At 38.1% G+C, this 72,089-nt stretch overlaps 1 protein-coding gene and 1 pseudogene across 1 annotated transcript; one reads left to right on the top strand and one right to left on the bottom strand.

The window, feature by feature from the left end:
* The first annotated feature begins 6,260 nt into the window (after positions 1-6,260).
* LOC149143614 (uncharacterized) lies at positions 6,261-7,219 on the top strand (annotated as a pseudogene).
* Positions 7,220-10,267: 3,048 nt separating this feature from the next.
* LOC149143615 (26S proteasome non-ATPase regulatory subunit 6-like) lies at positions 10,268-57,438 on the bottom strand. Its single transcript, XM_089447190.1, has 8 exons — positions 57,159-57,438; positions 56,935-57,049; positions 12,021-12,111; positions 11,757-11,902; positions 11,447-11,666; positions 11,246-11,354; positions 10,858-11,026; positions 10,268-10,692 (listed from the first exon to the last, which is right to left on the bottom strand). The coding sequence occupies exons 1-8, from the start codon at positions 57,292-57,294 to the stop codon at positions 10,518-10,520; spliced, it is 1,161 nt and encodes a 386-aa protein (XP_089303316.1). The 5' UTR covers positions 57,295-57,438; the 3' UTR covers positions 10,268-10,517.
* Between the last annotated feature and the right edge of the window lie 14,651 nt (positions 57,439-72,089).

The raw sequence follows: 72,089 nt of genomic DNA on the forward strand, positions 1-72,089 counted from the left end.
ATCAAAGTGTTAGGTGTGCATGTGATGGATTATTTATGAATAACTTGATTTGAAATAGGTGTGCACCAGGGAGCATGGAGATGGATCAGATCTAATAGATCTGAAATGACCACATATTGGATAATTTGTTTAAGGTTTGATAGATATGTGATGATGATATTATGATGTGTGTTTGTAACAGTTTGTATGTCGAGATTTAGGTTTGACAAATGTTGTGTTGTTCAGTTAGGATATGATTCAGTGATTACATATCGGTATGTTGGTTTTCCATTTAGAAGTCACGTACATATGCAGATCTTCTTCTTACTAGTTGTGTATATATTATGCAATATGGCTAGATCTGTATGCAGGAGTGTTGAATGATAAGCGTGTAGATACACGGAAGTGATTTACAAGAGTCACATACATCTGATAGGGTTTTGCAGTATGAGTTGTTAATGATGTCTGATCAGTTATGTTATGTTTGTTGTTGTCTATCGATGAAGTCTCTCTTATGATAATTTGTGTTTGACAATTCTAGTTGGGTTGAATTGTTTATGGAATGATATGTTGACTAGAGATGATGCTACTGTGTGATGATTTGTATCTAGTTCAGTGATATGTGATGGGTTCAGTATGTGATTCAGTGATTGATTCAGTGTGACAATGATTTAGACTTAGTTGTTCATTGTTTTAATATCTATACACAGGTCCTCTTAAGGAGAAGCGCGTACATACGCAGGTATGACTCAGAACAGTAGCGTATATATTATGACATATGGTTGATCAGGGTTTACAGTAGCAGCAGTTCGTTTCTGTGAGGAGTAACAGTGTTTGGCTTATTAATGAGTAGTTGTGCATTGATATGATCTATCATGGTTTAGTTTGATTTGATTTCTTTGAGGATTCAGTTGGTTGAGTGATTGAGTACGATTATTGGTTTCAGAATTGTTATTTGGTATTGAGCTTAAATGATGGTAGTGGGTCCAGTCTGAAAATATGATGAGAAGTGTCATACAGGTTTGATGTTGTGAGTCAGGTGGATCGAGTATGAAATATTATGAAACGTGGTCCACAAAGGTATTGATGGTTGGAGCCTTCATTGGGGGAGTCGAAGCTTCCTTCCAGTGGTATCTCGTAAATCTGATTAGGGGGTTGGAGCTCCCTTCCTGTGGATGCCAGTAAACAAGGTTAGGGGGTTGGAGCTCCCTTCTGGTGGGTGCCAGTAAACGAGATTAGGGGGTTGGAGCTCCCTTCTAGTGGGTGTTGGGAAACGGGAGAAGATTGTAGCCTTTTGCAGCTGGGTGCTTGTGTATTGGTATGAGTCTGCGCCAGTACAAGATTGTAAGATTTTTTCCTTCATAATAAAAGACGAAGACAGATGACTATAGCAATGGTTGTCTCCCACATTGGGTTTCCACCTAAAAATCTTGGTGTCCTCATGTGTTAATGTGGTTCTTATGTGTGATGGTTTATTATGTGCTAACTGCTCATGTTTACTGTTTAATTAAAGACTAATGAAATAATGATACACTGGTTAAAGTAGAACAAATGATGAAATATATGAAAAGTTAGTTTCACTGTATATTCGCAGTTTTCCTTCATCATAGTCACATACATACACTAGTTTACTTAATGAAAGTAGAGTACAAAAATCTCAATAAAATTGAAACGCTGAAGGTTTTTAAAATACTGATTCCCCCCACCCCGAGTATTTTTCCCAACACTTCAGGATCTTTTCAAATAGAAAATGTTATTTCTTCAATTTGTCTTTCTTTTGTAATACATTCCACACATATGCAAAATGTAATTTTCTTCTTTTCTGATAAATTACGGATTATTTTTCTTAAAAAAAAAACAAAACAAAAAAAACTTATAAAAATATCTTTCTAAAAAACTAACTACATTTAAATTATTATAACTTTTTATATTTATATTAACCAATGACTATGAATCAAAATCATTACTAACTATACAACTATACAACTAACTAAATTATAATCTGCGATACAAAATAAAATATAAAATATGATAACATAATTTTATTTATCTAATATATTATATTAATGATGAAACTCATATATTTAGAATGATTGTAAAGTTTATTCCTATATTTTTCAAACTTTGTCATTTATAAGATTGTTTTCTTTTATGTTGAAATGGTTTTAGAAGACAAATAAGAAAACAAAGAGTGAACTGTAAATATTATAATGATTAATTCTGGTCAAATATTATTATATCTTAACAATAGTAAGATTACTTTTCAACTCCTATGAATTTGAGTCATCATTTTCAATTTACACATCACGCAAATATCAATCCTTACTTTACTAGGTAATTTAACATTAAGGAATTGACTGGCCCAAAGCCTTGTGAACTTGGACTCCTTTAAAAGCATGAGATGGTATGGTATTCACTCTCTCAAGGACTTGTACTTAATATGTTTCTATCCTCCGAAGTGTAATAATCGAACCTTTTATCATTCAATTACAAACAACCTTCTTGATTTTGTTTTTATTTGGATTTGCAAATTGTCAAGCTTATGTAAGGCCTCTTATAAAGAACTTGTAACAATCATCTTTGATCCTATGCCTAAGTCCACCTTGGAATTTTAACAAAATATTGTGACCTTAATTTGTCCACCAAGGTATCATACAAGCATTTCTTACAATATTTCCGCTATGTTCATGCCAAATGTACACATTTATGGTACTTCTCCTAGAATTAAGTATGGTACTTCTCCTAGAATTAAGTGGATATGTGTTAGTTTATTCTTTTACATTAATGGTTCTTTTCACATTAAACATTGATATCAATTATAATGGTTGTTTTCACATTAAACACTGATATCAATTATTTTTTGTTAAGTGGATATGTGTTAGTTTATTTTTTACATTAATGGTTGTTTTCACATTAAACACGGATATCAATTATAATGGTTGTTTTCACATTAAACACTGATATCAATTATTTTTTCTCACTTTTAGATTATTAGTGTTATATTATGTGGCATATCTCTTTTACTTGGGTTGTAAAGTGCATTTCACTTTTTTCACTGAAATTGTTTCAGTTGCCAAACAAGAAAAAATATGATCTAAATAATATTAAAAAAATCAACTGCAATAAAAAGATCTAAAAATAGAATTTTAAAAATTTATGTTGTTATTATTGCTCTTGTAATGTTTTTTTTGAATAATCGCTTCTAGAAAATTAACTTATTTGATTCTCATACGCGGTAAAAGAGGATCAATTAATTTGATTATTTAAATGTCATGTGGGAAAAAACATATAAAAGTGACATTGAATAATTAAATTTAAAAAGTTGTTATCAATTGATTATGGGAGAAAATTTTGAAAATTCTATAAAGCCACTTTATATTATTTAATTCAGTTGGAGAAGGCAAAAAAAAGTTAAAGAAGGGGAAAAAGTTTTAAAAGAGAGGCACATGGTATTTTGGCATTGATTATTTTTCTAAATTCATTTTGGTGAGCTCATGGAGCTTTTGAATAAAAGGTGAAAACCCTAGTAAGCATTAGCTTTGGTGGTGAAACATATCCACCCTAGTTGATCAAGATTGGTTTCAGTAGTGAAACACATCCACCCTAGCTAGTCACCAAAAGAGAAATCATCCAGATTATGAATAGGAGCTTATTGTCGAGCATCCATTCCATTATCATATCATGGTACAACTAAAGATCAAGAAATTTAGAAGATCATATTTTTACCAACAATTAACAAAAACCAAAGAGGTCGATTTTATCATTTTTATCAACAAATTTTGGAGGTTTGGGTGAACCATTTCAATCTGATTCTATTGCTCAAGCTCAGTGTTATTCCTATCAGCCAATAATGTGAATAATAGCTTAGTTGTAGCATTCAAAGGAAGATGAATCAGCTCATTTATAGCAATTATAAAAGTTATTTCATCATTGTGATCTACATAGCAAAATTTATGCTATTAACCAAGTTCCTAGAAGTTGATTTGGTACTTAGAAAAAGGTTTACCAAATTGTAATTTTCATGGTCGAATTAATAAATTAGATTCCAATTGACTCAGTTTGTTGTTGAGAAATTTTTGTTATATATTGGCTATTATATCACTGTGTTAGAAGGGTTTCTCTACAAATTGTTCTGTTAATATTCATTGGTTTATGTGTTGTATTGTCTTACTTACATGCAAAGTGTTTAATGAAATATTTTCCTGCAAAGTTTTTGACAAAATGTCGGAATGGTAAAAACTAAAGAATTGCAAGTTTATCCTAGTAAAGGACAATACAGTGGTATCAGAGTTGTGCATCCTGCCAGCCTAAGGGGCCTAAGGGGTTTTTATTTTGAGAAATGCTCTCAATCACTTGGAGCGAGAATTAGTTCTCTTAGTGAAAAAGATGAACACAATTACCATGCAAGAGTGCTTGCCAGAATTCTTGCAAATCTTTGAAAACCATAACAAGGACCTAAGAAATGTGTTAGATCATGTTGGAGCATTGGCAGTTGAATTATCAGTTGATACCAACCCAACGAATTATTAGAGTGCAAGAAATCATGAAGGTCAAAAAGCAGTGAAGGGAAAATAACATTATATATCCGAAGATGATAGAGCAGCAGTTGAAGACCAAGAAATCAGCCTTACCAACAAAATTGTTGAACATAATCCCAACAATAAAGAATTTCTCTCGTGCAAAACAAGTGGGGTGCATGCAATATCTACTTTCTATCAAAATTCACTAGAAAAAGATGTTCAAAATTCCATGTCCAACAATGACACTACACAAAGCAACAGAGTATAATCCATGTTACAAATGCAGGGGGGACAACTCTTGGTGTTTCAAAGTTTGAAGGTGAAAATTGTGGTCAAACTACCAAGGACAAATTTGGAGAGGTTGCACCTATTGAAGATAAACAAGGTGGAGAAAGAGCATCTATGTCATTATGCATTGATCACAAAAACTTAATGCAACTTGGAAAAGTTGAGCTAGTAGAGCAATTAGCAAATAATATAATAACCATTAGTGGCTGCAAAAGTGGCCTAACATTTTCAACCACAAATGATTCAACATCATTTTTGGTTAATGATTGTAGTCAGAATCCATCTATTTCATTTCTTGATAAAGAAATGAACACCAAATTTACATTAATGAGAATAACAACTGAGAGAACAGATGATTGGGAGATTTATGACAAGTTATTAGAATTTGATTATAAAGTGGCATTTGGTTCTTATGGTGACTTGTATAGAGGCACTTACCATGGTCAAGATATTGCTATTAAAATTCTTAAGTCTAAATGTTTAGATGCATATTTGTTGCATGAATTTGCATGTTGACATAAGAATGTGGTTCAATTTATTTGTGTTTTCACAAGGCCAACATATTTGTGCATTGTAATAAGTTTATGTATGTGGTAGTGTCTATGGTTATCTGCATGGCTCTTCTTAAGGAGTAGCATAATCTGGGGCTTTCTCAACAACTTGCATGGTGTCATAAACTAAACATTCATGCTAATATTCTTAATTTACATTGAGTCTGATGGAGAAATTCAAGTTGGCTAGTTTAGGTTTGCGAATGTGGCATCACGTTCAAGAGGTTTCTCAAGGAAGGAGGCCAATAATTAATCCCTTCAATGATGAGGCAAAATATTCCTGTCATGGTGTTCATTAGAAAAAATTTGAGTTAAAACATGTGCCTCAAAACAAAAATGTACAACAAAAATCAATTTTATAAGAACCAATAGGATTCAATATGATGATGATGTTCCAGCTCATGAAAAGATGATTGTTACATTTGCATTAGCATGGGACAATCCAGAAGTCATATTTCCTAGTGGAAAATCATATTAAAGATGTTATAAAAAAATGTATCTCGTTGATGGAAGTGCACCAATAAATCTTGTTCGGGACGCCCTCATTGAGCATCAAAATTGGAATTAAACTATAGAAAGTTCGAAAAGTCCTATACTACGAGATGATAAACTCCCGATATGCTATCATGTTACTTTGTTCAATGAATTATACTATCTTGTTTCAGGAGGTACACTCTAGACATATGGCTTACCTGCAATCCAGGATAGAGAAAAATCCACAGAGAAATCTTTCTCCAATGGATGGCTACTTATGGCGGAAACAATAACAAAAGTGCAAGAGTACATGATGCATTACCATTTGGAAATATTGAGTTGGAGAAGAATGGAGAACGTTGATAAAGATATCCTTGCAACTTTAGGACATGATGTGGATGCAACTTCAATGAAAATTTTGGATAAAATGGTTGTGAAATTGTAAGAGATGCACAGTCCATCTACTTATAATTCAACCTTTAAACCACCCCCACTGAATGATAAGGAGGAAAATATTGGGCAATTTCTTTACTTTGAAGGAAATGAATATTTGATGTGGAATACTTATGATGTGCATTTCTATACATCCTTTGCATTGCTTATGTTATTTCCAAAACTTGAGCTCAACATCCAAAGAGATTTTGTTGCATGATGCAAAAAAGGTGTTCTTATTTAAAGGTGAATGAAATGTCAGAAAGGTAGGTGCAGTGCCACACGATCTTGGACTTAATGACCCCTGGTGTGAGTTGAACATTTACAATATTCATGATTCTACTAGATGGAAAGATATCAACCCTAAATTTGTCCTACAAGTTTAGAGAGACATCACTGCAACTAGTGACAAATGGCCCTTGTCTATATTGCCATGGCTTACATGGATCAATTTGACAAAGAGAAAGAGAGAATGATAGAAAGCGAAAACTTCCCAAATCAAACATATGATGCATGGTATGTTTCAGGTGTCAGTGCTTATTGTGGTGGGCTATGGCTAATAGTGCCTCAGGCAATTTCTACCATGGCAAATGAAATTGGTGATAAAGCTTCTCGAGAACATTATTGAGCTAAATTTTATAAGGCGAAAATTGTTTATGAGAACCTATGGAATGGCTCAAACTTCAACTATGATGACAATCACGGTGGTTTCAACACTTCCATACAACCAGATCAATTCACTGGACAATGGTAGGCATGTGCTTCAGGTATGGCACCAATTGCTAACGTTGGGAAGCTTAAGGTGCACTTGAAAAGGCTTATCAATTCAATGTGATGAAGGATGAGCTTCCTCTAAAATGTGTATATACAAAATTTGTAAAACTTTCTCCCATTACAATGGCAATTATACATCCAATTCTTATAAGTACACTAGTTTATGAAGGACAAGAATGCATGTTTAAGAGGGGCACATAGGAAATGCTTCTTCAATGTGTATCATTCTTTAGCCAAGATTTGGAATCATCCAGGGATTTTTATGAGAAATGATTTACATTGTAGTGGATTGTTTGGCAGTATGGCAAAGTGTGATAGTGATACTAGATTTAGTGGTATTAGGATGGTATAACAAATGTATGTTGGAGCATTCTATAGGGATATTTGGGAACCTAATTTTGATATGCAAGTTATTGATTGCTTAAGGGCAAGCAATCTTGGGGAGGGAAGGTTGTAACATCCTTTTTTGAATTACCATTTCTGGTGAACAACTCAGTAGCCTATTTCTGGGTGAAAATACAACATGTATAAGTGACATTGAATAACTGAATTAAAAATTTTGTTATTTAGTGATAATGGGAGAAAAAAGAAAAACTTTATCAAGTCACCTTATATTATTTAATTGAGCAAGAGAAGACAAAAAGGTTAGAGAAAAGGTTATAAAAAGAGACATTCTAATAACCCATGATATTCTAATGAGAAAATTATAAAAAGAGAATTCGAGCTCACTTTTTATTATGCATTGGTTATTTTTCTAAATTGGTTTTGGTGAGCTCTTGGAGCTTTTGAGTAAAGGGTCAAAACCCTTGTGAGGATTAGTTTCTTTGGTGAAACATTCACCCTAGCTGATCAGTGCTGGTTTTAGTGGTGAGACACATCCAACCCCAACTAGTCAAAAAAAGAGGAATCATTCACATTCTTTACAGGTGTTTGTTGCCGAGGTCCATTCCATTCCCAGATCACCATACAGCCAAAGATTGAGAAATTTGGGAGATCGTATTTCTACTAGCAGTTCTTGGAATCCAGGGAGGTCAAGTTCATCATTTTTATCAACAAATTTTGGAAGTTTGGGTGAACCATTTCAGTCTAATTCTATTGTCCAAGGTCAGCACTATTCCTATCAGCCAGCAGTGCCAATAACAGTTGAGCCATAGTACTCAAAGGCAGACAAATCAGCTCATTTACAGCAATTATAAAAGCTATTTCCGCACTGTCATCTACACAGCAAAATTTGTGTAATTAGTCCCCAGAAGTTGATTTGGTGCTTTGAAAAAGGTTGCCCAGTTTGTAATTTTCATGGTCAATTAATAAATCAGATTTTAATTGGCCGAGTTTGTTGCTGAGAATTTTTTGTGATATTATTGTGTTAGAAGAGCTTCTTCAAAAATTTAAAATAATATTGGTTGGTTTGTGTGTTGTATTGTCTTCATGTTTAATTACAAGTAAAGTGTTTGACAAAATGTCTACCTGTAAAGTGTTTGACAAAATGTTAGAAAGATTAAAAAAATCAAAGAATTACAAGTTCACTGCAATAGGAAACATTATATCTCTCTAAAAAAATTATTATCCTGATACAAATGGAAGATTATAAGTTTCTTACAACGCAATCAATTAATCACCAAAAATAACTTCAAAAATTAAATCTGAAATTCAAAATGAATGATAATTATGTGAAATTTGAAAATGGCACTCTAACAGTGAGGAAAGTGCCTCACTTCTGAACAATTTTTAAAGGTCAATTACTCTATAGAACTTTTGAAAGTTGATATATAACTGATCAACTAAAAACCCAAGTACTATGATGTTTGTTTGATGAAATTTGAAAGAAAGATGCATTTCAAAGTTAGCTTGCATAATTTTGTTTAAGAACAGGGCACTTTTTAAATGACTTCATAAATCCCCTCAACACATAAAAAAACACCTTGTGATTGTACGACAGCAAAGGATTTGATAAATCCCTTAAATAAATGCACAAAAGCCTTGTAAAAGAAAAACAGTTGTTGGTCTAAAAACAGCAGGCATATCTCAAGGAGGTCATGATAAACTAAAAGCACAAGTACTATGATGTTTGTTTTATGAAATTTGAAAGAAAGATGCATTTCAAAGTTAGCTTGCATAATTTTGTTTAAGAACAGGGCAATTTTTAAATGACTTCATAAATCCCCTCAACACATACAAAAACACCTTGTGATTGTACGACAGCAAAGGATTTGATAAATCCCTTAAATAAATGCACAAAAGCCTTGTAAAAGAAAAACAGTTGTTGGTCTAAAAACAGCAGGCATATCTCAAGGAGGTCAAGATGTTACAAGCTACACTCTTGGATATAAACATCAAAACAGAGATTAAGTTACGATTAACAAACCTAAGCAATATTGGACACTAGATCCAATCGCTCATTAAAAGCCAATCCACTTTCTCAAACATAAATATAAAATGTCAAAATAAATCTTGGTAGTGTATGCTTGACAAACTATTATATATTACAGTTTTCAGCAATAATGCATATCACACACTAACATTGCATTGCTCTCAATATCACCATAAAAACATTTATATAATGAATCATTACATTTACAATTATTTTGTAAATAAACATTGAACAAGTGCTTACATCAAATAAAAAGCTATACTCTATATGTTTTCACTTTCAATAAAATTGAGAACTCAGAATAGATAGCACATAAATCTATTTTAACCCCGAATCTATTAAGCGCTAAGAGAGATCCCAGAAAAACTGTATGCAAACATCTTAATATTTAAAGGATTCAGGGTTAAGATGGATATTGTATACTAGATTATTCTTTTTGTGAGCCTTTTCTTTCTTTTTCACGTTAAACTCTGATGTTAATTTTTTTCATAGATTATTAGTGTTACGTTTTCACTTTCAATAAAATTGAGAACTCAGAATAGATAGCACATAAATCTATTTTAACCCCGATCTATTAAGCACTAAGAGAGATCCCAGAAAAACTGTATGCAAACATCTTAATATTTAAAGGATTCAGGGTTAAGATGGATATTATATACTAGATTATTCTTTTTGTGAGCCTTTTCTTTCTTTTTCACGTTAAACTCTGATGTTCATTTTTTTCATAGAATATTAGTGTTACGTTATGTGGCACCTTCCTCTACTTGGGTAGTAGAGAGCATCTCACTTCTTTCAGCGCATTTATTTCAATTGCCAAAAGTGAAAAACAATGACCCAAGCGATCATTCAAAAAATCAGCCATGGTTAAAAGATCTAAATGAGATAAACAGAATTTACTAAGTTAACTTCACGTCGTTATTGTTGCCACCTTTCCAAGAAAACTAGTGTACTGATACAAATGGAAGACATATGTGTACTTACAATGCAATCAATTAAATGCCAAAATCTAATAACTTTGAAATACAGTCTAAAATTTTAAAGGAATGATAATGCTTCCTTCATCTTAAGATGTGAAATTTCAAAATGGCACTTTAGCAGCAAGGAAAGTGGGTCACTTCTGAACTATTTTTAAAGGTCAATTACTCTGGAGAGCTTCTGAATGCGGTTCAACAAAAAGTCTCCTTGTTTGATAGTTGCTTGATAGAGAGCATTTTTAGCATCCGGCCTGTTAGTTTCTAGAACACCAACAACTTTATCTATTTTGCAGTGAAGCCTACCTGCAGCTATGAAACGAGAAAGTTCTCTGCACACATAGAAAGAAACACAACAATTTGCTTAGAAGATCTAAGCATTGCTTAACTCCATGTTTCATATCTAGCAAGCAGTTTACCTAAATGCTGAAACCCTCCTGATCAGCATAGTAACATCATGAAATGCACTGCATTCTTAGATATTTCAGATTGCTTACCTGTCAATAAAATCAACACTAACACCAAAAGCTCTTGCCATAGCCTCCATGGTTACACTCTTGTAGGATTCTAGAAACTGAGAATAAACAACAGTGCGGACTTCCCTCATGTAATATCGGAAATGTGGATGCAAGTAGCGATCTAATCTTATTTGATCTGTCAGGCCAGCTGGGTAGAAGACAGTAATTGATTTAGTGACATCAAAGCCCCATAAAGGTAACAAGGCATGCAAATAACCAAAATATAGAGACAGAGAGAGAAAGCAGCATATCTACAGATGTTAAAATTCTAGCAACTTCTGCAAATGACCTAATTACGAATAAGAGTGGCTCTTTTTGTGCACTGAAATTAGACTTGAAAGATATAAAATGCAAGGGCAATGCTCACCAAATGCAACAAAGAATGACTTGTATTGACAGCCATAAAGTGAATTCAAAAAGTCTGAAAGATGTGGTATCTTGCTAATCACAGTCAAAATCTCAGGTGCATCCACCACCTGCAGTATCATAACTCCATTGTATTAGTAAATATGTTCTTCAGGACACGAAAAATAAATACACCTAGAAGACATCTGAAAAAATCCAATACCTTTTGCTTTAGGGAGACTCTGTCCAGTGAGATTATACTCGTCAGCACAGTGTAGAATATGAAGGTATCATATGGGAAAAGCTCATATGTTGTGAATGTTGAAATAGAATCCAAAAATAGCTCAGCAGCTTTCTTGAAATTTCGTGTAGACATACAGTAAAGGCCTTCATACACCTTCAGTCGGTTTTTCCTTTCCCAATCACCCCCTTCCTCGAACAAACTGCATGATGGCCAACAATGTCAATAAATGCAAGATTGCATTGCATGGCTTGAAGAAAAAAGCACAAGAGAGCAACATAAGATGACATACCTCTTAGCTTTATCAATGCCTTTCGAAATCAAATCAAAGTCCATGAAAAAGAACCCAAGCTGAAGTGTGTGGAAAACTAAGTCCATCTTCTGGCCTACAGCAACTGTTTTACCCTCGGTAATTTTGATTTGCTCCAAAGCTTTTTCCTATAGAGAAGAAAACAATAAGGTTGGTATTTGCTCCATCAGGATAAAGATTATACCAAGTATTTTGAAAATATAAATTCCTGAAACAATGAAGTAATGTAGGAGAGTTATCATATACCTTGTCACCAATGCGTATGTAGTACAAGGATTTGGCAAGATGTGCCTCTCTTACTTCGCTTTCACCTAAATTCTCTTCTGCATCACTAACTCTGCAAACACATGAAATGACAGTAACTAATCCACCCCCAACAAGAAGGCAAAAGAAAACAACCAGCACAGCTTCTTGCTGAAAGCAATATATCATAAATGATAATTCAGAAGAAAAACCAAATTTTCAACAATGTCAGAAATGCACAAGTTGAATTGACACCAAAAAAAAATCCTGCAAAATAGCCTGTTAAAAAAATAATCCTTTTATGCCATATGTTAAAATAGTTTTGATAACAGACCAACAAAATAGTCTTTCACAAGGAAAAATAAATACAGTTTTTAGCCATCATCCATGATATGCTTCTATATGAAACTAGGCACATTAAAGTTTAAACAGTACAGCATTCCGACATACCAGCTACTAGATGAGGAAAAGCTTCCCTTTGAAGCACGGAAAGAATAAATATATAACTGGCAACAATAACAAAAGAGGAAAACAAGACAGCATGCAAAGTGATGCCGGTCCAGTTATTAAAAGGCACAAAATGAGAGATCCTCACCCCGCCCACCACCCTTGCAGAAATATTAATTTTGATCACCATAATATGACCACCTGTAATGTCCCCAAGGGATTAATTGGCTCAATGGATGAAGTAGCCTATCAATCCCCGTAGGCTATAGTCCTCGATAAAGGGAAAAACCCCAAAATACCCAATGTTGGGGCAAGTTTGGGGCAACTGGGGCAAAAAAGCCCAAAGTTAGGGCTTGGTGTGAACATCACTCAATTAATTAAAGAGAAACCCCTCATGAGAATCTATATATACAAGAGGCCTAGAAGCACTTGAGGCATCATTGAATTGGATCATTTGTCTCTGTTTGTCTTTGAGCTTGAGGCTTTAAGGGTTTTAAGACCCCATCTTTCTTCTTGGACTAGCTTCTGTGGAGATGATCCCACCCTACCTAGTCATTCTCCTTCATTCCGATGTGGGTGGATAATAATTACCGTAGTTAATAATTATTTTTATATCAATGTTTTAAAACCATGGATGATGCATGATAATAAATAAAATAAATCATAATATTAAAGTGAGAATCTTTTCACATGATAATTTCAATTTTACCATCATAATTATGATTCTCACCCATGGTATTTACACATGCAGTTTGTAAACCACGGTATTTACCATGGTATTTTAATTTATTATATTTACCCATCGTATTGTAATTTATTATATTTACAGTTTCATTTCTTCAATAACTTGGATTGTACCAAGATTAATGAATCAAGGTTCATGAAAACTTCAATTTTACGATCATAATTATGATTCTCACCCATGGTATTTACACATGGATTTTGTAAACCATGGTATTGTAATTTATTATATTGTAAGTTTCATTTCTTCAATAACTTTGATTGCACCAAGATTAATGAATCAAGGCTCATGAAAACTTCAATTTTATCATGGTAATTATGATTCTCACCATGGTATTTACACGTGGATTTTGTAAACCATGGTATTGTAATTTATTATATTTACCCGTGGTATTGTAATTTATTATATTGTAAGTTTCATTTCTTCAATAACTTGGATTGCACCAAGATTAATGAATCAAGGCGCTAGAATAGTACTATAATGGGTGAACTGTTGGGAAATTTTTAGTTCTTATTCTTTTGTCATTTTTTGGTCTCATTAGTACTATGATGGGTGACCTGTTGGTAAATTTCTAGTTCTTGGGAAATTTCTAGTTCTTATTATTTTGTCATTTTTTGGTCTCATTAGTACTAAGATGGGTGACCTGTTGGGAAAATTTTAGTTCTTATTATTTTGTCATTTTTTGGTCTCATTCCTCCAACTATGATGGGTGAACTGTTGGAAAAAATTTAGTTCTTATTATTTTGTCATTTTTTGGTCTCATTAGTACTATGATGGGTGACCTGTTGGTAAATTTCTAGTTCTTGGGAAATTTCTAGTTCTTATTATTTTGTCATTTTTTGGTCTCATTAGTACTAAGATGGGTGACCTGTTGGGAAAATTTTAGTTCTTATTATTTTGTCATTTTTTGGTCTCATTCCTCCAACCATCCGGATCAATGGTATCAAAGCGGTTTGCTCTTATCTATTTTTCTGCGCATGTCCCGAATGAGGTCAGGGAACAAAGGCGCTAGGACTTGAAATACTGCAACCTTTTCAAGACCATCCTCAACGATGTTGACAACCTCACATGGTAGACGAAAAGAAATATCGAGCAGGAGATCCGATCCTGTTAACTTGTTGCTCGAGGAAGCACTTAAATGACAGAGGGATGAGATGATGGACAATTTCCCCGAGATCCTCTGGCGACTCCCAACAACGGCCGAGAAACCTTCAACCAATAGACATTTTGAATGCTCAAAACCCTACAAGGTACAAGTTAACTTCGATATCCGCCTATTTGAAGGACAAATAGATGTAGAAGCTTTAGATAAATGGTTAAATCTACTAGAGGGCTATTATTCGGTCCAAAAATTTTCTGACAATGAGAAAATCACCTTTACACTCCTAAAATCTCTGCCCCATGTCAAAGATTGGTGGGAAGGTTACTGGGAGAGGTGCAATGAAGATAAGCCTAGGGTGTACAAGGCAAGCCCCATTTGGGTCGTTTTTGTTGACGCCCTCTAGGAGGAATTCTACCCTGTAGGATACTATGAAGACTAGTACATGAGATGGACCATATTACGACAGAAAAGGGACCAAGCAGTACCAGAGTTCACAAATATCTTTTACACTTTGCGCACCAAGCTAGGTATCAAAGACTCTAAAAAGCATTTGGTACTCAAGTACCATGGTTGTCTACACAGATACATCTAGACAGAAATGGAGTTCCTCGACATATCCTCACTTGGCACCGCATACCGATATGCTATCAAAAAAGAGTAAAAATTTAAACAGAAGAAACTAGACTTTGTATTTGCAAATCCTTCACAACAAAAGGAGGGTAAGGGCATCCCCAATCAACAAACAAAGAATGGTAATGGAAAGTCAAAGGAAGACACTGGGAAGTGGTGTAGGATCCACAGAAGTCCCTCCCACAACGTTGATGAATGCCCAATTGAAACAATATTTCTTGGCAAAGCTTAAAGAGAAATAATAAACTCTAGCTCTGATTTTGATTTTGGGCAGGATAAAAGAAAGTTGATCATTGATGCAAAATCAAATGTTACCATAGCAACTACGAAGTTCCAACTAGAAAAGTCATAAGAGCCTGAGGAGGGGAAGCACCTATTCCATTCACAAATGTGGGTGGCAAGAGCCCCGCTACATTCATCATTGACAATTGGAGCCAGAAGAACCTGATCTCAGCCGAGGTAGTCTAGAGATTGAAGCTACCAATAGTTCCACACCCCTAAGCATACACCATTGGTTGGTTGAGCCATGGAAGACACATTCGTGTCAGCCAGCAGTGTCGTTTGTCCCACAGCATCAAGCCCTTCACAAACAAGGTATTGTGTGATGCTGCCCCACTTGAAGTTTGTGATGTTTTTAAGGACAACCTTATATCTGGAAACGTTATGTTGGTTATGAGTCTCAACTCCGTATTGTCATTGTTACTCTAGGGGATCAACTCTACAGGATACCAAAGGTAGCTCCAACTACTGTGATTTCATTGATCTCAACAAAACAGTGCAGAAAACTAGTCTCTCATACTTCCAAGTTTGTCCTTTCAACAATTTAGTCTAAAGGTGAACCATAGGTCACTGTAGCCACCACAGATTCAGTACAAGCTCTCTCTATAGAACACAAACAGGTGGACAAGCTTGTAGAAGGATCCAGAGATATTTTCACCTCACCTACAAAGGCGCACCTACATCCACTTACACTAGATGATAGTCGTCCATATGTTCAGTGTGGCTACAACAAAGTTCTTTACAACTTCATTAAGTCTTTTCAAACATGTTCAGGGTTCCAGCCAGCAATCCCCATGGATGTCAGGGTTCCTCCCCTCGAGCAACCAAACTTGTTGAACGATTTCGACACTTCCAACCACAGGTCCACGGTGCCCTAACAACAACGAATGCCAAGTACAAACAACGACATGGCCAACATCAGGTTTTGTGTAAGCTTCAGGGTACAACATCGAGTGGTTAAAGCAAGGCAACTTCTTCTCCAAGGCAAGTGGTTCACCAGGAACCAAGTTCAACAGAAATTTCCTCATCTGATGAGGAGCTTTATGCAATAGGGACCACTGTTTCCTAAGGGGGAGGATTGATCCAGCTGGATAATAATTACTGTAGTTAATAATTATTTTTATATAAATGTTTTAAAACCATGGATGATGTATGATGATAGATAAAATAAATCATAATATTAAACTGAGAATTTAATCGCATGATGATTTCAATTTTACCATCGTAATTATGGTTTTCACCCATGGTATTGTAATTTATTATATTTACCCATCGTATCGTAACTTATTATATTTGCTCCACTGTTGCAAATATTATGGGTTGAAAAAACACTTGTCTCAAGTGGATTTACCTAGCGCGCGCACGCTCTGCAACTGTTGTGGCCGCCATCGACTGCGCCCTGGTTCGCTCGCTCGATCCTCTTCCAGATGGCCCCTCCGGAGGCTCCACCGGAGGAGGCCGCTCAGCAACTAGCTTTCTCAGCTCTCATAAATTCTTTGCCGCCCCAACGAGCTCGCCCTGCCATCTCTAAATTCGTAAAAAAATAGAGGGATTGCAAGAAGTCTCCCTTCCTCCTACCTTGCCCAGAATGGCTGCACTTGCTTTGGCAGAAAAGGGACTGATAGGGCAATTCACAGGCCTTTGGCCCTCACCAAAAACTGTTCAGAGGTGGGTGGAAAGAAACTGGGCGGACAAAATTCAAGGGAAAATTGCTATTAGATTCTGCGGGAAGGGATACTTCACCTTCCACTTCGAGACAAAGAACGACAAGGACCTGATATTTCGCAATGGGCCTTATTTCATGGACTCCAGAGGTCTGTACTTAAACAAATGGACGCCAGACTTCGATCCAGAGCTTGATATTCCTAATGCGGTTCCTGTCTGGGTTCGCCTCCCCCATCTCCCATTACACTGCTGGGGAGATGAATCAGTGCGCGCCATCGGAAATGCAGTCGGAAAATATATTGACAGGAGCGAGCCAAGAGACAACATGCAGGCATGTGCCCGTATCTGTGTCGAGGTTGACCTGGGCAAAGGACTTCCAGAAGCCATCAAGCTCAAAGTTGATGAATGGTCGCACATACAACAGCTCGATTACGAACAGATCCCCTTCAAGTGTAAGGTATGTCACGAGTATGGTCATTTTGCTAATCGTTGTACTAAGCTCATTAATGTTGATAACAATACTCAAGAACAACAATGGGAAGTGGTAAAAAGGAAAAAACCAGCACCTAGCCCCATTTTGCCCAATGAACCTGGACCTTCCTCTCTTAACCCTTCCGCCCAATCCCCATCTCCTCCTCCTTCCCCTCCTCATCGACCTCAATCCCCTGGATTGGAAAAATCCCTTCAATCTCCCCCATCCTCCAATCCTTTCCATGTTCTCTCCCTTCCTGAAGATGATCCTACTCCCTCGAATCCTCCTGAACATCCCTCTTCCCCTCATTCTATGACTGCCCTCCGCCCCCCTCTTATCAGACCCCCTCCCTCCTAGAATCACTCGCAGTAACTCCAAGGACCAGGGATCTTCCTTTGATGGTCAAAAGAAGTCGGGCAGAAAGACCTCAAAACAACATAGGGATGAGAACGCGCAGAAAGATATAGCCCTAGGATTGCAGAATCCAATAGAATCTTACATTCAGGGCACAAAAGATCAAGAAATAGCAAGTAGAGACAAGGGAGGCAGAGCACCTCCTCGAACCACAGGTCTGAAATGATCAAAATTCTTTCATGGAACAGCAGGGGACTCGGGCACCCCTCCAAAACCAATGCTCTAAAAGATCTTATCGCGCAGGAGAAACCATCCATCATCTTATTACAGGAAACAAAGCAAAGAGAACCAGAAATCAACAAGATCATTGAAAAGTATAAATGTTATAAAGGAAGCATATGCGAAGCTAGAGGGGCTTCTGGTGGAATCACTACCATCTGGAATCAAAATGAATGGAATAGTGAAGTTGATCTAATTGAACAACATTGGATAAAAACAGTTCTGAGAAATAACATTAGCAAACAGCAGATTGTCATTTTTAATGTATATGTCCCTAATCACTACAGGGATAAAGAAATCTGTTGGGAAGCTCTCAGTAAAAACATAATGGAAGAAGATAACAGCAACATCATATTAGGAGGTGACTTCAACTTAATCCTGCATGCCAACGAAAAGCGTGGGGGAAGCTTTATGCCAGATCCTTTCAGAAACCAAATGGAAAATATAATGCACACTGGTGACTTGATAGATATAACTCCAAAAAATCGCAAGTACACATGGAGCAATCGTAGGCTGGGCAGCAACAATATCATGGAGAGGCTGGACCGGTTCTTGGTCAACATCTCCCTCCTATCAACCTTTTCAATTGTCAATTCCTCCATCTTGCCCTTTGCTGCTTCTGATCACTACCCAATCACTCTAGCACTGGATATACACTGCCCCCTCAGTCCGCTTCCATTCAAATATAATCACATTTGGAGTGATTATCAAGTAGCCCGAAACATCATCCAGCACACCTGGGGACAACATATTGAAGGTTCCCCAGGTTTCATATGGGAGAATAAATTAAGGAATGTGCAAAAAGCGCTCAGAAATTGGGCCAAATCGCACTACAATGAGCCTGAAAAGGAAAAACGTGAGCTTAAGTCCAAAATTGCAGAACTTCAATGCGCAATAGAACAAAAGGAATATTGCCAAAATGAAAAGGTTCAAGAAGAAGAGCTTTACAATCAACTGAGCAGAATTAAAAGAGAGGAGGAAGAAAAGTGGCGCATCAAATCAAGGCAAATGTGGCTGGAAAGCGGGGACAAGAATACCTCCTTCTTTCACAAACAAGCCACTGCAAGACAAATCAGAAATACCATAACTGCCATTGTAGACAGCGCAGGGACTCAACATGTTGAACAAGCAGATATCAAAGGAGCTGCCACAGACCATTTTAAGGAACTCTTAACTGAAACAAAGGAGGAAGAACTTTATGATGATCTGCTACAGCATTTGCCTACTAAAATCACAGCTGATTTGAACAAAAGCCTGATAGCAGAAATAAAAGAGGAAGAAATAGTGGAAGCAATCTGGAGTCTCCATCCCAACAAGGCACCTGGACCGGATGGATTCCCAATTTGTTTTTACAGAGATTACTGGGAGCTGATAAAGAAGGATCTCATCAAATACTTCAAGTGGATCCAGAGAAAAGGCAAAATAGGTGGATATACAAATTCTACCCATCTGGCCCTCATTCCTAAGGAGAACCGCCCTTCCAATTTCTCTCGCTTCAGGCCTATATCATTATGCAATTCTTCATACAAAATCTTCACTAAAATCATAGCCTCTCGGCTCAAACCTCTCCTTCCGATGCTAATCTCTGAAAACCAAGGAGGCTTTATGGCTAATAGACAAATTTCAGATTCTATTATGTTGGTTCAAGAAGCCATCCATTCAAGTCATGCAAAGAATGAAAAAGGATTTATTTTGAAACTAGACTTGGCCAATGCCTTTGACAGGGTAAGGCATTCATTCTTATTTGCAGTTCTTCAGAGGATGGGCTTCTCACCTCTCCTTATTAATGTCATAAGAGCCTGTATCTCTGGCCCATGGATCGCTCCCCTCATCAACGGAAGACCTGGACCTTCCTTTCAATCCTCAAGAGGATTAAGACAAGGTTGTCCCTTATCCCCATATCTCTTCATCCTCATGGCAGAATCATTCAGTTGTGCGCTTGACCAGAAGAGGCAGTCAGGTCTCATCACGGGCATTAAGTTTGAAGATGGCATTAAAAACATAAATCACTCTCAATTCGCTGATGACACCCTATTGCTAGGGGGGGCGACCACCATTATAGCAAGAAGATTCAAATCCCTGCTAGACAAATTTATGAGATATTCAGGAGGTCAAATAAATCACCTCAAAAGCTGCATTTATGGATGGAACGCTTCACCTCAACGATTCACGGCATAGCCAACATTTTTGGTGTCCCCTGCAAGTTAAATTGGGACTGCTTCAGTTACTTGGGAATGCCGGTAAGCATAGGGAATGCAAAGACAGGTGTTTGGGATTTAACATTAGACAAAATGAAAAGGAAAGTTCAGAAATGGGGAACTCTGTGGCTCAATCCAGCTGGGCGACAGGTGCTTCTAAAATCAGGCCTCTCCTCCCTTCCCCTCTATCAATTCTCCCTGGCACAAGCTCCAGCTTCATACCATCGAAAAATGGATAGCATTCTCAGATTTTTTCTCTGGCAAGGGGGCAAGAATGAAAAGAAAAAATACAACCTAGTAAAATGGAAACAAGTCATTCAAAGCCCAGAGAATGGAGGTCTTGGCATAAGATCCCCATCTCTCATGAATTTAGCATTTGGTGGAAAGTTGATTTGGAGACTTCTGGACAATCAAACAGCCTGGTGGAAAAAAGTCCTGGAGGCAAAATATCTCAATCAGTCAAGGCAGCATCTTCTCACTTCCGAGATCCCCAGCAGAAATTGTACAAAGATATGGAAGCTTTGCAAAAAAGCCATTGCATTCATGGCGCAAAATGTCTCCAAAGTGCCAAAAGGAGGTGAAACGGTGAACTTTGGTTCGGATAAAATCATGGGGAACCCACCCTTAAACAGTCTCCCAGGTATGGATCCTATAATTCATTATTTACAAAGCAAAGGTATATCTAATCTGAGCCAAATCTCTCAATGGAATGTATCAACCAATGTTTGGATGCGATGGGAATTTCCACCCATCCCCCACCATCTTAAAGGCAGCTTCGATTCTTTTTGCAACCACCTGCACAGTATTGCGCCCACCATCAAAGATGAAAAGGATGAGTTCCGATGGGATCCTACAGGAACCAATTATTCAATCAAAGCAGGTTACAACTATCTAAGTAGCAAGGAATACCCAACGACTGTTTGGACACACTGGAAGATTTTAAAGAGAGCTGAAGCAATTCCAAAAGTCAAATTTTTCATGTGGACTCTCCTGCATGGGAAACTACTAACTGCAGAGAATCTCAAGAAAAGAGGCATCGTTGGACCCTCTAGATGTCCCAACTGTAAAGTTGCAGAGGAATCCATACAACACTTATTCATTTCCTGTCCCTTTGCAGCCTCATGCTGGAACAGCATCATTCCTTCTGCACCCCCCATTTGGAATTCTCAGCACTCCATTGACGAAGCTCTAAATAACTGGAGGAGAAACTATCCTTGGCAATCAGTGAAGCAAAATCCAGCTAAAAGAGTTTGGAACGCCATCCCTTTTGCTCTTCTGTGGCGTATATGGATTGCTCGGAACAGCATGATATTCCGAGATAAAATAACTACAACCAAGCACATTCTCATCAAAGCAACAAGTCTGGCTTCTGAAACCATAACATCCAAGACAACAAAAAAAATCGACTCCACCAGTCTATGGGCAGAGGAAAGAAGTTTCATTCGGCACCTTATTGACAAGACCAGTAATACTTCAACAGTAAAAATCAGCAAGTTCAGAGGCAAAGCCAACAATCTTGATTGGAAAATCCGCCTAACAAAGGAAGAATTTAGTAAATGGCTCCAATCAAAGAAATCTCATTCTTTATTCTTTGACGGAGCATCTAAATCTAATCCGGGAGCAGCGGGAGCAGGGGGCATCATTCTCAACCCTTCAGGCGTACCAGTGTCCTCTTATGAATGGGGTTTGGGAAATTTAACCAACAACAGAGCTGAAGCTCTGGGCCTCTACCAAGGCATCCTTCAACTTCAGGTCCAAGGGATTAAAAAAGCTCTCATATTTGGTGACTCTGCCATCATAATAAGCTTAATGAACAGCAATCGACAAGCATCCAATCTCTTTTTACATCAAATCATCAATCGTTGTAAAAGTCTGCTAACTCAGGATTTGGAGTACCAATTCTTTCATGTCCTCCGCTCCAACAACCAAGATGCAGACAAAAGAGCCAGTCAAGCCTGCTCACGGGAAAGAGGAAGTATCCTATGCAACCACGCGAACCTGCATCAATTCATTCCCTGATATTCATGATCGCTCCAAATTGATCCCCTCCATTGAACTGCGCCTCTACTAATAAGGACTCTGACCAAATCCAAAATATGTCTGATATTTACTGCAGCAAATCCCTGACTTTACAGTCGTATCACATCTCTGGAGATTTTGACACAGCAAATCGAATCTTGGACTGTAAAACTCGTGATCGCCCTTGCTTCCTCCTTGTGATTTGTTCCTCTTCTTGCCTCTGTCTGCCCGCTATATATTCCAGCAAGCCTCCTCCTCATCTCCACGGCCCTTCTCCCCTTTGTTCATTTGCCTTCGCTTTCTCCGTAGTGATCTTCAGTAGGCCGAGCCTCGCCTCTAACTCCAGGTCCCCCCTAGACCGAATCCTCCTCTCTGATTCAGTCACTCCCGCTTCTTTGTTCCTCTGTTCCCCTGTATTGCTCTGTTGTGGTTTATCCAGTTCGGCTTTAGTGCCCGGTTCTCAGATAGATAGCTCTCTCAGAACTGTATTCAGATTTATAGTTGCAGTGAGTGCATGCTCTTCTCCAAAGCTGCGTCAAGTCAGCGCTGAAGTTCTCCTTATGGATCTAAGCGAGGATTGCTTGCATTATCGGGACCTTCAAGCCGAGATTGAACAAGTCAGAACTCATCAACGCCTGCTAGATGAGAAAATCGATGCTGCCACAAGGATTCTCACAGCAAAATATGAGGCTGACCTCAATCTTTTTCTGCACCGCATTTCCTCTCTGCAGGAGCAATTCAGCGCTCTCTCAAATACCTGTGCACACATCCAAGAGTCAGTTGAGATCCTCAAGTTCATGTTGGACAAGATCAACAGCTCAAACGGTCCAAGCACCAGCTCCTCCAGTGCAAGAGTTGCAGCAGTAGACAGCCATCCGGAGGCCTCCAATGCCCGACAGATCAGCCATATAAGTATCGACTAGATGTATTGCAAAGTCAGCCTGCTTCTGTCCCAATTTATCAGAATTTATACTTGTATTAGGACCTTTCAATCGAACAGTAAAAGCATTTTTGTGAACTGTCATAATGTAATACAGCCACAAGCTAATCCTGTGAGCTCATCCTTTGTAAAATCGGAGCTTAGTCTCCCCCTTCTTTTTTGAATACATCTAGCAACCCACTTTGTGAAAAAAAAAAAAAAACTTATTATATTTTCTCATGGTATTTACCCATGGTATTTGAAATGTACCGAGAGGGAGAGGCGGTGAAAGATCCCTGTAAAAAGTGTAAATACAGAATTTGACTGCAAAGTGATATATTCATTTTTACATGGTGATATATTCATTTTTCATCTGTTAAGTTTTATTTCTTCACTTGGATTGCACCAAGATTAATAAATCAAGGCTCATGAGAAATCTGCAATTAAGCGCGTGGGAAATTTTTAGTTATTATTTTGTCATTTTTTTGGTCTCATTCCTCCAACAATCCAAATCACATTCTTTCTATTGGTTTCCTTGTTCTTGCAATTGGGACTTAATTTTGGGAAGATCTGTGGCATGGCAATACCTAACCCTACTGAAGTTGGACGAGTTCTCTGAGGTTCAATTATTGGACAAACCGAAATCTTCTTGAGTTTATCTATCACAGATTTTTCTCTCTCTGGCAAAAGAAAGACGCCTTGAAGTAGAGCGCAACTCCAAAAGCTAGTATAACAGATCTAAGGAAAATTAACAAGACAATCCAATCTTTCTGAAACAACATCCACTTGTTGAAAATAGTACCAAGGAGGGGTGTTACTAGGGGCTTTTAACCCGTTTAGCCTAACGAGCACATTAATGGCTTTTGTCTTGATGACATTTATGAGTTATATTAATGTCATAGTGGGAAAAGGTACTTAGAAGTGTTGTACCATGTACTTTTTTCTAATATTAAAGTGAGGAGAAAAATCACTTTATGAAAAGAAATTAAAAAGGTACAAAACTTAAAAAAAGATACTGGGAGACTTTTAAGTGATGGGCCAATGTATGAGGGGGGTCATTTGGGAGAAAAGATATCAACCACACATCTTGAGATTTGAGGATGATATCTCAACCATTAGATCTTAGGTTTAGGGATTCGATCTTTTCCAAGGAGACAAAAGAGGAAAAGGGAAGCTCATTCTTCACTTCACACTTGAGAGAGCATGAGGGGAAGAGAAGAGGGGAGAAAACTTCAAGGAGAGGAGGAATTGCATCAATGATTGAGGGGCTTGAATCCCAAGGAGGCGGACTGTACAGCAGCACGAGTGTCAAGGAGAGGTAACATGATTTTCAAGGAGGACAACAGCATTTCATCAACACGAAATTCAAGGCAATCAAGCACAAATTTCAAAGAAGTGACAATGTTGTTGTGACTTGCATATGTAGTTATCGTATGGAGGTCTCGTATGTATGCTAATATTCGTATTTTATTTATAGTTGTAAGTGGGTCATTACAAGTTAGCTTCCACTGGAGAGGTTATTCTAGATGAACAATTGGTTAGGATTGCTTTGGATGGGTTCCACGAGAAGTGGGATGGTTTTATCCATGGCCTGGTGGCCATAGAGCATTTTCCTTGTTGGAGGAGGATGTGGAACGATTTCGTCCAGGAGACAAGGAGGAGTGTAAAGGGGGGCAACAAGATTGGTGGGGGAGGTGAAGAAGAGAATGTTGCTCTTGCGAAAAAGGGCAAGAAGATGAAGGCCAAGAAGAGGTCTTCTAGTGGAGAAAAGCAGAAGAAGGGGAAGCAGAAGGCTAAGGAGGGCATGAGCAAAGTGAAATGCTTTGCTTGTGAGAATATGGGTCACTATGCTATACAGTGTCCCAACAAGAAGGGTAAGAAGAAATAGTGAATTGCAGCTTTAGCTAAGGTGGAGATTTTGCGGTTACATTTGATTCAGAGTGTGAATTGGTGGTGAGTTTGGCCACTCATGGTACATTTTCCCATGCATGGTTCATTGATAGTGGAGCATCCTGCCATAGGATCGGAGTGAGATAACACTTCACGAGCCTTTTAGAGGACGATGTAGACTTGGAGGTTGTGCTTGGAGACAACTCCAAAGTCAAAGAGGCAGGAGTGGGGACAATTTCATTTCAGAGGAAGTCTCTACCTCCTCTGAAGGTGACAAATGTTCTTTATGTTATGGGGTTGAAGACAAGTTTGATATCAGTCTCTAGCTTAGAGGACAAGGGGTTTGAGGTAGTGTTCCAAAAGGAACAAGTGTTGATATATCCCAAAGGATCCAATATCAAGTTTGCTCGTGTGATTGGAGCTCATAGTGGGAGACTATACAGACTTGTGTTTCAGCCCATTACAGCTATGGTAGCACAAATCAGTAGCAATGAGTTGTGTGAGCTATGGCACAGGAGGATGGCCTACTTGCACCATGGAGCTTTCAGGATGCTGAGGGAGATGGTTACAGGTTTGCCTGACTTCAGCACATAGCATCATGATGTGTGCAAGGGGTGTGCTTTGGGAAAGTACACCAAGACACCTTTCCTGAGCAGTGACAGCAGAGCTACAAGTATCCTTGATTTGATTCATTCTGACATATGTGGTCCCATGTCCCATGTTTCATTGAGTGGATATGAGTATTATGTGACTTTCATTGATGACTACTCTAGGAAGACTTGGATTTGTTTCCTAAAGACCAAGGATGAGGTCTTCCAGAGGTTCCAAGAGTTTAAGGCTCTTGTGGAGAACCAGACAGGGAGGAAAATCAGGGTGTTGAGATTAGACAATGGGGGCGAGTATACCTCCACAGAGATGAAGGAGTTTTGTGGGAGTGTTGGCATCAAGAGGGAGTACATTGTGCCTTACAACCCCCAGCAAAATGGGGTGGCAGAGAGGAAGAACAAGACCATTGTGGGTGCAGCTAGGGCGATGTTGCATGATCAGACAATACATTTCTTCTTGTGGGTTGAGGCGTGCAACAATGTTGTATATTTGCATAACAGGAGCCCACATAGAGTCTTGGGGAGCAAGACTCCTGAGGAGGTGTTTACCAGCAAGAAGCTGGAAGTTGGGCACATTAGGATATTTGGGTGCCTTACTTATTCACACGTCCCTGAGGAGAAGAGGACGAAGTTGGAACCCACTGCAGAGAAGGGTATCCTAGTGGGTTACAGTGAGACCAACAGAGCCTACCATATATATCTCCCTGCACAAAGGAAGATTGTCCTAAGGTGGGATGTTATATTTGAGGAGGATAGGGCTTTAAGGAGGTCTCGGGAGGTTGATCAGGTAGAGCAGCAGGGAACCACACTACAAGTTTCAGGTGCATCGTGTGGTGTATCAGGATTAGGAGGTTCACCTTCTTCAGGGGTGATAGGTTCACAGAGTACAGTTTCGCTTGGTTCAAGATCACTTGGTTCATGATCACCTGGCGCAGTCTCATGAGGCATGGGATCTCAGAGTCCAAGATCTCCATTGGTTATAGCAGAGCCTTCCTTGTTGGGAGGAGAGGCACCAATCAAGGATTTTCCCATACCACCATAGGAGACTACTATAGGGAAGAGGAAGCCAAAATGGCTTTAGGGGACCCTGAAGGAGGCTCAAGAGGCAGTGGGGAGACCCAAGTGGTCTGTGAGGGAGAGCATTGTTGAAATATGTAACTAGGTTTAGTTTTCGTAATGACATATGTAATCATGATTTTATGTGTTTAATGCAAAAGAGAAAATTAAATTTATTACTGTTGTTCTTGAGGCATGGATTTCATGCTCAAGAGAAATTTATTTTTAGGTCAAACACCCATTGAGTGCTTATTGGGCTTGTTATTTAATCTACAAGTCAATTGAGTCATTGTGATGTATTGAAGACCCATTTGGGCATGTTACATATTGTAAAAAGGATTTATTTGAGTCAAAATAGAGTCAAAAGACCCTCCAAGAACTCATCATGATGCAAAGATCAAGTCGGCCTAAAGATAGCAATTTGTACCCCTCACAAGCCTATAAATAAGAAGGAAATCAGCCTCATTTGGAGACTCATTCAAGGAAGTTCGATCTTCTCAAGATAGAAGCTGGAAAAGGACGAAAAAAAGGAGAACCAAGTCGAAGTTTTTGGGCCGCTCTCTCTCATGTTAGGGTTTCTATATTTGTTAGGCACAAGAATTTGTTGCAAAAAAGTTTGTTGGGCAAGTCAAAGTTGCAGAAGAATTTGTTGGGCAAGTCCAAGTTGCAGAAGAATTTGTTGGGTAAGTCAAAGTTGTTGAAAGCAAGGTTTGACTTGGTCTTGGAGGGTCTTGGTCAAGGGTCATAGGTCTTGGAATTCGTCAATTGAAGTTCTATAAGAAGAGAAGAATTCTTGTGGGTTTTCCTCTTAGTTGGAGAGGTTTTGGCCCTGGCTGATCGCCTACATCTTGTGTCCTATTGTCTCATTGATTTTATTGTTTGGTAGTTGTTTGATGATAAAGAACACTAATAATAATCAAGTGTAAGAAGAAGCTAATCAAGTTAAGTAAAAATACATCACAAGCAGTTATCAAAGTAAGAGAAATCACCTAATCTAGTTGCCCCTAGATTTCTCAACATGGTTTCAAAGCTAAGGTGACAAGACAAGGAAAGGCAGCTTAAAGAAGGACACTCAAGGGTCGAAGCACTAGAAAAGCATCAAAGCATCAAGAAGTTCGATCAAGAAAGAAAAAGAAGCCTAATACCTAACGAAGAAAGAAGAAGGAGAAGTGAAGCATCTTAGATCTGTTTTTGGGCTATATTCCTCCACATGTGCGAAGATTAGGGCATCATCTTGCAGCAAAAAATTATGAAGTATAAGCTACTCCAAGAGAGCCAAAGTTTTGGGGCAAAAGAAGTCTCCCTTGCAAGTCGAATTAATAAGAAGAAGATTCCATCTCAAGCAAAGGAGAAAGGAGACAAATCCATCCATCTTCTAGTCACAGGTATGAACTAGGGTTTCTGCAGAAGAAGTCAAAATTGCAGTCCTACAACAGCAAGCCGAAAATATGAAGAAGGGTCGAAATCTGAAGTTGTAAGTTTGACAAGCGTCACTGGAAGGAACTAAGAAGACCTACACATTGAAGCATCTAAAAGTCTCTACATTCTATAGAAGCAAGAAGAAGTGCAATCATCATCATCAAGGAATCAAGGTGATCTCCCTCTCGTTGAAGGATCACTTTTCAAAGGAAGACATCTTCTATCATCATTAAAATCAAGAAGGCATCAAGTTGAAGATATTAACATCAAGGATCATCTTCACTTGACAAGTATTCTTTATATCTATATTTGAATCTATCAAAATGACTTCATTTTGCAAGGAGAGCAACAAATTGGTTGGGTCTTCAAACTTTCTTGCATGGAAGAAGAGGATAGATTTGATCCTCATAGAAAATGAAGTCGTTTAACATATTAAGGGTTATGTCACTAAACCTCCAAAGGAAGAAGCTCAAGCTCAAGCTCTAGCTGAATACATGAAAAAGGGATCAAAGAATCTTTATGTAGCAAAATTGGAAGAGTCAAAATACATCAATGACAAATTGGTGGAATTATTCTCCATAAGTACTGCAAGAGAAGTGCTATCATTAAGAACCGAGCTCTACAAGATGATGACATCAAAGGAAGAAGGAATAGTCTCATACTTCATGAGGGTGTAAGAAATACAAGACCAACTGCAAGAGTTGGGGGAAATCATGAGAAATAACCATCGTGGTACTAAATACACTAACCTAATGGATGGGACAACTTCGTATCAAGCATTTTTGGAAAGAAGGAAGGCACCTCATTCAGTGAACTCTAGTCATTGTGTAAAATTAAAGTAAACCAGGTTAAAAGCAAAAAGCAATGTGGGACCAGGTGAATAAGTTCAAGCATTTGTTGCCATGTCTAAAAGAAAAGGGAAGCTTTGAAAAAATTTGGTCCTCAAAAAAAAAAGGATATGTCAAAGATCCAATGATATGGCTGTCAGGGATATGGGTATCACAAGAAAGATTGTCTAAAATTCAAGAAGGACAACAAGAGGAAGGAAAGAAAGAAATCTCATATCACCAAAGAAGTGGACGAACCTGATGAGAAGAAATCCAAAGGGTTCCTCCAATGCATAGCAAGGAGAAGTAGGAGGTGAAAATACCTCTACCATGGTAGTCAAGATGAGAAGCATTATGACTAAATGGATCTTAGTAGAAGATGGAATCATATTAGAAGCATACCATTAAAACAAGAGCTCATTAGAAAAGCTTGAAAAGATAGCTGATGTAGAAGTCTACATGATTGTAGCAGTCATCATAGAAAGGAAGTAGCTCTTGGTAACCTCATTGAAAGCATAAGTAGTACTTATGGGAAAAGAAAATTCATCTAGCATAAGAAAGAACTCATCATGTATCATCATCATCAGGAAGGAGCATTTGCAAAAAGAGGATAATCAAGATCCTCCGTTGGAATCTTCATTGGAAGGTTCACCTCTCTTGAAAGAAGCGTCTTGTTGAGAATTCCATCTTCTATGGGATTCATGGGATGATGGTATGATGGCAAAGGAGTACAATCGGTCAAGATGGTTGAAGTACTTTCAATCAAAGAAGTTGCCAAAGGAAGTCTAGATGACCATGTCATCATTATAGTTGCAGATAGCATGGACGAATGCTCTACCTCATGAGCATGATCAAAGTAAAGAGATCTCTTTTGTTGGAAAGATGCATGAAGGCATGGTTCACATATTGACAAGATGAAATCAACACAATATGTCTTCGTATGGAATATGAGGTGGTTGACAAAGACAAAGGAACTACAAATGGATGTTCCTGAGGAGCAATATGTGAAGAAAGAAAGAAGAGATCGTGAAAGCTGCAACTAAGGTCACAAGGAATCAACATTAAATGAATCTAATGTGACATCTCCATGGGAAAGGTATGAAGACCTTGATAAAGTATGAAAAGGAAGAAGACCCTTGGCAATGAAAGTCTTGGAGATGTGTTTATGAATATGCAAGATGTTGATGTCTCTAGCAGCAAATGTCATGATGAAAGGCCATCACAAAAGGTAATTTTGATTTGATGTTCATTTTTGGCTTTTGAATAACATCTAGATGGGTTGATGCAGGGCTGCTGGAAAAAGAGTGTCACCTACAACTAGCACTCATGTGGTGGGATGGAAGATCCTAAAGAAAACATGATGTGGAAGAGGTAGTTGAAAGAAGGAAAGCCAAATGTGGACTAGAAAATCACTTTCCAATAAGGGGAAGGATGACATGATTGACTTGAGGAAAGTGATGGATGGTTAATGCCCTACAAGATGAAGGCTCCATAATAATGAAGATAAAATTCATGACATCGAAAGGAGGAGCTCAACAAGCAGCTAAAAGTCCCATGATCTCCACTAAAGAAGAAAGTTGTTGTTGGAAGCAAGTCCCTAGTTAAGAGGGAGCTTGGATAAGTCCTTGGATAAGAGGGAGCTTGCATTACTTTCACAAGAATGGGCACATTCCTTTATAGGAATGAGTATATCCTCCCTAGTTGAGAGGGAGAGATAGACACATCATTCTTATCTTCACTTTGGGAAGAAAGAATGGAGGATTGGGTAAGCATCTGGCATCCGATACTCTTTGAGGATGTGGTAGGGCATTCAAGATAAGAGTAGTCGTAGAGGACCAATATTCTTTGAGGACTGGGAATCCAAGATAAGAATAGTCCTGGAAGGACATACCCTGTGAACACCCAAGTGGGGTATGTTCCTTGAGAGACAATGATGAAGGTGTCTATAAATCATTGGTCTCACCAGCATTGTGTTATGATCTTGTGGAGAGATAGAGTTGTTAGTCAAGGCCTTGCTATGTGACAATGTTGGATGATATGATGCTACACATATGGGTTACTCTTCTTATGAGAATTCTTCGTATTGAGAACATCCAAGCATCTTGCATGGATTATGAATAACTCCCTAGTTAAGAGGGAGTGTTGAAATATGTAACTAGGTTCGGTCTTCATAATGACATGTAATCATGATTTTATAAATTTAATGAAAAAGAAAAAAATAAATTTATTATTGTTGTTCTTCAAGCAAGCACCCATGGAGTGCTCCTAGGGCTTGTTATGTAGTCTCAAAGTCAATTGAGTCATTGTCATGAATTGAAGACCCATTTAGGCATGTTACATATTGTAAAAGGAATTTATTTGAGTCAAAATAGTCAAAAGACCCTCGAAGGCCTCGACATGATGCAAAGATCATGTCGCCCTAAAGATAGCAATTTGTACCCCTCACAAGCCTATAAATAAGAAGGAACTCGACCTCATTTGGAGACTCATTCAAGCAAGTTCGATCTTCTCAAGATAGAAGCTGGAAAAGGACGAAAAAGAAGGAGAAGAACTAGATCGAAGTTTTTGGGCCTCTCTCTCTCTCTCTCATGTTAGGGTTTCTACATTTGTTGGGCAGAAGAATTTGTTGGGCAAGTCGAAGTTGTAGAAGAATTTGTTGGGCAAATCGAAGTTGTAGAAGAATTTGTTGGGCAGGTCGAAGTTGCAAAAGAATTTGTTGGACAGGCTGAAGTTCCAGAAGAATATGTTGGGTAAGTCGAAGTTGCTGGAAGCAAGGTTTGACTTGGTCTTCGAGGGTCTTGGTCAAGGGTCATACGCCTTGGAATTCGTCAATTGAAGTTCTATAAGAAGAGAAGAATTCTCGTGGGTTTTCCTCTCAGTTGGAGAGGTTTTGGCCCTAGTTGATCGCCTACATCTTGTGTCCTATTGTCTCATTGATTTTATTGTTTGGTAGTTGTTTGATGATAAAGAACACTAATAATAATCAAGTGAAAGAAGAAGCTAATCAAGTTTTAAGTGAAAATACATCACATGCAGTTATCAAAGTAAGAGAAATCACCTAATTTCTCTGCCCCTAGATTTCTCAACAAGCAAACCACCAGAGAGTTTGGGTGGCTTTGTGGCAGATGTTGTGGAGACAGAGCCAGCTAGTTTTGAGGAGGCCGCCAATCAGCAAATCTAGAGGGATGCCATGGTAGAGGAGTATTCCTCTACCATGAAGAATGATGTATGGGAGGTAGTGCCACGTCCTAAGGGGAAGTCAATGGTGACTTCCAGATGGCTCTACAAGATCAAACATGTTGCGGATGGTAGCATGGAGAAGTTCAAATCTCGATTTGTGGCATGAGGGTTCTCACAAGTAGAGGGAGTTGACTATGAAGAGGCCTTTGCACCGGTTTCTCATTATACTTCCATTAGAGCAGTGATATCTATATAGCTGAAATGGGATGAGGATTCACCAAATGGACGTGAAGACCACCTTTCTCAATGGTGTTATACAGGATGAGGTGTAAATTGAGCAATCTTAGAGCTTTGAGTTGCATGGGAAGGAGTCTCATGTGTGTAGGCTTAAGAAAGCACTGTATGGACTGAAGCAAGCACCGAGGGCATGGTATGAGAGGATAGATGTCTACTTGCAGCAGATGGGTTTCCAGAAGAGTGATGCATGTAGGTGATGATCCACTCATTCTGGTTTTGTATGTGGACGATTTGTTTATTACAGGGGAGGACAAACTCATACAGCACTGCAAGAGAGATCTTGCTTCAAAGTTTCATATGACTGATATGGGGTTGATGCATTATTTTCTAGGGTTGGAAGTTTGGCAAGAGGATGGGCATATCTTCATGAGCCAAAGCAAGTACGCAGGTGATATATTAAGGAGATTTATTATGGAGGATTGCAGGCCTATGGCTACTCCTATGATCACCAACAAGAAAAAGTTGCATGCTTCAAATTCCAAGTTGGTGAACCCCACTTTGTATCAACAATTGATCGGTTCATTGATGTACCTGGTCAACACTACACCAGATTTTTGTTTTGCAGTCAACACGTTGAGTCAATTTATGATGGAGCCCAAGAAAGTACACTGGATGGCTGCAAAACATGTGTTGAGGTACTTACAAGGCATAGCAGATTTTGGTTTGGACTATGTCGGGGTGAATGGAGTTAGGTTGCTTGGTTGCACAAACTCAGATTGGGCTGGCAGTGCTAGTGATTGGAAAAGTACCCGAGGTGTTGTTTCTCATTGGTTCGGCAATTGTATCATGGATTAGAAGGAAACAAAAGTCAGTGGCATTGAGCAGCACAGAGGTAGAGTATATGGCAGCTAGTCTGGCAGGGTACAAGGCATTATGGTTTCGCAAGATGCTTTTTGCTTTATTTGGTCAGGATGTTGAGACCAACTTCGATACACTGTGATAATCAGAGTTGTATCAAACTAAATCCAATATTTCATGATCGGTCAAAGCATATTGAGATCAAGTATCACTTCATCAGACACTGGGGTCAATGAGGGGCAATAAAGCTCGAGTATATATCCACTGATGAACAGGTAGCGGACATTCTCACCAAATCATTGCCAAGGGGCAAGCATGTATTTTTCAAAGACAGGATGGGAGTGGTGAGGAACACCTTTCTCGATAAGAGGTAGTGTTGAAAATAGTACCAAGGAGAGGTGTAACTAGACTTTTATCCCTTTTAGCCTAGTGAGCACATTAATGGCTTTTGTCTTGATGACATTTATGAGCTATATTGATGTCATGGTGGGAAAAGGTACTTAGAAGTGTTGTACCATGTATTTTTTCTAATATTAAAGTCACTTGTACATTATAAAGTGACTTTAAAGTGACTTTATATTAAAGTACTGAGTGTACTTTTCTAATATTAAAGTGAGGAGAAAAATCACTTTATTAGAAGAAATTAAAAAGGTACTACGAAACTTTTAAGTGATGGGGACAATGTATGAGGGGGGGTCATTTGGGAGAAATTTTCTCAACCACACATCTTGAGATTTGAAGATGAAATCTCAGTCATTGGATCCTAGGTTTAGGGATTCAATTTTTCCAAGGAGACAAATGAGGAAAAGGGAAGCTCATTCTTCACTTCACACTTGAGAGAGCATGAGGAGAAGAGGAGAGGAGGAGAAATTGCAGCAATAAGTGAGGGGCTCAAATACCAAGGAGGAGGACCGTACAGCAGCACAAGTTTCAAGGAGAGAGCACAATTTTCAAGGACGGCAGAATTTCATCAACACGAAATTCGAGGCAGACAGGCACGAATTTCAAGTGACAACGTTGTTCTAAGCCGAAGCACAAATTTCAGGATTCTGTCTACTTCAGGCAGCACAAAAATCAAGGGAGATTTCTGCTGTTTTCTGGCACAAAATTCGAGGAGGTACATTCAACTTTGGGCATGCAATTCAAAGTAAATTTGAGCATTGTTTCGAGGCTGTTTCTAGGCACAAATTTTGAGGATTTGGGCAAAGAAGAGATGCTTAATCTCTGGGCACAAATTTCTATGTAAATCTAATTTGTCAGTGGGCACAAATTTCTAGAATGTGTGCATTTAATGCTACAGCAAAAGGGAGATAAGTACTGTGTATTTTTATGTACTTATTTAAATTATTCAAGCAATAAAATCCTTGTGGGGTTTTTCCAGTGTTAGATTGACCAAAAATAATTGTCTCGTGGGTAGTGAATGCTTGCATTTAATGTGCCTTTAATTATCAGTTGTTAGGAAAGAGAAAAAGAGTAGAAGCACTCTTTATGTTTGCAATTAATGCACTCTGAATTTTATATCAACGTGACAAAACATGTGGGTTGGGCCTAAACAATCATATGCAAAATTGTAAACATGGTCAAGGGTGCAGGGCATTAAATTTTCTACACCACTTGAGGAGAATTGTCTGAAGCAGATCACATATCTTGAGGCTGAGTAATCATTCTGTGGCAGATCACAATTCCTGTAGCCATCCCATGACAGACTGAAGTCCAAAAGTAGACCTGTGACAGTCCGAGGCATCTAGTGTTGATAATCCGAGCCCCTTTTTAGGCTGAGCGAGACTTTCTGGAATCATCTCATTGGTCCTGTAGCAGATCGGTACATTCTGAGGATCAAAATATCATTTGCTACCCTGCGAGTGATGCAAAGGGTTTTCTAAAGCTGGAATATAGTGTGGGTCCTGTGACTAAGAAGAAAAAATCCCCAATGAAGTGCGCACTGCGAAGATCTAACCCGCAATAGGTTTGAGGTATTATATGAGCCAAAACCGATGTTGAGTCCTCGCCTGAAGTAGACGTCACTTCTTTTCTCCACTCACCGTCAGATGGTAACACTAAATGGTAACAAATCGAAGGATTGTTGACAAAGGTTCTATCTACGATTGTCATAAGTTCGAGATCTGCTGGGGCAGCTTACGAGCAGTGAAAAGGGCTTAGAGAGCATATGAAGAAAGTCGTATATAGAGACAGGAAATTTACCAACCCTATTTGGGTATGTTCTGGATAATGTTAGTAGAATAGTTTTCAAATTGTGGGTCAGAATAACTGGGATTTGATTTATTTTAAAATCTGTGGAGCTCAATTGCACTGGAACTTTTGAACCTGGGTTGCATTGGTATTATCAGACTGTTACAACAGTGTGTTGAATTTTATTGTGGAGTAGGGATACTGTTGAACACTGAGATTGTGTTTGGATCTTATTATACTGTACCACTGAATGTTTTTTTTCGTTTCGCCATTTAATTGAACAAAGAAATTTTGAAAACTTAGTTATCTGAGAACCCTATTCAAAATTTCCCTAGTATACTACAGTGGTATCAAAGCTCAAACATTAAGCCACCCTGTGAGTACATGAGTTTTGAATGCTTCCGGAGGACACAACCAATGTCATGGTAAGGAAAAGGAGAAACACCCATCGTTCAATTATGGGGGATAGAGCAGGGCAAGGGGAACAGGATCATGGCATCTTACCCAGTAGTCAATACAATACTCCAGAGATAGCAGCAAATGACCAGCATATTTTTGCAGGGACAACAGCAAGGGCAACAATTGATTCAAGGGAAACAGGGTATAGCCCGGATATTAGCTCGAGGACAGCAACAATTCAATCAGTTAATGGCTTGACTCTTAGGAAACCCAAATGTTGTTCACAACAACAGGGCCACCACTGAAAGTAGCGGTAACCATAATCCTAGTCCTACTGTGCATACAAACACCAGGGCAGCTAGCAGAGGCGATTACAGACTGTTACTTCCTCAATTTATAAATAATCAAGCAACAACAGCCCATGAAGCAGCAGAGTCGAACAGACTCTTTGATGACTACTCTCAGGAGTATGCAGCACTGGAAGAGAACACCCAAGCAACCCTAACTTTCCAGGAATACAGCAACATCAGATTCCATAATAGACCCAGGGAACAACGAAATTCTGAACTATCACACAAAGTAAACTTTCCCTCCCGTCATTTGATGAATCGTCAAAATGCTCAACCAGGGCTTGGGTGGAAAAGTTGGACACCTATTTCCGACTCAATCCCATGTAGTAAAAATACATCACAAGCAGTTATCAAAATAAGAGAAATCACCTAATCTAGCTACCCCTAGATTTCTCAACATGGTATCAGAGCTGAGGTGACAAGACGAGGAAAGGCAGCTTAAAGAAGAACACTCAAGGGCCAAAGCACAAGAACATCATCAAGAGCATCAATCATCAAGAAGGATTGTTCATCTCAAGGATCATCACATCTCAAAGAAAGAAGACCTCAAAACCCTAGCTCATCTAAAGAAGGGTTATTCACTTGAAGCATTCTTGAGAAGCTCACATCGTCATCACAAAGAAAATATCTATAGGACCCTACCTCCACTCAAAGAAGGACTACTCATTGAAGCATCTTGAAGTCCCTACATCCAAGGGAAGCAAGAGGAGGCGTTGTCATCATCATCAAGGAATCAAGGTGATCTCCCTCTCTTTGAAGTTTCACTTTTGAAGGAAGACATCTTCTATTATCAACATCATCATCAAAATCACGAAGGCACCAAGCTGAAGATATTGTCATCAAGAAGCATCTTCACTTGACAAGTAAGAACCTTTATATTTATGATTGAATCTGCTATCAAAATTACTCATTTTGCAAGGAAAGCAACAAATTGGTTGGGTCGTCAAACTTTCTTGCATGGAAGAAGAGGACAAATTTGATCCTCATAGAAAATGAAGTCATTGAACATGTTAAGGGCCCAATCACTAAACCTCCAAAAGAAGAAGCTCGAGCTCTAGCGAAAGGGGAAATAAGAGTTCAAAGGATTCTCATAGAATCCTTCAAAGATCGCCCCATTCCATATGTAGCGAAGTTAGAGACATCAAAAGAAATATATGAGAAGCTAGTAGAATTGTTCTACATAAGTACTACTAGAGAAGTGATATCTTTGAGAAACAAGCTATACAAAATGAAGATCTCAAAGGAAGATGGAATAGACTCATACTTTATGAGGGTATAAGATATAAGAGACCAACTACAATTGGGAGAAATAGAGACCAACTACAATTGGGAGAAATAATGTCCAATAAAGAAATGACCACCATAGTGCTCAATGCGCTACCAGAGGAATGGGGCAGCTTTACATCAAGCATCTATGGAAAGAAGGAAGCTACCCCATTCAATGAACTTTGGTCATTGTGTAAAAATGAAGAAACCGGGTTGAAGGCAAAAAGCGATGTAGGATCAAATAAGCAAGTTCAAGCATTTGCTACCATGGCTAGGAAGAAAGGAAAGTTTGAAATATTTGGTCCTCAGAAAAAGAACAAGAAGGATATGTCGAAGATCCAATGCTATGAATGTTATGAATGTAGGCACTACAAGAGAAATTGTCCTAAACTCAAGAAGGCCAACAATCGTGTTCGGGCATAGCTTTAAGGGCCTTTCTTCGAGGGCTTTCCCAGTCCCATGAACAGAAGTCAAATGCCTCCATTTCTCGGAATGCCTTAACTTCCGGAAGGCAAAGCGGGAACATAAGAGTGCATTCATCGGTTCACATCATATTACTACCCCCGGGGGCATATCATATCCAATTCCATCTTACTTGGCAGAAGAGGAAGGGAAGACGTCCATATCACCAAAGAAGTGGGAGAACTTGAAAAGAAGAAATCAAAGGAGGAAGTAAGAGATCTCTACTATGACTAAGATAATCTCCTCCACTAAGCTCTTTTCAGTTTTTGTAAATAATAGCTGTCATGGCAAGAAGCATTATAGGCATGACAGGATGCATCATAGTAGAAGATGGCATCATATTAGAAGCATACCATGGAAGCAAGAGCTCATGACATCATTAGAGAAGCTTGAAAGAATCGTTGAAGTAAAAGCCTACATGGATATAGCAGTCATCATATAAAGGAAGTAGCTCTTGGTAACCTCGTTGAAAGCATATATAGTACATATGGTTGAAAGAAAGTCATCTAGAATAGAAGGAATTCATCATACATCATCATCATGAGAAAGGAGCTTCTGTCGGATGAGGATAATCTAGATCCTCCATTGGAATCTTCATTAGAAGGTTCATCTCTACTTGGAAGAAGCAAGTATCTCGTTGATCATTCCACCTTGTGTGGGATCCATTGTTTAGAAGAATGATGGTGTGGTGATAGGCAAGTGCAGCAAGTCAAGATGATTGAAGTACTCTCAAATTTCAATCAAGGAAAGAAAGTTGTCGAAGGAAGTCTAGATGACCAAAAGGAGAAAAGAGTTATGTATATATTTGATAGATTAAGTCGTGTCATCATATAGTTGTTGACAGCATGGGTAAATGCTCCACCTTTTGAGCATGATCAAGGATCTCTTTGAAAAATGCATGAAGGCATGGTTCACATATTGACAAGATAAAATCAACATAATATGTCCTCATATGGAATATGAGGTGGTTGACATCGATAATGGAACTATGGATGAAAGTTCCTGGGGAGCAATATGTGAAGAAAGAAATAAGAGATCATGAAAGATGTAACTATGGTCACGTAAGAAAAGGGAATTCAACATCCAATGACTAGAAGAATTGATCATGACATCTCCATAGAGAAGAAGACCATGATAAGGTATGTAAAGAAAGGAGACCCTTGACATATGTAGTCTTGGACATGTACTTATGAATGTGCAGGATGTTGATGTTGCATGCAAGCAAGATGGCATGATGAAAATCCATCACAAAAGGTAATTCTGATTTGATGTTCACTTTTTATTTTTGAACAACATCTAGATGGGTTGATACAGGACTACAGAAAAGACGGTTGTAGATGTCATCTATAACTAGCACTCATGTGGTTGGATGGAAGATCCTAAAGTAAATACGACTTAGAGGAGGTAGCTAAAAGCCATATGTGGACTAGAAGATCATTTTCTGATGAATAGAAGGATGACATGACTGATGTAGCTCATGAAGGAAAGTGATGGATGGTCGATGCCCTACGACTAATGAAAGCTCCATTATGAAAAGGATGAACTTCATGACATCGAAATAATGAGCCCCACAAGTAGCTGAGAGTCCCACGATCCGTACCTATAGCAGAAAGCTTCTGGAAGCAAGTCCCTAGTTAAGAGGGAGCTTGGACAAGCCCCTGGATAAGAGGGAGCTTGGGTACATTCCTTTTATAGGAATGGGTACATCCTCCCTAGTTGAAAGGGGGAGAGAGAGAGAGAGACATCATTCTTGCCTTCATATTATAAAGAAAGAATGGAGGATTGGGTAAAAATCTAGCATCTGATACTCTTTGAGGATGTGGTAAGGCATCCAAGATAAGAGTAGTCGAAGAGGACCGATATTCTTTGAGGACTAGGAATCCAAGATAAGAATAGTCCTAGAAAGACATACTCTGTGAACACCAGGGTGGAATATGTGCCTTGAGAGACAATGATGATAGTGGTTGTCAGTTATTCGTCTCACCAGCATTGTGCTCTGATCTTGTGGACAGATATAGTTGTTATTCAAGGCCTTGCTATGTGACAATGTTGGTTGGTATAATGGAAATAGATGGCTTACCAATCCAACGCTTCTTATGAGAATTCTTCAAATTGAGAATGTCCAAGTACCTTGTATGGATTATGAATACCTCCCTAGTTAAGAGGGAGTGTTGAAATATGTAACAAGGTTCGGTCTTCACAATGACATATGTAATCATGATTCTCTATTTAATGAAAAAAGTAAAATGAATTTATTATTGTTATTCTTGAGGCATGGGTTTCATGCTCAAGGGAAATTTATTTTTAGGTCAAGCACCCATTGAATGCTTCTAGGGCTTGTCATTGAGTCTACAAGTCAATTGAGTCATTGTCAAGTATAAAAGACCATTTTGGGCATGTTACATATTGTAAAGAAAATTTATTTGAATCAAAAGAAAGTCAAACGCTCCAAGACCTAGTCAGCCTAAAGATAGCAATTTGTACCCCTCAAAAGCCTATAAAAGAAGGAACTTGACCTCATTTGGACATGTTACCCACCATTTCGTGAGTGATATCCCTAGGAGAAAAATATTTCTCCAAGATAGTCCTCAACCAGCAGCCCCTTGCAGCCATCAGCTAGTTCATTATGCCATTTCTCCACCACCTGAGCCATCCATGTGGTCCCTCGCCCATCTACCATGATCGTATGTTTGAAGGTGGGCATCCCGAATCTAAAGGTATGCCTTGTCATTTGGACATTGAGTATTGCAGTTTGTTTATCATGGACACTTTTGTGTATGGATTAATGGGGAGATTCGGCGGAAAACATGGGCTAGGTCTGTGCTTCTATCCCCTAGACCCCTTTTAGGAATTAACCTTGCATTCTAGTCCCGTGAGATCTCTTTTACTGATTATCTGGTTCTAGGGATGGTATTTTACAAGAAACCCCGATTTTGGTTGCGTGGTCTCGCTCTCTTATTCACTCATATTACCTTCTTTCCATTCATTATTACCCCATCCATCATTTCTCCCACCTGGGTCCACATTCCTCCATCAAGTCCACATAAGGTCAACTCGCCCCTTCCCCTTGCCCACACCTTGGGCCATGGCCTGAAATGAAGCCCAAAGGTTGATGCAGCTGAAAAGAAAGTTAAAAGCATATATGGCCACATTCAGCAAGAAAAGTACCAAAAAATGCAAAAGGTGATCGGGACAAAAACATTTTAGCACATGGGCAAAAGCCAACACATGAGCTCTACCCCATTATCATGGCCATCACCCTAGTTCCTACAGGTTCTATGAGCCTTCTTCATCATATAGGAACCCATGATTGTCCCGACCCCTAGTGGGCGATGAACCGCCCCACCTTAAAAGGGGGATTCCACTGCTATATCTTACACATCATGCTCTGCCCCCTTGAGCCTCGAGCAGTTATTCAAAGAAAATCACAGAAAGGCAAAAGGCATAAAAGAAGGGTGGAAGAACCAAGGTCGAGGCACCTCATGTACCATGATTACTCCCTCCTACACATTATAAAACCAAAGTATCAACTTCCCTCTTATTAGCTCTCCTTGTACCCCAGCGTGTGACCCAGGGTTGCCCCTTCTCATCCCCTACTTCATTCACCTATCTGTCACATGCCAACACCTTTTGAAAGATGTACCTTGACTATATTATCCCCTTTAGAAGTAGAAACCACCTAATAGGGTGCTTGGTTAACCCCATTTGGAGTTTAGGAGATATTGGCACATCCCAAAGCCCATTACGGAAGGGCAAGCCATTATGATGTCCCCACCTATGGTCCACAATTAGGTAAGCTCATTTACTCGATTTCTCTAATGACCTATTGCACTCAAAGGCTAGGGGACGCATTGGATCTTATGCAGGATCGTAGATGGTTTCCATTTGGGGTTTGGTCTCCCTATACGGGGTCCTAATCCTTCAGAGGGCTATTGGTACATGTAGGATGAGTGTTGAGAGCCATGGGCCTCCACAGCAGCAGATTTCACTCCATGGATCCCCACAGCTCGTGGTTCACTTTTTGGACGAGGAGGATGCACTTGATCCATCATGCCCAATTGGCCCCAGATCTACACCATACACTTAGCAGATGATCCAGGACTTCCATGATGATGTGGCATCACCTACGCCATTATCCTAGCCCCTGAGGGCGACCTACAAGCATCTTCAATTTGTTTGGAGACCCATGAGGACATTTGTGTGCCCCCAAATGTCCTTTGGAGCACCACAAGTTATTACAAGTGGCCACCCCCTTGTCCACTGCTTTTGAGGGTCCTTCTCTTCATTGTGGCACCCCATGGACCTCATTAGGCCTCTTATAGAGCCCTACGGCATGCATAGATTATTATTTGACCTCTTGAGAGGTTTACTTCTTCATTTATGAGCTAGTTTGGTGGGTTTGTCACCAAAAAGTTGTATTATTAGCACATTATTTTATTTTGGGGCTTATGTAGGCCAAGGAGGTTAATTCGAACTCCTAAGATGTGTATAAGTGAGGTGAGATCATTTCTCATCATCACTTTGGATTGGATCTCTCTCTTCTTTAGAGAATTTCGCACTTTTTCCTAGAGGATGAATTGGAGCATTTATGGATGAATTTTGATGTATAGTTATTAGTCTATCTTCTCTTGGAGCTTCCCTATTGTCATTTATGAATGGTTGGATATTCTCTACTACAAAATTTTGATGTTAGTCTTGTTACTTTTCTCATATATGTTGGATGGGATTTTCGTTGTTTTAAGGCTAATTGTTGCATGCAAATTATTGCTTAATATTGTGGGATTGTCTCTATTATAATGTTCTCTCCATGTATTGGCCATGTAGTATGAACGAAATTTCCTAGGGGTAAACTTTGACCTTGATAAGCCATTCCTCTTGTGCATTTGAAATATAAAAGTTGCAATATTGCTTTCACTTGACCTAGAGGGTTTGTGAAGTAATTTTGAGGCCTCCTTAACTGGAACCAAGAAATCTTACACATAATCACATAGACTCCATTCTCCCAAGGATTAAGGCATTGATCTACCAAGGGTGGTCACCAAAACTCTTATTCTTTCACCTTCTCCCAAGTCTAGCCACGTTGGGGTGCCTAGGGCATCAATTTCCCGACAAGCTAGCCACTAAAAAAATTCGATCTCCTCGGGTCTCCTGTGTTGGCCTTTCCTCTAGCCCTCCTCCAAATTTGAAGAGATTCTGACGGAGGAGTTGAGAGAAAAGCCAAGCCCTAGCTTCAGGACCAAGACTTTCCCTGCCATCCCATCTTTGAGTAATTATATTTTCTTTGATCCTCTCTCCACCTTGTCTAGGGTAAGAATATCATTGGTTGCTACATTCCTTTTGCATATCCTATACTGGGTCTATTTGGCCCCATGTGGTCCCACCCCTTTAAAAGACCATTTTCAAGAACCATCCGGGACATAAATTCTAACAAGGATTTTAGGGATTAGGAAACTCCTTCACAAGTCTTATCCCATAAACCTAACCCTTAAATCCTCTCTTCCTTTCCATAGATTACCTAGTACCATGCTTACAAAGCAAGTAATCTTCATCCTTCAAATTCTGGGAAAGGGTCATGCGGGTCACTCATATCCATTGACCTATCCTTCATTAGTGACTCCACACATACCGAGTCTCCTCCCATCGATGAAAGTTTGTAAATGGGCTAAGACTCCATTTGTTGCCCTTGGCCTAGCATTTGCCCTTTAGGGATTCCCCTTAGGTCCCTTGCTATTTTGAGCGATAACAGGACACACTCTAAAACAAGTTTGATCTCCTCAAGAAAGTAGTTGGAAAAGAATGAAAAAGAAGGAAAAGAGCAAGATCAAAGTTTTGGGTCTCTCTCTCTCATGTTAGGGTTTCTACAATTTTTGGGCAAATTGAAGTGCTGGAAAGTTGTTGGGAAAGTTGAAGCGTTGGAAAGTTGTTGGGCAAGTCGAAGTGTTGTCGGGCAAGTCGAAATGTTGTTGAGTAAGTCAAAGTGCTAGGAAGAAACTGTTGGGTCGAAATTCTAGAAGAATTTGTTGAGCAAATCGAAGTTCCAAAAGAATTTGCTGGGCAGGTCAAAGTTGCAAAAGAATCTACTGGGAGGTCGAAATTGCAGAAATTGTTGGAAGGAAAGCTCATCAAGGAAGAAAGGTTTGACTTGGTCTTGGAGGGTCTTGGTCAAGGGTCATAGGTCTTGGAATTCATCAATTGAAGATTCTATAAGAAGAGAAGAATTCTTGCGGGTTTTCCTCTCAGTTGGAGAGGTTTTGGCCCTGGTTGATCGCTTATATCTTGTGTCCTTTGTCTTATTGTTCTTTATGGTTTGGTAGTTGTTTGATGAAGAGAATACTAATAATAATCAAGTGAAAGAAGAAGATAATCAAGTTAAGTAAAAATACATCACAAGTAGTTATCAAAGAGAAATCACCTAATCTAGCTACCCCTAGATTTCTCAACATTTCCATCCATCCAACTTCAACAACAATAGAATTGAAAACAAAATTCAAATCATGGAGCACACATTGGGGCCCATGATCTCAATTGCTTTGATTATTTGCATAAATTTGTAATGAATAGTAGTGCATGTATAGAATATCCAATATAAGGACAAAGTTAAATGCATTAGGATAAATAATTTATTAATTAAATAAATGATAATAATGAGTATGAGATGATACAATGAACCTTGTGACAATATACTTAGATGCATTAACTAGCCATAAAGGTGAAGGGTTATGCCTCTTAGTTTATTAATTATTGTTATTATGTAATATTTAATCATGTCTTTTATATTCACTACATTGCCTTCTCTTCAAGGGTGCTTTGTCTTCAAAGCATGTAATGCTTTAACTTGATTGTTTGTCATTAATTATTGTTATTATGTAATATTTAATCATGTCTTTTATATTCACTACATTGCCTTCTCTTCAAGGGTGCATTGTCTTCAAAGCATGTAATGCTTTAACTTGATTGTTCGTCCCTGATGTTGTCATATTTGGAGAAATGCCATGGTATAATTTTCAAATTGTTGTGTCACACTGTATATGGATTGATCCATCCCATGTCGAACTTCATTGGGACCTTTTGTTGGTTTGTTGTTTGGACAAAATTTCTCATCTTGTGCTTCCAAGTAAGGTGTTAATTTCATCCCCACTTTATTTTGGAATTGTGGTTCCTTTGTAAATACTAAGAATATTGTTTATATTGTTATTGATTTTGTTGTCGGTCACTGTTGTTCCCTATGTCCCCCAGCGCCCACCCCCACACCCCCTAGTTCTCTCACTCACGATGAGGTTGAATATTGAGGCATCATGTGCAAGTGCATCTTCTAGCACCACTTTAGGCCTTTGAGTTGGCTCTTGGGCCAAAGAGGGTACCCTCAATACTTCCTCAAGTTTTATTCTCTAAGGTCCAACCAGTTTTGTTGAGGAGGCCAAGTGATGCAACGTGGTAACCTCCCTAGCTTACAACCAACAAAACAAATAGAAAGGTGATGTATGTTGATGGAGGGAGACTAGGAAGAATGATCAAATTTTGCCAGGCACAAGCTTAGCTAGTTCACATCAAAGGGTTGCCTAATCATACCTCCATCCTTAAAAGATAAATGACAAAAGGAAAGACTATGAACTTAAGCGGAGGTCGAACACTACTTTCGTGATACAAACACTCATTAGAAGAAAACCAAATCAGCAAGGAAAGCACAGATACATTGGTTCCTTCAACAACATATGAGACAAAAAAAATGTAAAACAAGGAAACAAGGATAACTTGCATGAGTTTCTTTGAATTCATCAGTGGCAAAACACCTTAGTCTTGATTACAAAAACAAACCCATCAGTTCATTTGATAAGCTTTAAGGGATTGTGGCTCTAAAGCATCCATTATTTAATACAACCAGGGCACTAGGGGTAGGGGCTATAAAATCATTGTTGTAGACCCAATTGGATCTCTTTAATAATTATGCTACTCAGATAATGCCTACAAAGAGAGAAGGAGAATGAAAGGAGTGAATAAGTTGGCACCAATGTTGTAGATCCTTCTAATCAACCAATTGCTCTATATTTCAACAACATAATAATGCAAATCTCCAAATGATCCTCCTTTTGTGTTGGTGTAGCTGCTTTTATAGCCTCTACCTTCTCAAAATGGTAGGTTGAATGAATCTGTGATTTTCAGGAAAGGTTGTTGGGCCATCATGTTGATCTTATTATCGAAGAAGCCACACTAGGAGACAACCCAAAAATGGTTACTTGTCCACTTCTATCCTTTTCTAGCTTTAAATCATTCCCCTTTGAGTGCCAATTTGGTGGTGCTTCCGATCCTAATGGTTGCTAAGAGTGGATGACAGATGACCATGAATGTTGCAATTAACACACACAAGCTTTGGTGGCTACCCCCATTGCCTTATTGGTAAAACTTGCCATCTCCCCTCTACTCACGACTTCTAGTACTCATTTGGCCTTTGTAATGGAGTGGTAGCTTGATGGCAGGGAGCAACATTGCACTTGAGTGTTTTCATTTTCCATGGACCCCTTTCTTCTTTGTAGGGTAATCAACAATCCTGGTGAAATTCCCATTGAAGTCATTTATGTGCTTTCAAACAAAGCAACATAGCAACTTTTGATTAATTGTGGATATCTCGTGATGGTACCATTGGATGAATCTTTAAAGGGGGACACATGGCAAGCACTTACTGTTGCAAGGATCTAAATCCCCTCAAATGTGAATCCTTTGCCAATTGAATATGCGATATTGATTTTAGAGAGCAGGGATGATCTTCATTGTTCGCAAGCCCCCAAGGCTTTTCCTATATTCCTCATAGGGCCAAGCCAATTAAGACATCAATATAATATCATGAGAGGAACTACAGTCATTGATCTACCCTCCACAAGGAAACCTCACTTAATCTATTCTCACAAGAGAAATTTAAGTTATTTACAGTGCTCTCTATTTTTTGATCCCACGCTTGCGTTAACCACTACAATGCTTTGTGGATTGTTGATCTACCTTTTGTAACGAAAACCTCAGTGGTAGATCTACTTTTGCAACACTATAATTTTGGGCCTCCCCGTATCATGTCCCCCCACAAACAATTTTGGACTATCAATCTATCTTGTTGAGGGTAATCTCAATCATTCTCGACACCAACAAGGCCTTGCTCGTTATATTTCCCTAGATCTCCTACAAATGATAGTGGACCATTGATCTAATTTCAAGGGAAAATTCTTGACTGTCTGTAGTGCTTGATGAATTTGTACCCCCCCCTCGCTTTCCCCTGATCATTACAAGATATGTGGACCATTGACACACTTGCATAGGTGTAATCTCTATCATTTGTAGTGATAAATATACCTTTAAATTGCTAAATATCCCAACCAACGTGATACCATATGAGTCATTAACCAATTCTTTGTGGGGAAGATCCTCGCCATTCATGGCACTTTATAATCTTAGGTCTCATGAATCCTAACCTCCTGTGAATGAACCAATTGTTGATTTGTTTGGGTGGGAGGATTCTCGACCATTGGTGTACTCCTTCAAAAATGCCTACTCTTCACCCATGGTGTTAAGTAATAAGTTTGCATGGATTTCAGTATGAATTTCACCCTTGATTCACAAGGATGTGGCCGTGGATGGGAACATGGAGCCCAGTGTGGTTGGCCAAATTTTCTTAGAGGTTGGTTGACCACTTTGGATAGGGACAAAATTCATGGAGCTTGTGATGGGATGGAAAAAGGGGGTCCTTCTATCAATTTTGAACAAGATGCCTAAGGTCAAAAAATTTCAATTGGGGGGGGTGGTTCAGGTAATAATAGTTCAGAGTCACTCTTTTAATTCGAATGACCTTCTAATTTGTGTTTTAATTTTTGTGTTATCAATTGATAACATTCCAAACAAGTGTAAATCCAATTTAATGATATTAATTAGATCTATACTATTTCCATTCTCCAAGGCCTATATTTCTTTGCCTAACAACTTTTTTATTTCATTTGGGTCATTCATTACTTCTTTATCAATCATTGATTCCTAGCTAGTAGGTTGTTCTAACACTTTTTATTGTGATTACTGATCCTTCACCTTCTTGATTTGTGCAACCTGTTGAAAAATGTAACTAGGTTCAAACTTCATAATGCCTATTGTAATCATGATTTTATGTATTTGATGAAAAGAGAAAAGAAATTTATTATTGCCATTCTTGATGCACGGGTTTCATGCTCAAGGTAAATTTATTTGTAAGTCAAGCACCCATTGAGTGCTTCTAGGTTTGTCATAGAATTATGAAGTCAAAAGAGTCATTGTCATACATGTGAGACCCCTTTGGGCATGTTGTATCTTACAAAGAAAAATTGTGTAGAGTCAAAAATGTCATAAAGACCCTCCAAGGCCTTGTCAAGCAAGTTGGCCTACATGAAAGATCAAGTCAGCCTCATGGAAGCAATTCGTACCCCTGGAAAGCCTATATATAAGAAGGAACTCGACCTCATTTGGATACAACAACAAGCAAGTTCAATCTCCAGAAGAAAGAAGCAGCAAGACCAGAAGAAAAGGATGAAAATCAAGGATAAGAAGAAAAGAAGCAAGATCGAAGTTTTGGACCTCTCTCTCTCTTATGTTAGGGTTTCTAAAGTTGTTGGGAAAGTTGAAGTTGCTAGAAGGTTTTGGACAAGTCGAAGTTGCTAGAAGTTGTTGGGAAAGTTGAATTTTCTAGAAGTTGTTGGGAAAGTCGAAGTTGTTGGAAAAGTTGCTGGGGTCGAAGTTGTTGGAGAAGTTGTTGGGGTCGAAGTTGTTGCTGGAAGGTCAAAGTTTGTTGTTGTAAGTTGTGTAAGGAAAGCTCATCAAGAAGGAAGGTTGACTTGGTCTTGGAGGGGTCTTTGTCAAGGGTATTAGGTCTTGGAATTCATCATTTGAAGATTCTATAAGAAGAGAAGAATTCTTGTGGGTTTTCCTCTTAAGAGGAGAGGTTTTGGCCCTAGCTAGCAACCTACATTTTGTGTCCTCTTGTCTCTTTGATCTTCATTGTTTGGTAGTTGTTTGATGATAGAAAACACAATAATAATCAAGTTAAAGAAGAAGCTAATCAAGTTAAGCAAAAGGACATCACAAGCAGTTATCAAAATAAGAGAAATCACCTAATCTAGCTGCCCCTAGATTTCTCAACATAGCCAACCTTAATTTTCTTCATCTTTCTTTAATAATTCCTTGTCAAATTTCTTCTTGAGATCTAAAATTTTTTTTGTGACACTTTCTCATTTAGTTGATGTTTTGCAAGATAATCCTATAATTCTTAATTTGAGACTCAAATTTCTACATTTTCACATTCTTTGAATAATCATTTGCATTAGCTATTCTCTGACAATTGCGGCAAAGGAAATTTTTATATTTGAAGGTTGAAAAATATTCAAACCCCATTGCACAAAAAGGACAATAAGTTGAATTATTTGTGGAATTCATACTACTTTTGCTTATATTACCATGGTCTATGTGTGTGTATTCCTTTGTCAAAAGTACTCTCTCAACTGTATTTTTTACCTTTGTTATGAATTATTCAACCATCATGGTATTTTAATCTCCAAACAACAATGATGCAACTATAGTTATATTGATATAATTCCTTTTTGTTTGGAAATCAATAAAATCTACCTTGTATGGTGGCACCCAAACAACAATGTTCTTCTAGTGATAGTTTGATAGTAGTGATCATTACAAGAACTAGATAAACCTTGTATATGTGGCTCTAATTCATGGCAATCGATTTCTTGAGGCTTAACTTGATATTGTTGAAGCATATTTTCGCTATGATATCCAAAAAGTATGGATCTAATGGTGACTAACTTTAAATTCTTTTATAGTTGCATTAGCATCTATTCTCACCATGCAACTAGTTATGAAGAAGACGTCAATGGGACAATAATTATCTAATTATGATCACTTCTAATAATATTCATTCAACTTATTAAATTATTTTATAGTTGCATTAGCATCTATTATCACCATGCAACTAGTTATGACGAAGACGTTAGTGGGACAATAATTATCTAATTATGATCACTTCTAATAATATTCATTCAACTTATTAATTATGCCAATCAATTGATGTTGCTTCCATTGTCAAGGCAATTTAAGGAAACAATATGATTTTCCTTCTCTAAACTAGCCTTTTATAGCAATCACCATCATAGATTTGAGATCCAATTTTTTAAGACCCACTATTATTTGAAACTCTACATAAAGGCACAGTCTAATTGTTTTACATTTTGGCTGGAATTCAACAATACAATTTTTGGCAAGATGATGATTTTTCGTTGTTTAAAATGTATTTTTGAATGCATAAATGGATTCAACGCCTTGAAAAACCCTTGAACATTTGGATTATGCAACTCAACAGCTCAAAATTGTGATTCTAACAAATTTCTGCTAAGTTTTTAGTAAAATTGACTAGAAAATATGACCAGAAAAAGGCCAAAATGCAGAAGAGTTAGACTGCGGCCTATATAAGTGATCTATTTTTCCTCTATTATGATGGCTTTTAACCTATGAAACCATATTCGTCCAAAACATGCCACATGTCCGAATCCCACAAATTTGACACGATTCGATGGGAATTCAAATCCAAAAATGGGACACGACGTGTCCTAACGGGACACGATCGAATCCTGGTCGTGTCCCGTTAGGACACATCATGTCCCAATTTTGGGATTCGAATCCCAAAAAAGTGAGGGTTTATGAGGTTTATGAGGGAGGGTTTATGAGGTTTATGAGGTTTGTGAGGGTTTATGAGGGTTATTTTTGTTAGAACCGTACTGGCAGCTATGTACCCATAAGGATTTTTCAAGACTCTATTTATTTTAGTCCTTGTCATGATTGCACTACCAAGGAGTGTTATTAGGACCAGTTGATCCACATTGGTACAGATGTTCAGTCTTCAAACCAGTAGCTGAACCAGATCAGGGGGCTAGTTCAGACCCATTCACAACTGGTTTGGTACTGACACCAGCTGGTTCACACCAATTCACACACTAATGGACTGTGGGAACACCAGTGGTTCGGGGAGGGGAATGAAAAATAAGGGGAAAAGAGAAAACCCTTCCTCCTCACTCCCAAACCCTGAAATGCGCAAACTTTACATATTGGTGCCTAATGGTTAAGATATACCTATGTGTGTGTGTGTGAATCATTAAATTCTGCATATTTTGTGTTTTTTTAATAGACTGGTTCACGGGCCTGTTCTGGTTCTGTACCAGTCTGACTGTTGGTTGGTTCTGGTTCTAATAACACTGACTAAGTGTGGACAAAATCAGATTACTGAAGTCGAAGTATATATTATATTATTTTAGCACAGCCTTAGATATCATCAAATCTTTACCATTAGACATGTTATCTTTTAACATTGCATTCTGCCACCAATGTCTCCACTGCCAGTGATTCTCTGTATGCATGATTTGTCCATGCTATTGACATTATGTGGTTTAGAATCTGATGAGTAAAACTGTTGGGAACCTATCTACATTACAGTAAAACTAACATCTAGATGAAGATCTATGTTTGAAATCAATGAATTTGTATCATTAATGAGAATTTGTGTAAGAAATATCTAATATTTAATATATATATATATATAACGAATCTTACGTGTCCTGTTGCGGGGGGTCAACGTGTCCGAATCCGACACTCGAATCCCCGTATCCTACGAATCCCGAATCCCTGTCTCAGGTGACTTAGCTTTAACAAGTTTCAATGCAACAATCTTCTTCATTTTCCTCTTGAATTTGCAATGGAATGATCTTTCCTTTCAATGAATTCAAAAATTTAAATGGCCAAAAGCTAGTTTGTGGTCAAGGACTTGGAAGGAGCTCCGACACCACTTTGATGAACAACAACAGTTCATGTATAGAATATCCAACATAAGAAGGGCAAAGAGTTGAAATGTATATAGGATGAATTGTTATATAACTGATAATGAATGAGTAAGAGATTAATACAATTGGCCTTGTGAAAATGTACTTATACATCGAATAATCACAAAGATGAAGGATCATGTCACTTAGTTTATTACTATGATGGTGGTGGTAATGATGATGAAATGCTTATTTATGTACTTTATATTCATTACACAATCGTTCAATAGTGTTCTCCTCACTCAAAGTATTTATTGCCCCCATGAAATAAGGGCTTGAAAGAGACATGAATATCATATTTACCAATGGCATATTCATTTTATCAGTCCCGCGATCTAAAACAATGGACACACCATTAGAACTCCAACTAAAAAACATTGGTTCTAGCAGTGTCTACACAATGAGCTTCTCCTTTTATAGAAGGCTAGCACATAAATTCTCAAATGTTGGCCACTTGTAACCCCTAAGCACTTCATTCACCGTCCTAAGCATGTCTTGCCAATATGGCTCCAATGAAGGGCATTTTGAATGCATGCAATAACCTAGTTTCAACTTTCAACCCCTCGGGAATATCATAATAAATCGTGTTATTATTGCACTGCGAGTAGTCTTATGAAAGTGGAAAATTAAAAAAAAGAACCATAAAAATAAACAACTAAAAAAGTGACTATAATAATAATATATAATAAAATAAACTATAATAAATCCATCTTAACTCCCATCTAATATATAATAAAATAACCTTGTGTAGATTCATTTTAACCCCCATCGCTTAGGCATTGATAGGTTTTGGATTTCTCTATCCCCCTCAATGGTTAATAGAGTTGAGGTTAAGATGGATCTATGTTGGTTTATAATGAGATGGTTTATTTGATGGGTGTCAAACCAAGTGGCCTAAGTTATAAGTGACCATGTGTTAGAAAGTAAAAATGAATTGTAGATAAGCCTGCTGCAGAGCCCAACCGATGAAAGTCTACAACTCCATGTAGCGAGAAAGAATAATGTCGTGGATGTATGTTTCTAGTAACCACCCTATGGATATTACCATGATGTACTTAAGTTTGAAAGTGAGTATAAAAAGGAAATATAAAAAAATAATATCCACCAAAAAGGTTGCTTGAGGAGGAGCAAGGGGGCTATGATACCACAAGGGGGCAAGAAAACAAGGGATGCATGGGTGAATTGGCCTTGACACTTTCCCTTTGAGAATAACTACCTTTTTTCCATGCTTTCCCAAAAAAATTCTTGTCAACCTTCAACTTGTATATACAAAGTAGAAGTTGACACATCCTTTGGAAGAGAGAATGTAGACCTCGTGCAAAGAAAAAGTCTCTTCTTGATTTCCATTCACAACTTTCTTCAATAATTCTATCCTATCACTCTCCCATTAGTCTCCTTTTGCCATCCTTGAGACATTCCTATCCTTGGTCAAATATAACTTGTATGCCTGCAAATTGGAAGAGCATCACATGAGCATGTTGGATAGTAGAGCCCACGGTAAGCTAGGGATTGTTGTTGTGCATTAGGGAGGAAAATGAGATTGGTTCTTAAGGGAGAAAAATAGTTAGAATGTCCACAATAGCTAAATTCAATTATAAATCCAAAACCATCTGTTTGTGCTAAGAACTAGCCATAGTTGAGGCACATGTCTATTATTCCAACATACCCACAAAACATTCAGTTAACCAAATTCTTCCTACTTGCACTAGAGAGCTAGAAGGGAAGGATCCCTAAGGCACTATAAGTAAAGAAGAAAATGGGAGATTCTTGAGAAACTGAAGCATAAAAGGGAAGGACCTTATCTTGCATTTTGTTTCGCTAAGGAGAAAAGGGTCCAAACTAAATGAAAGATGGCTTAAATGCCTAGAGTGTTAGTTGTTGAGGTCACTTCAAAAGTGTTTACACATGCTTGGGGGTGCTTCTATGATGTGGGGTACATGGTGTGTAGATGATCATTGGATATGTTGTGTGTACAAACACATGTGAGGTGGCTTACTCATGGATTGCTAGACCTTATGTGAATGCTTGTGTGTCAATCTTCTTTGGAGCCTGGAGACCTAGACAACATGATGGAATTCTTCATGATGTGCACATGGAGAGTGGGTGGCTTGTTTGGAGGACGACTTGTCTTGGAGGAGGAGCATTTGGCATTCTAAAGTAGGGTGTTGAGGCCTAAATGGCATGATGATGCTTGATCACTTGCATGGAAAATTGTGCTTTAGTTGAGGATATTTGGGTTAAGAGAGTGATCCTATAGGTGTGGTGGACTAGGAGGAACATATGGCATAGGAAAGCAATAGAGCTTTGGAGGCTCATGGAGATGGAGAGTTGTACCTCCTTAAGGAGTGTTCATGCCTTGGAGCCTTACTAGTTGGATATCTTCACCATGGAGCTTGATATGTGTCATTTGTGGAGGGAATGCTTCACATATGGGCCTATCTTATTGTGGTTAGGTTGCTTGTAGTGGATTGGGACCATTATGTATTATTGGCTTCCCTCACCTCTCATATAAATAGCGAAAGGAGAGAATAATTCCATATCATCATCATTGCACTCTATTCTTTGTACTTGTCTTGTAGGGATGAAGATGTTAGGGCTCATGAAGAAACCCTAGGAGAAGACAACGATTATTCTTAATTGTTCTTGGAGAGATTACTCTTGTGAGATGTTAAGGTTTTCTCTTGTGAAGAACATCATGGCGAGGGTGATGACCATCCATGCACATTCATTCATCACAAACTTGTGTTAGAGATGTTAGGAGTTCAGCACACATCTCTCTCTCTCTCTCTCTCTCTTTGTATTCTTCATTATATTATCTCTCTTTGCCTGGGTGCACTAGGGACCTTGAAGAACTTCAAAGGATATTTTAAGGTTAAGGTCTCACCCTAAGGCGACAAAGAAGCTAGGGTTTGTGATAAACCTAGGATCGTTGTTCTTGTAGCTCTTGTGAGAAAAGAAGATTATGGTTTTGAAAACCCTAGTACAATTTGTTACACTTGATGGACGGGGAGAAGAGAAGAAGATGTCTTGGAAACTTGTATGAGACAAGTGTTGAAGCCAAGGAGGGCTTGATAGTGTTGATGCTAGCTTATTGTGGATCTTTGATGGAGACAAAGAATGCTATTGCTCTAGGTTTGCATACAACTACATTGATCCTAGTTAAAGGTGCTTTGGAGCACTAGCTTTGTGATAAAGTTGTGGTATGTACATGTGCTGTCCAAAATTGTGTAAAGCATATTTGATTTCAACCTGTGTTAAGATTTTGATTGGGTAATCCAGCATTTGTTGTTCATGTTGATTTGACATAAGATAGTGCTGAAATAATTGAATGATTTAACATATAACTTGAAAATAAGAGGTATTTTCTGCTGTAAAATCTGCTGTAATAGAGTGATTTTCAGATCTGTTATATGCTTCAATAGCGTGCCCTAAGGGGTGTAACTTGTTGGCACTGAAGCATGTTTGTTCGGTATCTTCTCTCAAGTTTCCTAGTAATTTGGACTGAGAGGAAGTGAAACATTTGCTGCTGGTTGCTGCTGTAATTAAATACTTCAGATTAGCCCTAAGGACGAAAATTCATTGGCATCATAGCTGGAAAAACCCCTGTTGAGAGGTGAATTCTTTTGTTTGCATTAAAACTCAGATTCACAAAATCTACCTGGAGGAGTTCTCTTGATGGATTGACCATAGATGTACAGCAAGTTTATATGCTTGGGCACTGTCATTTAGGCTGAGTGAGAATAGAGCCCTGTAAGAGATTTCTTCGCCCTGGTGGTATTGTAGGCTAGTTTTGGGAAGGGAAACCATCACTGATTCATATGGTTGGGCATTGGATCGCTCCTCAGTAACCAGCTTGGTGGGCATCCATATGAATAAAGATAAGTGTTGCTCTTTAGATTGAATGGTTTAATCTGTGTTAGTGTTTCTGCCAATTGATTCTAGGAAATATGTTGTCTCTAGGATTAATGTCAAGGTGGCTCTATTTGAAGCATTCTTAATAATAAACATGACTGTTGAATTTGGATACACTTCCCTTATGACCTACATATATGTAGTGTTAATTTTGCTGTTGTTTTATCTGCATAGTGCATATGAATTCTCACAGTTGGTTAATAGAGGGTAAATTTTTATTTGTGGTGCCCCAATGCCCAAGGGAGGTGTCTGGGTGTGATATAATGCATATATGTCCCAGGAAACTCTGTTGTTCACTTGATCACTCTCAATCATGTCAAACAATTTTGCCAAGATTCAAGTGTTCAATCTGTTGCGGGCTTCTTCGATTATTAAGGGAACCTGTTGTCCCTTTTTTGAAGTTGCTGGTGTGTGATTGCTTCACCATCGTTTCTTCCTTGGACAACTGTGCTTCATCATGCTCCTTCCGAAACTAATTCACGTCCTTTCGGTTGATAGTGGTGCAAAGCTTAACTCCCTTGTTGGGAATCCAAAGAAAATGGGCCTTTTCCAGTAAAATTATTCTTGCACTTGTTGCAATTCCATAAGCAGCTTCTAACCAATTATTAGCCTTCTTACTGTCATTGTTACATATTTCCAGAGAGATAAATGCACAACATATTTCCGTTCATTTTCTTCACCATGTGTTCTCCCTCCACCACTTGTGACGCTCTATAATATTATCAAAAAATAATAACAACTTGGTTTGGTAATCAAGAGAACCTTAGGCGTGTTTTCCTAAATGGGTACACCCTTCACTGGAATCTGGACTAATACTTTTCCATTAGAAGGGAACTAGTGCTCTGGTTGACAGTGGGTTGATTTTTCCAGTAATATGAGAGAAACTTTGGAACGAACCATCATTTTTGCCACTGTCACATATTTCTCTCATTAAAAACGAAAGTAAAAACTATTTATGATATTTAGAACCTTCCAGCATAATTAATGAAAACTGCGTCAATATCAGCATAAATTTAAGATTTTGAGGATATAAAATAAGAAAGGGGATATACTTGGATGGAACCCGATGCTATAGTATATACAGTTTTATGTATATCTTTTTCTTACGATTATTTTATGACCTACACATTGTCGTAGCTAACTATCTTACCAGTAAATTATACCATTATTTTAAATATACATGAACTATGTGACAAGTGACAAAACAGAAACCCTAATAGAGAGATCTGCGGATTCCATGAATCAAAGAAAAAAGAAAGGAGGGACAGAAAGATACGTACTTTTCGTCGAGTTTCTTGAGTTCCTCCTCTATCTTACCCCCCATGGTCTGTAAAAGGCTTTGATCTATCTCCCACCCTAATTCTTCGCATAATGACTCGTACAAATTCGCCATGTCTGCACCAGTTTCGAACACAAAACCAATTGATGTCAGCGGCGATGATGAGCATTATTATTTACCAGGCGACATTAGAAGAAGCAAGGATTTAGAAGAAGAATAACAGACCCTCCGCCTTGATAAGATTGAAAACCTCATTCTTGAGCTCGACTTTTTCAATGTCAGGGACATCGGGATGTCTGAGCAGAAAAATCTTGTGGGCTAACACTAACTTGGGCTCTTGCTTTCCTTCTTGGGGATCCATCGTTACACACAAACCAGACAAATCTTGAATCTGTTTATGAGAAACCCCGACAGAACATATATGGAGAAATGAGAAGAAAAAAAGACAGAAGCAACCCTCACCTTTCCCCTTTACCTCTCTTTTTCATTTTGGAAATAATTTAATTTAATTGAATGCCGTTACAGAGTTTTGCTTGTTTTATAAGAATGCCATTTCTCCTTTCTTATTTTTGTTCTCGTGTGACTATCGATGTAAAATGCGTTTTAGTTAAAGTTTGAATCATATGGAAAAAGCAAATTTCAGTAAAGAGCTTATATCGAAAATCAACATTGACTTCATAGTCATTATATTATATTATATAGGTAGTAACGTTGAATTAAGTTTAAATATTTTTTTAAGGTTATGGTTAAGTTAGATTTCAAATTAGTATGTAAGGTTTTTTTTTATAATGATTTGAAAGTTTATGAAGGTGTATATACTCTATCTATTTTAGGAGTTGAATCTATTACTTGTGAATACACGTCATTAGATACTTCCTAAAAGATTCAAAGGAGGTATTGTTATGTTAGCCACAAGTAGAGTTTCAATCCTACTCATTTTGCTCCAAGCCTTATAATAAAAATTGGTTTCAATGGTTCTTGATATGGTTTTGAAAGGGAAGCAGCAATGTTCCAAACTCTCATTGTGGAGGCTTCAAAAAATAGATCATTCCCAAACTTAAACAAATTCATGTTTCTCGAAGAAGCTCTCAAAGGTTTCGAGAATAAAAAATACTACCCCGTCTCTTGAGAGTAAGGCTCTTATCTTTGTTGAGGAGGCTTTTATAAGGGAGTTAATGGGGCAATGGTTATGCTATCAAGTGATAATATTATGGGTAAAAGAACATTGCCTCTTGTTAATGACAGGGTGGTTAAACTCCCTCCTTTATGAAAGGGGCTACATAGGTTTCCTATTTTTATTAAAGGATGATGAAGATCTAATATTTTCAAAACAACTCTTACTTCTTTGGGCCTCAAGGGCATTGCCTAAGTGATTGGATACTTGGATTTAATCCTATGGAAGGCATCCCTAATTTAGTTCCAATGTGGGTTTGCCTCCCACATCTCTTGTAATGTTTTGGGACAACCTCACCTTATAGGTCATTGGCATCAACATCAAATAGTTTTTGGACAAGGTCATCTCAAAGGCATGTAAATATTTATGTGTGCATATTTGTGTCAAAGTTGATCTTGAAAACAAATTACCAGAATTCATTTAGCTAAATTTGGATGGATGATTTGATCGTCAAGTTATGGATTATGAGCAACTTCCGTTGAAGTGCAACTCTTGCCATGAGTACAACCACTTTAGCAGAGATTGCAGGAAAGGACCAATACCATCAATTCCAATCCTTAAACAACTGATGCAAATGGTGGGAAAAAAGTAGTGCATACATCCAGCAAATCCACCCACAAAGTCTAAAATTGACACCCGTGCTCATCCCAAGCTTTGACAAATTGTTTTGAGGTCCTAAATGAGAATTAACTACAAGAGTGTGTAGAGGCATATCCTCGGGAAGGTCATGTCGAGAAGGAAGAACACAAGGAAGCAAAGAAAATAGAGAGGGAAGAAATTAGTTGATGAGGAAGGAGTGAACAGGTTGAGGAGAAACCCCCCCCCCCCCCCACACCGCCCCCAACATGAGATGTGCCAAAGTCAGATCCTCAAACCAACTGATATGTTCACATTGTTAAATAGTCGATTAAATGCATTCTAGTCACAAGAGGTATGATAATAGAAGCCTAAGAATGAGAAGTTGAATGAAACAGAGTGTTGATTTCATAGTCTTCACTTACTAAATTTCGTTAATGTTTTTAAGGTTTGTCAAATAATCAGGTGTACTTTTAAGATGTATATTTCTAGGTAGTCAATTTGTTAGCCAATATTCTAATTGGTGTGTAAATTTATGGTCTAAAATAGGTCATTCTATAATTTGACATATATGTTGTTACTTTACAGGTGGAAAATTGAAACTATTGTTTTATAAGGTCCATTTTAGGGGTATGTCTTGCTTTAACTTGGGGTCCAAAAACTTCCAATGCATGTTTAAGGCCTTAAATAGACATTTTTGGGGTCAAAATTCCAAGAACATGGTTTGTAACCTCTTAATGTTTTTCTACACGTCAAGAGATTTCTAATGATGTGATCACCTCAGTTGGAGTTTGTATGAGGAAGTTATGCCTCCTGTAAATTGACATATCTTGTTGATCACCACGATACCAAGTGGATGCCATGTCAGCTTCCATTACCTGCACATGTAGAGCTAGTTGTGTGTGGGTTTTTAAAAATATTATAAGGGGTCTAAAACCATAACCTTAATCAAGAGTTAAGGCATGCAAAAATCCTATCCCCCTTAGAGATGACTATCAAGCCATGTTAAACATTAAGCTACTAGGAAAGGAAGGGGTTAATGTGTTAATGTATGTTTACCATTGTATCTTTTCTATTTTATTAAGAATCTATTTATAGCAAGTAATTGACTCCATATGTGTGTGTGTGTGTGTGTGCGCACACACACATACATATATATATCCCCCTGAGCATCCATAAATCGTCAATCTATTTTCCATGCATTAGAATACAATTGTAGTTCCTTAATTGAAACTCCAAAACCATGGGAAAAACCACCATGCACCATAAAACTACTCAAGGCAAAAACCATGTGTTGAAAATTGCCCAAAAAATGCAAAAAACCACCCAATTTTTTTTTTAATATTGCCCTATAACCTTGCCTAAGGGGTCTTCTGCCCCCGTGAGAACCCCTCAAGCAAGGGGGCTTCCCCCCCCCCGAGACCCCTCCCACTATGCCCAATGCAACATATAACACATTGGCATGTTCATGCAAAGAATATAACACATACCCAACATGATTGAGCTTTGAGTTAGACTTCACAAAACTCGTCTCCAGTGCTTCTCCTTAACCCTCCTAAGCTCTTAAGACTTCAAATCTATCATTGAAGTGATTGGGAAGATATGATTGTGGACTTTTTATAGGCTAGGACCTCAAAGGATGATTATTTTGGTGCCTTTTTGAAACTTGGTTGAATGGTTTTTGCTCAAAATTATTTTGAGTAGTTTTATTCAAAGATGGTTGAGTTTCTTGAACTCTTAAACATTTTTTAGCAAAATGGCCATATTCATGAAAATCATTATACTTGAAAGGGATCTGCTAACATTTGAATATAATTTGAACCCTCTAAGTTGAGTTGAATTGCCTCCGTTAATCTCTTTTCAAAATAAATATCCACATAGATTCTAGCACAAGTGCAAATTTTCCCTTTTGTTTTTGCTTAATCAATGTAAACAACCCAGCTTATCTCCAATAATTTTAAAGGAGGCAGTTCCCCATAAAATAATGGGGAGAGATAATAGTCTAATCAATAGAGGAGTAAAAGAATTTCCCATATCATGATCAAAATCAAGAGTCCAGTGGGAAAGGAACATTCTCTTAGTGCCCACAAGGTAGGGACTTGATCTGAAGATTAGGTATCTCTCTTTTGAAATTTCAAATGTAAAAACATAGAAACCTTTCCTATGGTGGAGTAAAATAATAGTTCTTGGAACATCCTAGTTTTGTGCAATCCATTTTACTATTCAAGGACTAGGGCAAAGGCCTATAAACTTACCTTTAAACCTCTCTCATGAGAAAAAAAAATATTTCATTTTTTCCTTAGAGGATCCCGTGTCCAGATTGGGGATGGTTTCAAACCTTTTGGTAAACTAAATTTTTGAAGACATTTCTCACTAATGATTCTAGAAGATTGAATTAAAGAAGCAAATACCTCTTCATTAACAATGGAAATCTCACCCACGATGAAACTAGAGCAAGAAAAGTGCAAATCCAATGATTAGAATAAAAGGCCACAAGGACCTGTCAACCAATAAGTGTTATCTACAACTTCCAAAATAGGCCTTGATTGCAACAAACAAGTCTACTAACAATGATTTATTGTAGGTAGTGGCTTAGGGTGAACTCTAGGCACCTAGGCGATGCCTACAAAGAAAAACTCATGTGCCCTTACCCTCATTTTTTCATTGACCAAGTAGGTGTTAAGCCATGAGTCAATAATAATTAATATCGAGGAGAATATGAATTATTGGATCACTCTCTGTCAAGAACATATTGTGATTGTTGGATTACATAACTACAAATGCATAGTAAAGAAACACACTTTTACCTTAAGATACATTAGACCAAGTGTATCTTCACTAACTGATGGCCCTCAATATTGTAGCAATAATGTTGCAACTCCCAAGAATCTCAACTTTAATTATCAACCCAGAGTTAGTACAAACTTAAGAGGGGTCGACACTATATGCACAGTAGGCATTATCTCTTCCTATTTTGGTCCTCATGCAAGTGAGAGATGTAAGTGTAGGTTAGATTAACATAAATATAATCAAACTGCCAAGCTAACTATGTTACAGGGTAGTGGAATTGCAAAAATTAAATGACACACACATATGTTGATTGCAGGAAATGAAAAGCACACTTTGCTTGAAAATAAAAGACTTGCAAAGTAAACCTAAAACCTATGTTGCATAAGCTAAAAACAACACCCATAAAACATATAGTAAAAGCATCTAAAGGCAACTTCATGAGATTTATACCCTTCCAAACTCCATCCTCAACATCCCATACATTTCCTAATATGATAAGGAAGCTAAATCCAGAGTTTATTGTTGAATTGGATAAAGAAAATGGGTTGTCTACTTGTTGCTATAGGAAAAACCAGCAGGCCAAAAAAATTGTTGAAATGCAAATATAAGATGAGAAAAGGGGGTAGGAGTGATGGGAAATGATAATGTTGCTTGAAGTCTATCACGAGAGTGATACTCCCTCATAATCATGTTGTAAGAAAGTCCTTGTCATCTCCTCTGAAAATCTTGTGAACTATCTTCTCCCAACAACCTGAAGGTGTCCTCAAAGTGTAGGATGGCTTCTACTTGCCTTTGTTTCCAAATAGTCTCTATCTGAAGGTCTTGTGCAAGAATGGTGTGTGCTTGAGCAAGCATTGAAGGAGACAAGTGTTTTGGTATCATCCATAATGGCTCCTTTAATTCTCCCTCCATGGTCTTTTTCACTTCTTATGCTTTAATTTCCTCATGTGTCAACCAAGTGGCTAATGCAAACAAATATGCATCCCCCAAGTAGGGATTAGGGTCCCAAACAGGCATATCATAGAGGACAAGGTTATGCATATAAAATTCAATCAGTTTTTATTTATCTTGCATGCTACTCTCTTGGTAGAGTATATGAAGTGCTTAGTCTCTTGCAACTTCATGGTGCCTCTTTGAGTTATTTGATTAATTTGGAATCTACACCATTGCTCCTTTAGGAACAGTGAATATGTTTTGGATTGGAAAACTCCAAGGAAAGATGTGCCATGGTTCTGAATTATCTCCAATGTTGTAATCTAGGCATCTTTTGTTCTTAATTATCCTTGTGTTTGTTGCAATTGACTCCTTAGGTATTGATTTTCTTTCTCAAGGTGTTCCCTTTTGTTGGCTTATTCTATTTTCAAGAAGGCCATTTTCTCCCTTACTTTGTTGACTTCGTCCTCCATGCCAGCAAGATATGACACTGCTTTATCATGGGCAATTATTTTCCACTTTTGGGTTTCTACTTTGGCTTTCTACACCTAAATCATTTGGTGGGGTACTAGATGTGCAGGCATCATTATTCCTAATGTTCCTACAGTAGGAGGATCAACACTTAATGCCCAAGAAAAGAAGGAAGGTGGATTCCTTGGTATAGGTTGTTCTATTACTTTTTTTACCTCCTATAAATATGTGTTGTTCATATAGTTGCTCTATTTCCTCTGGTGGTACTACTAATTTTCGTTGTTGCACCTTTATTTTTGGTTTCCTTTTCTCTAGTAGGCCTTGCACTTCTTCTTCTTGCTCCCCTTTCTCTTCAGGGCTAGGTGCTTCCTCAATTGCAATAGAAGTCGCAGAAGGAGGTTGAGGATTTCCATTGAATATAATTTTAGTGCATTTTCTTCTTGTATATATAATTTTTTGGACAAGCTTGCTTACCTTGGGTTTAGTAGGAATACCCAATCCTACCAAGGTGGTTGCTTTCTCCTCTTCTTCCTCCTCCAGGATAGTTTTCTTCTTTTATTTTGAGGGGTTGGCTACTGCCTTCCCCTTCTTCTTTTTAATTGTTATCTTTTTAGGCATGCTTAGTTCTTCTTGTGCTTCCAAGGAGGATTATTTACCCATGTACACAAAATTAGCCCAAGAAATAAGATGTTATAAGCCTTCAAGTGCATCAGTTACAATTAGTTTAATCAAACCATGATGGGAAAAATACTTTTGCTTTCCCTCCTTCACTTTAGCACTCATCTTCGTTAGAGATTGTAGGATAAAGAATGGGATTTTTAGTAATTTATAGATTGGGAGGTGGGCTTGGAATCTTAGCTATTATAAAAACCTGAATTGGTAAGCACAAACTATACCCAACCTGCGCTCATCAGAGATGTACTTGAGGCTGTGGTAAGCTACCTCACCCCAGGGATTAGGTAAGCTTTCCCTCCTCACTCAAATTTTGTCCTCATTAGGATTTTCATGTTGTGGGAAAAACCCATTATTGGTAGTGAAGGCCTCCTGACTCTCTTCCTTATTCCACTAAAGTCCCTTAGGAAGGGTTTTAATTCTACTCACAAAGTCTTCATTGAAGTAAATTTCTAGCACCCTGATTGCAGCGACAAACTCATGCCCCTAAGGGTTATGTAAATTTATGGCAAATTCCATTACTACTTCATCATCAAAGCTCCAAAGCTTTTCAAAGAACCACAACCAATGGCAATTTTCAAAGATAACAACAACTTTCATGTTGTAGGAAAAACCCATTATTGGTAGTGAAGGCCTCCTGACTCTCTTCCTTATTCCACTAAAGTCCCTTAGGAAGGGTTTTAATTCTACTTACAAAGTCTTCATTGAAGTAAATTTCTAGCACCCTGATTGCAGTGACAAACTCATGCCCCTAAGGGTTATGTAAATTTATGGCAAATTCCATTACTACTTCATCATCAAAGCTCCAAAGCTTTTCAAAGAACCATAACCAATGGCAATTTGCAAAGATAACAACAACTCCAGAGTGCTAGTAAATCTTGTTGGTGTCAGTGGGTTCTCGTTTGTTAAAACTACCCCCCATTCTATAGGAAGAGAAGAACTGTACTCTTACAGGGTTTCCATAGTGAGATTTTGGAGGCTAATTTTCAAACCATACTTAGATATTCTTCTTCTCGTAACTCCTAAAAGCTCTGTTGAACTAAATGGTTTGTTGCTCTATGGTTGTAACAATTTTGGGAGAGAATGGCGTTATTGTGCTACTATAGGAAACATGGTTTCTTGTTACAACACCTTTATGTCTTTTCAATGGACAGAAAAGAGTCTTTCAACCACCTATCTCCAACAATTTTTGGCATTAAATATAAGAATAGACGATGAAACTCCTCTTCCTACCACTCATTGTTTGACACAAAAAAAATCTTTAAGATTGTATACCCAGTTTGAAACAGAACGTATTATGTAAACTATATAATTATCTTGGCCAAATGACTTGTAGGAAATTCAGGAGTTTTTTGGGCACCAACCTTTCAACACATGCAAAGAGTTTGATTAGTTGGCAAGGGAAAACTAGTAGCGTTTTTTTGCACGATCTTGTATCAAACATTGTTGCATTCTTGTAGTTGTTTGTAATAGTACTTGTGGAAACCTGTGATGCACCTATAGTTCCTCACTGTGGCATGCACCTCATCGACAGAGAGATTACAGGTGTTTTATTTTAAATGGAGGTGATTACAATATGTAGTATGGTTATGGGGTGGTAGGGATGAGATTCGATGCATAGTGCTTGTTGTCCCATTTACCACTCCACTCCCTAACGTAATTCTCAGATCTACTCACCACCTTAATTATTACATCATTAAAACAATGACCACATTTTTCAAATGAGACAAGGAGATAAACATGTTTGTCTTACTCGACTACCACATTTGGGAGGACAACTTTAGGAAAAATGGGTGATGGAATTGTTGTGTAACCACCCCTCCCACATTTACCCAAATTCACCAACATGTCAGGGCAAAGATGAGAAGAGGAGTTACTATGACCTGACCCGACCTCCTAGATCCAATTAAGGAAGGGGCATGTTAGCACTCTGTAATTTTCCGAAGTTGCAAAAGAGAACCACAGAGGTAACCACAAAACCACTTTGGAAGCTGGGATCTAGCCATGCCAACTTCAGAGAGGGATCTCTGTATCAGATTTAACTTTGTTGTATTTAGATATTAGGCTAGCTATGAGAGTTTGGAGTTTGATTTTAAAATTGACTGGTTGATTAAATGACTAAAACTTCCATTCGGCTATGGAGTCTACAGCTTAACGTGGATCTGTTTAAGATTTTCAATGGAGTTTCACACGGCAAGGTAGTTGAACTAACTCAGTACTTTATGTTTAAATGAAGTGTTATAGAAGAAAAGATATAAGTTCAATTGAAGTTAAAGAGAAATTAAGAATTCTTTAACATGATATCAAAAGAAAACATTTAAATTACCTACAGCCAGAATCAGAGTGTATTTTTCAGCAAATTTTGTTCATCAACATTTTGTAAATTAATTCAGATTTTGAGAAAACATAAGTATGGAGAAAGAAGTAAACACATAGACAGTGAGAGAAGCACTTCACCAAATAGTACAACACATGAATCATGTGAAGTGTTGTACCTCTGAGATAATAATGGCCAGCTATTATGCCAGATCATCTAAGATAAATGTTTTGGGAGTTTTGTTTTAATTTGGGAGATCAATGGATGAAACAGATATAGAATTAATGTGCCTAACCTCTTGAATAATATCAATATCTCAACAGAGGGCTGCTATAAATATTTACATAATGAAATAGCTTTTACGATGATGAGCAGAAACAAAAGAGTAATATGATTGCCACAATTTTCAAATTGAAAGATAGATAATCATAAGTATGAAAACCTTTCAACCATGTTTGCAGTTTCGAGAAAATATACATGAGCTTACAAAAGATGCTGATGATTTATTAATTTTGAGGGAATTATTTAAACAAACAGTTCATTAACTTACTCTCTTTATAGATTATCACTTCAGAAAGCTTATAAGAATAAATTGAAATACAATTACTCCTGCCTAGTTATCTCTGCAAGACACAAGTACATGAAGAAAAACAAAATGAATGACATTGGAAACACTTACAGGAAACACAAACTGTGCAAAACAGAATTCAGAATCCTTTGCTTCGTATTAATGATCCAGAAAGATTAATTACGTCAGATGTCTAGAAATGCTTCTTCAAGGGTGCAACCTTGAATAACTCGTGAAGAGAGTTATTTATACAACAGAATGACCAAAAATATCCTAAACTGCTTTTACAAAAATAGATTATTTACACAATAAAAAATAAAACTATCTAATGATCTGGCACTGCTTTGGTGTTGCATTGTTTGATGACTAATGCTGAAAAAAGTTGAAAAATGGTTGGAGCTAGTTGACTGTTCCCACAAAAAACTGAATGTTGTTCCATTATCCTCAATCCAGTAAATTTGTTAATTCTTCCCAGCGTTTCTTATCTGGGATAGAAATCTTTGTTACCCTCCTGTAGATTTCATCCATCTCGGTATATTTAGTAAAAGTGGGTTTTATTAAAATATGTGCTTGATTTCATCGAGGATGAAGAAATAATCCCTGAGTGTTTTTACTATGAGAGATGGTGTTGTTGATCCTTTGATATTGGCTATTGAAGCTGCATGGGTGCCCACCTCTGTTAACCTCTTGACATAATCTTCAATTGGCATCGATTTATCATTAACAACCATCATGGAAGGTAAACCATTTCTAATCAAAGGTTCAATTTTGTTGAAGAATCTCTGAACCATGTTGTTAACATTGTTGCACTTTTCTTGTAGCTGAAGGTTGAGATTTCTTTTAGTGATAACCTTCTTTCCTTCTAATATTGTTGCAATTCTGTCACTTATGCTTAACTCCTCAAGCTCATAATCATCCTTGGAATTCGGAAATTTGATTATATTAGAGGCAGTCTCTAGCATATCCTCCAGCTGCCTATTTATGGATTCCATTGCTTCCTGAGCTTTCTCCAAAAGATCTTTTTGGTTTAATATTATCTTAATGGAGGGCCAAATCTCCTTGATTGCCTCTGTGATTTCTTCCCACGGAATTTCTTTTGCTAAACCCAACTTGTTTCCTATGAAGGAATCTGCGAGTTATTTCTTCAACAATTCCACTTGGCCTTTAAGTTTGTTTGTTTCAGTTGTGTTGTACTGTCTAATATAGACTTCAAGAGCCGTAATTCTTTGAGCTCATCCTTCAATTTATTGATTTCTCATGTTTGGATAGACAGGTTCTGAACAGCTTCAGTAAGCTGTTCAACTCCTTCTGCTGTACCTGTTGCTGATGTAGTGGTTGTAGTAGAAACTCTGGTGATGGGAACTGCTGCAAGAGAAACTGCATCTGTTGAAGTTTGAATGTTCTTGATAGCTTCCTCCTTCTCCTTAACCAATTTCTCCATTTGCTCCTCCATTTGTTTTATTTGCAAATTTTGTTCTATGATGAGCTTCATCATGTCTGACTTTTGAGTCTCTGTCTCCTCAATTTCTTTGGCCATTGGATCCTCAGATGCTGGTAGTTTCAGTTGTTTCTTTAGTGCTACAACTTCAGTGTTCTTTTTCTTAATGAGCTCCTCAACAACATTTATGTTTGATGGATCATATCCCATCCTTAGCACTAGATTTTCCAGGGACTGAATCTTGGTATCCTTTGCTAATGAGGAGACCTTCTCCAACTTTAATTGTGACTGAATGTTGGCTAATGTAACCTGCAATTTTGACAAACTCATAGCAATGTTTGTTAGGGTTGAAGCAATCATCTGTCCAGTTTGTTGATGCATCTCAATCTGATCAATTGGATGCACATCCTGGACATTGAACTCAAAAGAAGTATGTTTATGATATTGTGTTGTAGTCCTGGGCTGGGGAACTTGGGCTTGTAAGAAAGCCATTTGCATCTTCCCTTTCTCAGAGTCAAAGACTAAAAGAAGCCTTGCTTGAGAGCTGGAAGAATGCTTCCAGAACTGGGTGTAAGTATTTAACTTCGATTCCTCATTCTTTCTTTTGATTTCACTAAAGACATGGAAGATGTCTTCCTCTTTATTCTCTAGAATGCCTCCAACATGTTGAATTATTTGTTGTTCATGAGAAGTGGTAGACTGAGTTCTTGGTATGCTTTGCTAACGAGGAGACCTTCTCCAACTTTAATTGTGACTGAATGTTGGCCAATGTAACCTTCAATTTTGACAAACTCATAGCAATGTTTGTTAGGATTGAAGCAATCATCTGTCCAGTTTATTGATGCATCTCAATATGATCAATTGGATGCACATCCTGGACATTGAACTCAAAAGAAGTATGTTTATGATATTGTGCTACAGTCCTGGGCTGGGGAACTTGGGCCTGTAAGAAAGCCATTTGCATCTTCCCTTTCTCAGAGTCAAAGACTAAAAGAAGCCTTGCTTGAGAGCTGGAAGAATGCTTCCAGAACTGGGTGTAAGTATTTAACTTCAATTCCTCATTCTTTCTTTTGATTTCACTAAAGACATGGAAGATGTATTCCTCTTTATTCTCTAGAATGCCTCCCATGTTGGATTATTTGCTGTTCATGAGAAGTGGTAGACTGAGTTGGAGATTGTATAGATTGTTCACCAAATTATGAATCAACATTCACAGAGACTCTTTGTTTCTTTTTCCTGTGAAAGACCTTGACGCCTTGGCTTGTTGCCTCTGTTGCAGGTGAAGATTGTTCTTCCCTCTCTCTCTTGAACGCCTTTTCCTGTGAAATTGGAGTTTGCATATTTGATGTAGAGACTACCCGCTCCTCAGCCCCCTGGAGGGTATTCTTTGCCCATTACAACTGATTCTTGAACTGTTCTATCTCAGGCATAGCTGTATGATGATATGGTGTGAACTTATTCTCCACCCTGAGTTTGGAGATGATTCCCAATGGGTCATATGACCAAGAGAAACTGAGAGAAAATTTCATTTCTTTTAGCAACTTGTCAGCCTCCTCCCCTGCTACCCTGGTATTACAAATGAAGGAACCAACTTGAGCTTTGAGCTTAAATTGCGATTTCTTTTTGGCAGCTACGAAATGTACTTCATCTGCATTCAATATTTTCCTCAAGTACTCCAGTGCAAAAAATAATAAGGAGGTACTTTGGCAGTTTGTAGGGTGGAATCTCACAACCAAAAACCTTGATTTCTGTGTAGTTTTGGTAGCAATACTAATCTCCTCTTGCAGCTTGATCTATGAACTGAAGCTCTTTGACAATCTCTCCATTGATCCTTGGTAATGGAGTGTTGCTCATAAGGCTGAGGGTTGGATGAATAAACAGTTCTATGAACTACTTGTATGTGAATTGTCTTTCTCCTTCATCCCCATTGAAGTCCAAAAAATCACTGACTATGGTGATCCTTCTTCATCAAGTTTTTGCAAAGAAAATGGGAATTTGTCCCCCTAAAAATATATAAATAGATACACAAGTACTAAAGCATACTTGAATACTTCTTCAGTGTTAAATTTGACAAACTGCTCATGTATGGTTTCAGCTATGAAATTGCCAAAATCATAAATAATAGTAGGCTTAGAATCAGAAGAAAACATGGACAAGAAACCAAGGATGGCTTCATTGACAGACTGATCAAAGTGGTAAACAAGAAAATAGGACAGGATAGTAGTAATATGCCTGGTTCTATCAGGAAACATAGATGAATCATAAGGGGGGTTTCTCTTTGGTAGAGGACTACCAATTGCTAAAAATAGTTCCAGGGTCTGGGATCTCTTGGTAAAGTCCAATTTGTTGTAAGCTTCTATCATTTTTTCATGAGAAAAAGGATGAGTTGGTGTAGTGGCAAGGGCCTGCAAAATTTTCTTAATTGAATCAGCGCTAATAGGACAGAGGATTTCTCCAGTAGGTGAGATAATGGCTCTCTGGCTAGGATCATAGGATTCATGGCATTTTCTCACGAACTGTGGAGCTTTGTGTATTTGTGGAAAAATATAGTGGGGTAATTGGGATTCCCAGAGCCCAATTCATCACTCTAGTAAATTAGCTACTCTTCCCACCAACAATAAATTTCAAATAAATCAAATTGAGAATAAGTCTCAATGATTTTGAATCCTTGCCAACTAATGGAGTATGGTGGAAATCACTTTGTGGTTGAATTAGAGGATTTGACACTTCTACAATTATTTTTCCCTTGGGAGGCATTTTTGGAAAACAAAATTGCGGATTGTAAATGACAGAATGATAAAAAGGAATTACAGAGTGGATACAGGTAACTGACAAGTGGACCTGGAAGGTGTGCTTACGAACAAGACAAATGGTTGCTAGAATGTCGGGCAGCAGCTGAGCTGTTGAGCAGGCGAGCTTTGAAGAATACTCTCCATCGCATAAGTTAACTATGTAACCTTTGAAATGTATGGCAGAGTGCTTATAAAGAGAAAAATGGAGTGGAAGGGAGGCGACGAGCGTTTGAAAGTTCATTAATTATCCAACGGGTTAACTAATGGACATTTGGTTATAAATGCGCGAGAGCGGAAATGAATGGGCAACGGATAGGTGGCCGATGATTGGACAGGAGATATGAAGTGGAGCGTGACATGGAGGTGAAGTGGAGTGGCAGTAACGGCTATGAAGGATATCGCGTTCGGGGGTAAGACGGAGCGGTTTGTGGTTTTGGGATTTTTAGTCCCAAAAGACTAAAAGGCACTTTCGTGGTTTATATGGGTGGTATTAAAGACTACCCATTCTACACACCCACCCACCCCCCCCCCCCCCCCCCCCCACCCCCCTCCCCCAAACCCCCCCACCCCACTGATAAACTTCGGACAATGAATGAGGGTCAAAAGTGAGTGTGGGCCATATGATTGTGGAGGAGTGTGCGGGATGAGATATGAGGTGGAGGGAGTTTAACATGTATGAGCGGGGAATGAATGGTGGGGTCGCAATATGATAGGCGGACGCGAGAGCTGTGGGTCCGGGTGATTTAATAAATGAAGTGATTGCATATCGCAAATCGCACTTTCCTTTGCCCAATGGTTTATGCACTCAACTATGAATGATGCGATGCGATATGATCATACGGTCAGGAATCAACGATCATCTGACGGCTGATAGCGGTATCACACATTTCACTTTCCTCCGCCCAATGGTTCATTCAATTATGAATGGTGCGATGCGATATGATCCTACGGTTAGGAATCAACGGTCATCCGACGGCTGATAGCGGTATCGCACTTTCCTCCGCCCAATGGTTCATTCAATTATGAATAATGTGATGCGATACGATACTTAGGAAATAACCATTTCAACATTTCAAAATTTCACATTTCTACCTACCCTTCTATTCCTAACATTTTTACTTATCCTTCAAGAGTGCATTTGAACTAGCAACCCAATATTTTCCTTTTATAAACAATCTATCTCTATACCTTATTTCTTCCATTGGCTTAGATTAAACTGTTAAGCTAATTTATTTTCTACCTATGAGAACAAATCCAATTATGATGCAACTATATAATTAGATAAAATAACCTAGTGTGGCATCTAAACAAACTGCACACAACTACTATTTTCAAATTGAATTTAGAACAAAGTAGTGGCATTTAGATTTGCAACACTTTCAGAGTTTATTTCTTTTTTCTTTTCTATCTAACCTAACATTTTAT

Source organism: Pinus tabuliformis, chromosome X (assembly GCF_031772625.1).
Source record: "Pinus tabuliformis cultivar Carrire ecotype Pingquan chromosome X, CPIR1, whole genome shotgun sequence".
Taxonomy (NCBI): domain Eukaryota; kingdom Viridiplantae; phylum Streptophyta; class Pinopsida; order Pinales; family Pinaceae; genus Pinus; species Pinus tabuliformis.

Excerpts from the sequence above, each read along its gene's own strand:
- LOC149143615 (XM_089447190.1), bottom strand. The coding sequence starts at position 57,294 with ATGGATCCCCAAGAAGGAAAGCAAGAGCCCAAGTTAGTGTTAGCCCAC. Across the intron at positions 11,903-12,020 it reads ACATACGCATTGGTGACAAG|GAAAAAGCTTTGGAGCAAAT; the intron begins GTATATGATAAC and ends TCTTCTCTATAG. Across the intron at positions 10,693-10,857 it reads AGTGTTGATTTTATTGACAG|AGAACTTTCTCGTTTCATAG; the intron begins GTAAGCAATCTG and ends CTATGTGTGCAG.